Source organism: Calliphora vicina, chromosome 2 (genome assembly GCF_958450345.1).
Source record: "Calliphora vicina chromosome 2, idCalVici1.1, whole genome shotgun sequence".
Classification (NCBI taxonomy): Eukaryota; Metazoa; Arthropoda; class Insecta; order Diptera; family Calliphoridae; genus Calliphora; species Calliphora vicina.
This window is the reverse complement of record NC_088781.1, coordinates 70606635-70678723: the sequence shown is the minus strand read 5'-3', so window position 1 is coordinate 70678723 and position 72089 is coordinate 70606635. Positions and strand designations below refer to the sequence as shown.

Sequence of the window (72089 nt, the reverse complement as noted above, 5' to 3'; positions counted from 1 at the left end):
TCGCACAATAAGGGAGTGAAAATCGTCATAGCTTTCTTTCGGAAGCTGTTTACGAGTAGAGATCTTTAGTAAAATTTCATGGTCGCTTTCTAGTGTGCTAAACTCTCTGGAAAGAGCTGCTCTTAACATTGGATACGTCGCCCTTTGGTTCTGTCTTATATAATCCCAGTAAAATGTCTCAGCCTTACCCGTCAGAAATAAATGGAAGTTAGACATAAATTGGTCATGTGGACATTGCGAACGTTCGGTTAATGTATCTATTTTGAACAAAAAATCTGAAATACTTCCTTCACCACTGTATGAAACCTTCCAGTCCTTTAACTTAAAATTCAAATGAGATGCATATGAAAAGGAATTTGATTGGGAACCAGATGGTTGATTATTAATTCCAGGTGTCACAGAAGTAGCTCTGTTATTACGATCTAAACCTACGGATTCTCTAAGAGCGGTGAATTCCCTTCGGAATTCCTCCTGAGTATTTCGCATGGCTTCTTGAAAATAGCTCATCAAACTTTCAATGGTGTTTGCATTTGAAGGTTGCTGATTCCCTTCCTGATTTGTATCTTGATTTGACATTTCTAATTGATTTTCCTGATATTTGTCTGTAGATAAATTTGCAAATGATCCTGATCATATGTTAGGTAAAGATTTAATAAGTTCGTCGGGTTTAGGATTTTCCCCTTCAGATTCCGAATCGAATGAGCAAGAAACAGGCGATGACCTTACAGCTCTAATGCTTGTACTTGACTTTGAATCTACTGAACTAATCCTAGGCAAATGTTTTCCTCTTAATGGAGTTGAGCCTCTTCCTTTCGTCAGAGATGAACTACGAATTGTTAAGCTAGAATTCGCTACTGTACTACGTAATGCTTTAGCAGAAGGGTTCTGTCGTGTGTTGGGTTTGTTCATAATGCCATAAGAGCATTATACTATAAAATCAACAGTTTATAGTTGAAACAAGAATAAATCAAAATCGTTCAAATATGCGTGTCTTGGGAAAATTTTATTAATATTTTTTTGTATGGAAGATAAATAAATTTTGTTTTTAATAAGCGAAACGAAAAATAACAAAGAAAAAAAAATTGATGATGAAAACCAAAAAAAAATATGATAAATGTGAATATTTATAAAAATTTAAAATAATTATAAAAAAATTATGTACATATATAATGCGTTTGGGAAAAGAATGCTGGTTCTTATGGTACTAAACAAATGATTACATTGGTTACTTTCTGAGAATGCATAGATACCTAAGTATTCTGTCTCTTCTCAAATACTACATGGCAAATCAATTTCCCTTTTGTATAAAAGGAAAGTTGATGTCTCAAGCAGTATTATTATTTTATTTTTTCCTATTCTGAAAATATTTTTTTTTCTAAAAGTTTGAATTTTGATCGAATTTAATTCTGTCGCTACTCGTCTTTTACGTCTCAAGGACACGAGGACTTACAAAATTACATTCGACCAAGTAATGTTCCAGTAAATTGGGGTACTATCGCAACGGACAACTGCGCGACTCATTGTCGTCAGTTCGGACTTATAGCAATCCAAATATAGTCAAAACAAAACTTGATGGTAAAGAAAAATTTTGAATTCGTTACTTTGTTTTACATCGCAAATGATACCAGAACTCATGTATCCAGAAATCATGACTTATGTAAAAATAAGCAATCATCAAAAATTTGTACATAATTATAAAAAAAAATCAAACATTTAAGTAACGTTTTTGCTAACATTGCTTTACGTTGCTAACGTTATATTACGTTGGCTTACGTTGCTTTACGTTGCTGCCTCGTTGGCCCCACGTTGGGCGCCATATATGTTACGCGCGCCGGCTAACTCATTATTGTGTGGATAACTGAAATTTCAAAATAAGTTTACCGAAAATCCGAAATAACTGGCTAAGGCATGAAAAAGGTCGTCCGACTAGCTCAAAAGTGAATGTGGTTCTCAACCCTGATTATTCCGCGCGTGAACACATATACATACACTTCACGCCATTAAAATATCACAGTGTATGTAGAAAAAATGAAACAAAGCCTTAGCAAAAAAAAATATTTGTTTAATGGTGACGAGATGTTTTGTCACTTGGGGTACACTTATCCCACCCATATGCCTTTGACAGAACGATACCCATTACTTTTACACTGTCCCTAAATATAACCATTTGTTCCTATTCGACTACCTCATGTCTTCCTTTTTCCATCTTCCCCAGCATTCTTTATCCCAAAACAAAAAAAAATTATTTCAATTCAATTAAATCCATTGTTTTTATTAATTTAAATTAATTTTAATTTTTAAAATTAATTATATGTCTATTAATATACTTATGTATATATTTAATACTAATTAAACATACCTTAAGAATATTTTACTATACCTTAAAATATAATACATATATTATCAAATAAACTTAAATAGCAAAAGTTGTTGTGTTGCCGCTGCTGCTCTGCTGATGGCGGCGATGCTGTCTGTCAGCTAGTTGTTGGTTGTTGTTGTCATAAATGTTGGGTGTTGTTTTGTTTTTTTCTTTTTGTTGTTCTGTTTTATGTTCACTTAAAATTTTATACAATAGTTTTCTTTCTCATTTTCATTTTCAACTTTACATTTTACAATTATTTCATTAGTTTAGGTTTTTAATTCACATTTTATTGTCCATTTAGAAAATCATGTTGTGTAAATATATATTGAGTTATTTGTCTCTTTTTTTTTCTATTAGATGTAGCACACTTTTCTGTTCAATATAATTTAGTATTTGTTTTAAATGGATGGAGTTTTGTACATTTTCGAGAAATATATTTAGACAAATTGTAGTGTAAGAATTTTGAAAAGGTTTTGTTTTACATTTTATTGTTCTGCTCTATTGCATATTTCAGTTTAAATTAAATGTTTTATTACAAAGTTTTACTTATTTTAAGATGTTTTTTTTTATAAAATTAACTTATTTTAACGTTTTTGTAATTTTGGTTAATATTTTAGTTGTAAGAATAAATTTATATTAAAATATGCATGTTTGTATGCTGTGTGTTAATTTAAGTATTTTCTTGTTCACTTGTTTTATTGTGCAATTATTTTAGATTTTCTATTTTTTTCACAATCACATCTTTTTAAGCTTTCTAATTTAAATTTTAGTATTTTCTGTGGTTTTATAATTTAACTTTTTTTTTTCTCTTTTGTTTAAACTCGTTCCGCATATTTTCCATTATTTAAAAACTCCACTTTCAAGACCTTTTCACTTGAATGAGCGTTCAGGACTTGTCTCGTTAAAAACCAAAACTCAACTATCTTTTTTCCCTTTTGAAAGACACTTCCATAGAAAAACGTGATTTTTGATATTCTTTTCCTTCTGCTTCTGCACGCGTCGTCAAGTCATTGGTTACTTTTTGTAACGGGATCATCATCTGACATAGAATTGACAGATGTCGTGTGATCATTGGTCAGTTTAAGTAACGGTTTTATTTGTAAAAAAAAAAAGAAGAAGTTCGATAACAAAAGGAGCTTGCAAAAACTTCTAAAGTACATAGTTGCATTTAAAAAACAAAGTCATGTAAAAAGGGAGTATAAAGGAGTTGCCAACTATTAATTGTATTAATGCCTAATATTTGTTAAATTTAAAATTGGAAAGATGATTTAAAATTTTAAAATGAGTTTTTAAATCATCTTTTCGCAATCAAAGTATTGAATATTAAAATCCGTAACACAGTGAAAGGCTAAACAAATTTAAAATGCCAAAATATAACAATTGTGTTTTATTGATTGTCATCATTTAAATATAAAACAAAAAGTAAAGTGTGGCGCTTATAACTGCTGAATTTAAAAAAATAATTTAGAAACACATTTTTGTGTACTTACATGTGTATATATAATTATTTTATTCAAACTCTGTGCTACTTACATTTTCGGCCGATTTGGGTTTCATATTTATACATACGAAGTTAAAAATATCTATTTTTTTAAAATTTTGTTTTTCTCACAATTCAATCGTTTCATGCGAAAAGTTTTTCGATTCGAGAAATACAGAAACGGGCTACAGTTGAAATTGTTTCGAGCGAAAGAGACAAATATATTTTTTTGCCGTGTCGCCTCTGTATACTTTGTGGTTATCAAGTTGAAATTCGAAACAAATTTGTTCAGTATATACAAAAATTTATGTACCAAATGTTACGATGATAGCCCATAATTTGTCATAGCCTTCATATAAGAATCACTTCCGGAAAACACATTAACCTGCATAAATATCCGAAATAATCTGTACTGAACCAACATTTTACACCGATCAGTAATTTGTATCCAAGAATCGTACTACAAGATTTTTTAAATATTGGGTCATAATTCGGCATAGCTCCCATATAAGGTCCACTCTTGTTAATAGCGTTTTTTATATGAAATTCTACAAAAATAACCCTCAAATACTTACCCCATAATAGGTCATAGCTTCCATATATTGAACCAAAATAGTACACAGATCAGTAATTTGTATTCTAAAATCATACTACTGAATTTTGTCAATATCGATCCATAATTGGTCACAGCTCCCATATAAATACATAAAAATCACGTTAAAATATTTTATGACAATCGAATCATAATATGTCATAGCTCCCATATAAGTCCCACAACGCAATATTTTGAAATTTGTCTAAATATACCCTTTTTACACTATGTTTCTTCACTTGAGGTTAAAAAGGAAAAATGTTGATCCAATCGTATTAACTAATTATTAAGTATGTATATAAATTGTTAAATTTCATACGTTCTAATAGGAATTTCAATTATAATTTGCTGAATTAGATACATTTTTTTGTACATTTGAAATAAAATATTAGTTGTGTTCGCGTACTTGATAATTTGTAATAATTTGTACAAATTATCACTGGAAGTTACGGTTACACTGGAAGTTACAGTTCGTAGATAGAGAACATGATATTTTTTACTGGACATTTTTTGTCCAGTAAAAAATATCAACATGAAAAATATGTTTAAAACAAATTGTTGTAAATGTAAACAAAACAAAAAGGTTGAAAATTAACACAATTTACAAGTCTTGCAAAGAAAAGAAGTAAAATATCACAAAACAAACGTTTCAAATTGATTTATAATAAAATACAACTTATTGTTACAAATTGTTGTTCGCGTACTTTTTGGATATTTTTTTAGATTGAGAGTAAATGTATTTTTACGCTCTAAATTAAAGTTACTGGATAATTTTTTATTGAAAGTACGCGAACACACTTATTATTTCAGTTGTTATACCATCATATTTAGGTGGAGGATATTTAAGATTCGGCACGGCCGAATATAGTACTCTTACTTGTTTCATATAAATTCATATACAAATTTAAGCACATGTGTTTTACCATATAAATTCAAATTGATTCAACAGTGTTCTGTTTTCTATTTGCTTAAATTTTTATATGAATTTATATGAAAAAACGTATTTTTAATAACGTTTTCCTTTATAACTCCTAAACTAATCTAAATTTTTTGCACGAATATAGTAGAGAGTTTAGGTGTCTTCATACCGTGTAATTTATTAATTTTTAACACCGAGATTTTTGATATTTTTTACATTGAAATATATACTCCGAAAATTGACATTTAACCTTTTAGAAGTAAAAAATTTTATTAACACCATTTTAAGGACAATATCTCAGCCTTTAAAATGGAAACAAAAATTATGTTGGACTTTGAGTAGTGCAATGTTGTGTATAATTTTAGACAATTTTAACAAATATTTCAATTTTAAAATCGCGATATTTTTATTCCGGTGAAAAAGTCATTGATTTGAGGAACACTTTGAACCGTAAAATGTGTGGTAAATATTATTAATATCGAAGATGTCAAATCCGAAAATAGCAGATTTCTGTCCGTTTTGAAATGGATTCGCCCATTATGAAAATGGTTTAATACATTATTTTGGTTCATTATAGGTATTCCAAATAAATTGTTTTATTTTCTCCTTATTTTTATACCCTTCACCTTCGTGAGAAGGGTATATATAAGTTTGTCATTCCGTTTGTAATTTCTACATTTTTCATTTCCGACCCTATAAAGTATATATATTCTGGATCCTTATAGAAAGCGGAGTCGATTAAGCCATGTCCGTCTGTCTGTCTGTCTGTTGAAATCAATTTTCTGAAGACCCCAGATATCTTCGGGATCCAAATCTTCAATAAAATCAGCAAAATCGGTCCACAAATGGCTGAGATATGAGGAAAAAACCAAGACAACCTCGATTTTTGACCTATTTTTTACTCATAAAATATTTTTCCTACCAAATTTCTAATTAAAAACTACCAAAACCTACCAAATTTAAAATATTTGAGAAATGCTATATTGATTCGTTTCAAAATTAATAGTTAACTAAAAATTATATTATTGCTGCTATAAAATTACCCAGATTAACGGCCATTTTCACAATGTACGATTATTCCATTTTCACAATGTACGATTATTTCATTATTTCACAATGTACGATTATTTCACGGGGACCATTTAACCAACGGTTACCGATTTCCGTTTCACCATCATTTGATTACTTAACCAAAGCATTCAGTAGAAAGTATGGCAATAATACATACATTTGTTTACGAAAAATAGTGTAATGAAAGATTGAAATATAAAAAATTGTCTAAAAGACGGCATAAAAAATAATAATTTGTGTTTTCTTAGTGGTATAATAAAAAAACGTATAAAACTCAAAAATATTAAGGTATCTAACTGTAAAATTTACAGAACAAACTGAACAACAATTACTGAAAATCAACAAGGAAAAGTGTACATTTGTTGTTTGGTTTGTAAGTGCAATATCCGGGTGGTATATGGATCACCCCGTGCAAAATTTACTTTTTTTCGCTTTACACTTTTACGGCCATTTTCACAATGTACGATTATTTCATTTTAACCGGAAAATTAACTAACTGTCGGTTTGTTTAACGGGGACCATTTAACCAACGGTTACCGATTTGCGTTTCACCATCATTTGATTACTTAACCAAAGCATTCAGTAGAAAGTATGGCAATAATGCATACATTTGTTTACGAAAAATAGTGTAATGAAAGATTGAAATATAAAAAATTGTCTAAAAGACGGCATAAAAAATAATAATTTGTGTTTTCTTAGTGGTATAATAAAAAAAACGTATAAAACTCAAAAATATGAAGGTACATAACTATAAAATTTACAGAACAAACTGAACAACAATTACTGAAAACCAACAAGCAAAAGTGCACATTTGTTGTTTGGTTTGTAAGTGCAATATCCGGGTGGTATATGGATCACCTCGTGCAAAATTTACTTTTCTTCGCTTTACACTTTTAAAAATTATAAATATTACAAAAATATAAGTGTTTTTCCATGTTCTTTTATTATATTTCTTACAATTAAGATGCTAACCGGCGAAATTTGTTCGGTTATATTTAACAGCAACTTTGTTGTTAAATAGTGTCAATTAAGAATTAATCGTACATTGTGAAATTCAAATTAGCCTAACTTGCGGTTAAAGTTCACGTTAACTTTAAATCGTACATTGTGAGAATGGCCGTTAAAAATTATAAATATTACAAAAATATAAATGTTTTTCCATGTTCTTTTATTATATTTCTTACAATTAAGATGCTAACCGGCGAAATTTATTCGGTTATATTTAACAGCAACTTTGTTGTTAAATAGTGTCAGTTAAGAATTAATCGTACATTGTGAAATTCATATTAGCCTAACTTGCGGTTAAAGTTCACGTTAACTTTTAATCGTACATTGTGAAAATGGCCGATGTCCTTCCATGCGTCTGTCTAGCTGGTTGTCCATGTATTTCACATAGCCTCCATATAAATGTCCTCCAGAAATAAGACATTATCCGTCATAAATGCTTGATTTATATAGATATTAAATAACATTTTTACAAATAAATTACACCTAAAAATTCAATTCATAATTGACCATAGCTCCCATATAAGGCCCTCTTCCGAAAATTACTTAAACGAGCATAAAACTCCTAAAAGTGTTGGTATCCCGAAAAAATTCAACACAAATAAATTTCATATAGAAATAAATTACGCGTCCTAATTTCCATAATTGGATATTTAAAGTGTCAGATGAAACTGAAATATTGAAGCAGAGTTTAACACATATTATTAGAAAATAAAAGTTTTGAGAGTCCTTTGTCATTTTTTGAACTCAACACTACTAAACAAATACACATTTACCTGACTAAACTAAATATTTAAGAAAATGATATCTTCATATTTTGCAAATATGTAGTTTTATTATTTTGGCTTAATATAAGTAGTTTTTTCGTTATTATTTTAATTATTTTGTTCTTAAAAATACTTATGTATTCAGAAATATCGTAGCCTACCAAAATACGACAAATATCGGAACAAACCAACCAAACTACCAAAAGTCAATTTGTTAACTTGAAACTACCAATTTTGGTCCAATTGGTCCAAACATACGATTTTTTGTCAAAAAAACCAACACACAACCAAACAAAAGTTTAGTTGTATAAAAAACAACAACAACGTCAAAAGAAACAAAACACAAAAAAAACAAAATACGCAAAGCATGCACATCCAAACCAGTAATGCACAATTGTGCAGAATCAAATCACACGTATTCTTATGCTCTTACATTTTAGTAGTCGCTGACAGTGATGTTAACCGTACGGTAATTACCGTATTGTACGGTAATTTAGACCTCCGTACGGTAGGCAGGTAATTTCTACATTTGTACGGTAATTTTAAAAAGTTTAAATTTTGAAGAATTATATCCCAAAAGTTATATTGCCATAATGAGTCTACATATGATATACATATTTCTCATTAAAATAATCAGACAGTTTTGAAGATGATGATAACCAACTACCGCTAGACAAAATATATCTAGGCGGTAAAGTAATCGCAAGTCTTTCAAGTATGGATATTTCAACATACAAATTAGTATTAAAAACTGATTGCAAAAATTTTTTTGAATCAAATCAAATGCAATAATTAAAAATATTGACGTAATAAATCCCCAATTGTTCGATACCAACTAGTTTAGTTTTCCCAGAATGGATGAATTTAATCTAATTGATAAGGAATTTATAAGGCAAATAAAAGATGTTGATAAAAATGGCATTCTGCCGTTTTACAAACTTGGTCCTATATTCAAAACCCTCTATCTTTGATATTCACGAAAATTACTATTTGATGGAAAAATGTTCAGTAAAAAAGCCCTCATCTATGGTGTGAATTTCTTACAAACATATTGTTTTTGCTGTTTTATTTGCATTTTTGTTATTTCTCTATGTTCTGCAAAAAATAATTAATTTTCAAATATTTTTTGGAATAATTTCTTCTTGCAATTCATGTTTTCTTACTAATTTTTGAATGCTGAACATGAATTTTACATTTTTCAATCATTTAAAAAAATGAATTACCATGAAAATATTTTCATTGTATATGTTTTTTATCTTATGTTGTGTTATTAGCCATTATCTTAAATAAATCACGTTAACAATTGAGAGATGGCATAAATGAAATCAAAATAATTTAATTCTATTAAAATACAAAATCCTCTATCTTATCATTTTTATACATATACATTGAATATTTTGAGAAAAGTCTCCAATAATGCAAAATTTTAAAAACCAATTATATGTGAGATTCAGTAGTTGCTTTAAAATAATAATTGTAGCATACCGAATTTTAATAACTCAAGTAATACGCGAAAAAAACAGTTTTTTGGCTTTCCTCAAAAGTTGTGTTTTTTAAGATAGAGAGTTTTGAATATATGCCCTCTTATTGAAATAAACCTGTTTCAATAAGAAAATATTATTATTTTTGAATAAAACTTTGGATACGGTAATTTTACCTAAAAAACGGTAATTTATTTAGGGCTGTACGGTAATCGAAATTAAAAAGTTAACATCACAGCGGCTGTGATGACACTACATGGAAAAACTGAATAGGGATTTACAAGGGAAATGAGCTAGTTTTTTAGTCACCTGTGACTCATTTCTGATTGGCCATTAGTTAGTTTTAAGTTAACTCAAAGTCCGACTGGGTAGTTATACACTCTCTCCGCTCTCACCACGAATCGGTGTTGCCAGTAAATTTTTGTCTCATTTCCCCAATTAAAAATGTAAAATCTCATATTGTTCACCATACATCTTTAAAAGTTGGGACATTTTTTTTTTCACTGGCAACGCTGATTCTTAAATTGTGCGATAAAAAAACGATACACAACCTGCTTGTTTGAGTTCTCAAGCTAGACTGATTAAAAGTTGTTTATTTCTCTACAATGCGTGTGCACACGTACAAAGTAAATTAATAAAGTAGCGACCAAGGTGCATTTAATAAGGTGCCATCATCAGCACAGCTGATTTTAGAAATTGCACGCACAAATGTCAAACTACATATATAAAAAATATCCGCCCGTACGCCCGTATGTCAAACTCTATATATAAAAAATAAGGGAATTCGCCTGTATTTATTTCAATTCGCCACTGCTGTCACCTTGTTAAATACGCCTTGGTAGCGACCAAAGCATGGCATAATCATTTACAGGTAGTCCCAATTCTACAACAAATACAACTAAGCAAAAACAACATTATTTTGTTTTTGTAAAAATATTTTCTAAATGTCAAAACAAAAATAAATAAAAGCAATATAATTTGATTTTTTTCTTATTTTAAAAGAAACAAATTTTAATTCAGTTCTAATTGTTAATACTTTCTATGAGGCTATCCGTGCATTTACTATGTCCCGTGTGTTTTGTAGAGCCATGAATTTCGATTCATTAAAAACAGCGACCGTTTCGAATGCACGGGTCATGCCGATGTGGATATAAGCTGGCGTGTCATAATGTCCTTCATCATAATGTCCATGGACGTTATCCAGGAAACTTTTTTAAATGAATCCAAAATACAACACCAAAGTTACGAGCAATTCTATCCGGGATAAGAGTGCCACTTTCTTAAATCTTAACCAAATTTTAAAAAACATTTATGTTTTAAAAGTGTCACAAAGTGCATGGACATTTGAAATTGTTATAACTTCCATGGACACTATGACTCTTTTTGGTGTGACATAACGTCCATGGACATTATGACACGCCACCTGGAGATCAACGGGAGTATTACGGAATCTAGGATCGTTTGTCGATATTCCAACTGCTCTTAAAAATTTCGATTTAACCGAAAACAATTTTCAATTTAAATAAAAAAGATTTGACAGTTAGAAAACGGAAAATAATTTTATATATAAGTAAATAAACTTTGACAGTTAGAAAACAGAAAACAAATCGAACAAAAAATAATCAGCTGACTTATTGACTTCACCTGTAAATTAATACATCTTGGACCAAAGTAAATTAATAAAGTAGACTCAGTAGAACAGCTGACTATTTTTTTTACTTTGGTTTGAACTGTCAATTCACTTGTGGTTGTTGTGGCGAAAAATACAACAAGCCCAAAAGCAAAAACAACAACAGGCAACTTTGTTGTTGTAGTACTGTCACTATTTTATTAATTTACTTTGGTAGCGACAGTACTACAACAAATACAACATTTACAAAAACCACAAGCAATTTTGTTTTTGGTTTAAGGTCTGAGCTGTCAAAGATGCCTGTTGTTGTTTTTGCTTTTGGGCTTGTTGTATTTTTCGCCACAACAACCACAAGTGAATTGACAGTTCAGACCAAAGTAAAAAAAATAGTCAGCTGTTCTACTGAGTCTACTTTATTAATTTACTTTGCACACGTACGTAAGAGAAGATTAAATGAAAAACGCGGCGCCCAAAGTAAATTAATAAAGTAGACTCAGTAGAACAGCTGACTATTTTTTTTACTTTGGTCTGAACTGTCAATTCACTTGTGGTTGTTGTGGCGAAAAATACAACAAGCCCAAAAGCAAAAACAACAACAGGCAACTTTGACAGCTCAGACCTTAAACCAAGGTGCATTTAATAAGGTGCCATCGGCAGCACAGCTGATTATAGAAATAGCACGCACAAATGTCAAACTACATATATAAAAAATATTCGCCCGTACGTACGTATGTCAAACTCTATATATAAAAAATAAATGAATTCGCCTGTATTTATTTCAATTCGCCACTGCTGTCACCTTGTTAAATACGCCTTGCCTTAAACCAAAAACAAATTGCTTGTGGTTTTTGTAAATGTTGTATTTGTTGTAGTACTGTCACTACTTTATTAATTTACTTTGGCGGAGCCCATGTTTTGCCTTTCCCTGCTTTAGTTGTATAAAAAACAACAACAACGCCAAAAGAAACAAAACACAAAAAAAAAAACAAAATACACAAAGCTTGCACATCCAAGCATACGTTTTGTTGTTTTTTTTTGTCAAAGCATGCAATACATTGTGTTTTTTGATGAAATTTTCAGAGGTTGTCTCGGATTTTTGCTCATATCTCCGTTATTTATGGACGGATTTTGGATCCCGGAGATATCTGGGGCCTTCAGAAAATTGATTTCAACAGACAGACAGACGGACAGACAGACGGACATGGCTTAATCGACTCCGCTATCTATAAGGATCCAGAATATATATACTTTATAGGGTCGGAAATGAAAAATGTAGAAATTACAAAGGGAATGACAAACTTATATATACCCTTCTCACGAAGCTGAAGGGTATAAAAATGTTTAAATTTAAAAAAAAAAATTTTAAATAACAATCGAAAAATTTTTTTTTCCAAAAAATTAAAAAAACTGCAAAAAAAATTAAATTTTGTTTACCTAAAAATATTTAAAATTTTGAAGTATAATTTGGTGAAGGGTATATAAGATTCGGCACAGCCGAATATAGCACTCTTACTTGTTTTAAATTACAAATCGTTGATTTGGGAACATAGAATTTTTCGAATTTGTAAAATATCACAATTTTCCTTTAAAGTTAATGATTTATGTTTGCGTTTATTATTTAAAAACATGACACTTGCTACGAAATTAGACAAACACGCTTACAAGGGAAAGAACCGGAACTGAAGTAATGACAGTGCAAAATGTGAATAACAAAACATTCAAGGTAAAAACGGTAAAACGACGGCATTTAACTGTTGTCCTAGCATAAAATAAATTTATCCGGATTGTAGAGGGACTAATTTTAAATTGTATAATATTAATAGAATATAATAAATATGTATTAAAATTTGTTTGTTTTTAATTAGATAGATAAATTTGAAAATTGTCTAAATGAGTTTTCCTCAGTGTGCCAAAAGTTGTATAGATATGTATGTATTTTGTTCTAGATTTGTGTACAAGAATTCTTATATTTAAAATCTTCAGAAATAAAAGCTTTTTTAGTACCTTCATTAGTTTGGTCTCGTTCAAATGTCTTATTTTCCGGTTCGTACATTGAAAGTATAGAAATATTTTTTAGATTTACTTCAGTAATCGTTAAAGAATAAGAACAAACACCTGTGCCCTCATGTTAAAAAGTGAAGTGAAAATAATTCCGTTATTTCAAATATAAACTGCAATTAGTAAATAATTAAATAATTTGTATAATTTTCTTGGAAATACGTAAAAAAATAATTATTAATGATGTAATAAATTTTGTTTTTAGTATAATGCATATTATTGAACTTGAAAGTGTTTTGGCATAAAAGCTTTTCGTCTTTTCGGCGAAGACGTGCAGATAGACAAGCAGGAAGGCAGCTAGCTAACTTTTTATGATGTGAAGGAATACAAAACTTATACACACAAACATATGTACATACATAAATAGATAGATATATAAAATAAATTTGTTTACAAACAAATTCATTGTTTATACGCAATATTTTAAATAAATAAAAAAACAAAAATAATAATTTAAGATGATCGATAACAAAGCATATCATCGACAACATAAAGGAGGAATATTACGAGAGAATAAAACGACTACGGATGAGAGTGAGTGAGAGAGCAAGATAATTTAGAGAAAATTATCAGAAACTAATTGTATGTTAATGATTTAACGATCACAATAAAAACATTTCTGAATTAAACCATTTAAAAGACAAAACAAAAGAATAAAAAAAAATATGGCTAAAAAGTGTAATGTGCGATCATTGAGCGACAGCTCTTTGGGTGAATTGGCAAATTTGATTGTATCAACACTGGGATATGCAAAATATGCACCGGATGTTGATCTCGATATTAATATTGTTATGGTTGAAATAAATCAGTATCTAGAAATGGCGGGTGCAACATCAAACATTTATCAAGATCTACTGCGAGTGATACTAAGTTCGGACTACTTGGATGCTAACATGCGTTTTACCTGTTTGCAGATGTTATTAAATTGTGGTGTTTCGTTTCTGGTGACCGAGGTCTTCCCATTTTCATATTATGAGAAAATACTTCAGGTGATTGCAGCGCAGGGTGCTGGATTACGTGTCCTTAATTTGAAGGGAATATGGGTTAAGGATGAACACATGCACTACATGTTCGAAATTGTAAAGAAATGTCAGTATCTCACAAAACTCTATGTGCCCTACATTGCTAACGATGATCTGCTGCAAGTAATTTCTAAACACTGTAAACGCTTGCAAGTAGTGGACATATCGGGCGAAACGGACATCACTGAAATTGGCATCGAATGTCTTAGCAAGGGTTTGTGTGCACAACGTTTAACTGTTATTGATGTTGGAATTCCAGGCGAGGAAAACATTTGTTATTCAGATATTGCTCTTATTTTGGAAAATTGCCCTAATGTTGAGACACTGTCAACATATTCGTTTGTTGGACCTGCTCTTAAGTTTGTTCACGATAATGTCGACAAGAACTTTACTTGCAAACTGAAATACCTCCATGATACGGGTTCAGACGAGGAAGCTGTAAAAATAATAGTCAAGACGTGTCCAAATCTAGAATCTCTTTATTTAGATACACCAAAGTTTGGTTGTCTGCGGGCGCTCGCTAGTACCTTTTTACGAAAACTAAAAATTTATAAATTTTCTTCAAATGAATTGGTGAAATTACTCGAAAACATTGGACGAAATTTAGTCCACCTGACAATGATTAAAAGCAATGGTGATTTGGACTTGAACATTTTGGCTCGATTGTGTCCTGGACTGATTGATTTAGATTGTTATATGATGGATGGTTTGATTTATGTCAATTCTAATCATTGTCGCTTTACCTGCTTAGAGGGTCTTGAAATGTTAAGCAGTCCAATGACAAATATAGCTTTAAAGGCGCTAATATGCAATAATACGCAACTTAAACGATTGGCAGTCGATAGCGTTACATTCAACGATGAAGATATTGTAAGGTAAAGTATTTGCATGTGAATGTATGAATTAAATAAAATAGCTAAATAAAACTCCTGGATAGGATATTCAATTGTTCGGCTTTTTGTATGTGATAGCACCATGGCAACAAATACAACAAGGCAATAATAACATGCTTTTTGTTATTGGGAATAATTCGGCAAAATGTCAAAAACAGCTGATAATAAACAAAAATTGTAAACAAATACTTCATTTTAGAAATAATGAATATTTTGTAATTCGTAATTGTTTAGATGAAAAACCTACATATAAATTTTACATTTCATTGAACAACTTGTAATTCATATAATTCACATGATGATGTAGAATTTCGATATTTGGATGTTGTTTTAAGTAGAAAAAAACTACCATATACAGACCAGTCACAGAATTCCATTCCGATCGAAAGTGGAATTAATTCTGTATTTCGCGTCTTCAGAAAGAGTAAAAGAAAATTTCTTTCGGAATGAAATTTGTAATTATTTGTTTTTCTAAAATTTGTAATCAATTCAATTTAAAATTAAAATCATAAATACAGAATTATTAAACTTTTTGGAATTAATTACACGAAATCTAAAGAACCTAAAACGAAATCGTTCGGAATTAAAACTACGGAATTGCAACCATTCCGATCAAAATGTGTGATAGGCCTGATAATTTTTGTATGTATGTGTAATCGGCCAAAAGCCACCTGTACAAGATCAAAGTTATTACCAATATATAAACAACATATTGTTACGTTTTAACCTTTTCAAAACGTTGGTTTATTTCCTTTAAATAAACCGGATACTTTTGATTGCAAATAAAAACCGTTTAGTAGTTTAAAAATTGTAACAACTCTTTATTTATTTAAAACTAGCTGAACCCTGTCCGCGTTGCTGGCCCTTAGAAAACATCTGTTTTATATTGCATCTCGATCTCGATTGGAATATACAGTGTTGGACAAAACTAAAGAACGGCTCCACCGACCTGACTTCGCTCCCGGAACACTTATTATCTGTAGCCAGATGACAGTGGATAAGGTGGTGTCATGATATGCCCTTAAAAAGAAACGAATGTATTTAGTGGAAAATGTTAAATGATTGTTCTTGTGCTTTGCTAATGGTTATAACAAAGGCAAGACGAAACGGAACTGGAGCCGCTTGAAATCAAATGGTGAGTTGGCAATAATCGTTATGCGTAGAATCAGTACGTCTTCGCCTTTATATCTGACACCGATGATTGTTGCCTCAATTAAATAAGATCGAAAATTAAAAATCTAACTTTACAGTGTTTCCCGCTAGGTAATTCTGAAGATTCCCTGAAAATTTCATCAAAATCGGTTCAGCCGTTTTTGAGTTCATTCGGAACATACATACATACAAACATCCATTTTTATATATATATGTATATAGACAGATAGATTGAGCTGTAGAGATACCGATTGTACCAGTTTTTATCCCCTTAAAATTCGAATTTCCAAAAATCACTTCTTACATACAAAATGTAAGGTATACAAATTTTCAAAATTTCAAAGTTAGGACAAATTTTTGTATTGGAAAATTCAAAAAACGGCTTCACAAATGGATTGAATGGATCTACTGCAGTGTTTTAGGTCTCTAAAACCATCTTCACAAAATTGCCTTATTAATAAAACCGTTTTGGAGCTCATCGGTTGTATGGTTTCAGAGTCTATAACGGACATAGGTAGAAACATTGAAACATGGAACATACATACACACATCTGTTTTTATATATAATGGCATTAACGGTATAATGTAAAAATTAGATTTTTACACACCTCTACGCCCACAGACCGAATATCAAAAATCTGACTTTACAGTGAAGATTCCCTGAAAATTTCATCAAAATCGGTCCAAAAGTTGTTTATATATATTTATATATATATATTTATATATATATATATATATATATATATATATATATATATATATATATATATATATATATATATATATATATATATATATATATATATATATATATATATATATATATATATATATATATATATATATATATATATATAAATATATATAAACAACTTTTGGACCGATTTTGATGAAATTTTCAGGGAATCTTCACTGTAAAGTCAGATTTTTATATATATATATATATATATATATATATATATATATATATATATAAATATATATAAACAACTTTTGGACCGATTTTGATGAAATTTTCAGGGAATCTTCACTGTAAAGTCAGATTTTTGATATTCGGTCTGTGGGCGTAGAGGTGTGTAAAAATCTAATTTTTACATTATACCGTTAATGCCATTATATATAAAAACAGATGTGTGTATATATATATATAAAAATATATATAAAAATCTGACTTTACAGTGAAGATTCCCTGAAAATTTCATCAAAATCGGTCCAAAAGTTGTTTATATATATATATATATATATATATATATGGGGCATTTCACGTCAAGTGAACCAAGTTTTGAAATCGATGTCTTCCAATCGCGATGAAATTTGCACCAATGTTACTTCTATTGGATAGTAATTCGGACACCATTTTTCAACAAGATCGGTCAAGAACTCTCTGAGTTATAGGAGATCAAAATTTTACAGTTTGGTCAAACAGGTGTTTTTTTTATCCATATAACTTATTACCTATTGTTCTTAGCAAAATGTGTCCCAAATAGTTTAGAAAGCTATTTATGCAATCTTTCGAAAAAAAAATTAAAAAAATTTAATAAAATATTTTTGATTTTTTTTTTAAATCAAAAATATTTTTGACTTTTTTTTTTCAAAATGGGCCCTTTTTATTTTTTTTAAGAAAGCTTAGGTCTTTTCCTAAGCGACCTATATGGTCGCTTAGTGGGATGCGAGTGGGATATCTATCAAAAAAAATATTTTGTAACTCAAGATTTAAAATTTTTGAATTTTTTTGCAAAATCAAAAACTTTGTTGACTTTTTTTTTAAAAAATGGACCCATTTTTTTATTTTTTTTTTGCTCAGAAGAAAGCTTATGTGTTTTCCTTTAACACCCTTTTTGTCGCTTAGTGGGATGCGAGTGGGAAATCTATAAAAAAAAATGTTTTGTAACTCAAGACATACAATTTTTTACTTTTTTTTGAAAAATCAAAAACCTTTTTGACTTTTTTTCCAAAATGGACTCTTTTTTTATTAATTTTTTTTCTCAAAAGAAAGCTTAGGTCTTTTCCTTTAAAACCTTTTTGGTCGCTTAGTGGGATGCGAGTGGGATATCTATCAAAATAAATGTTTTGTAACTCAAGACAAATGTTTTTAAATTGATTTTTTTCATATTTGTGTGTAAGTGTTTCTAAAACCTTAAAAATAAAAACCACAACAACTGACCGATAATAGCCACTGGAGGGGTGCAATATGAGGCCGACCGCTATTAATTTTCCACCCCCAAAATTTGTCTGAGTTTTGTATCTTGCGGCTTTTTTAGTCAATCCTAGAGGTAGTTTTCAGAGCACGTGATTTTCATTGTTAAAATATCAGGTGCCCCAGAAAGAAATTTTTGGAATCAAGTGGAAATATTTTATGGCCCTTCTCCGAAGTACCAGTTTATTTATTATTTTATGACATTTGACTTTAAGAAGTGGGTGGAGAGGTAGAAGTTGACAGGTAGGTTATTTATATGGTGGTTTATTTTTATTATTATTTGTAACATTTGGTTAAACTAGGTACTTTAGTATGTAAGCCCTTCTTGACCCTAATAAAAGATTTTAGACTCATTCATTAAAACGTACTACCTATATGATCTTAAAAAACTATTTATTGTCATTCTGTAGACATACGGAAATCAGTTTTTTAGAAACAGCGTTAAAGTTAAGACGTGTGTTATTTACATAAATACTTACAAAATTCAAAATGTCTACGACTTCTAAAAAGGCTAAGGTTGAAAATGAAATTTATTCGTCTTTTTGTTTTAATCCCTTTAACAAAATGAAGCACAGATCATCAGATATGCGAAATATTTCCGACGGCTTATTAAAAAATTCCCTACGCTGTCAAAACGATTGAAAATTTGTGGATCATGCAGGAAAGAGCTCGGAAAGTTGAACGAAGTACCGAATTTGAATAGTAATGAGCCTTGCGTTGAAGTTATTCCAGATGAAGACAAAAGTAATTCCGAGAATGAAGACAGAACTGTTGATGATGATGGTTATTCTAACTTTTCAAATTCAACGAATGAGTGTCGAAACCAATACCATAAGGATGCAGTAGAAGTTCTTGAACAAATAAAAGAGAAATACAAAACGAGTGAAGCTGAAAGAATTCAACTTCTCACGCTTGCTCCAAGAACATGGAGTTCTGCAAAAACAATGACTGAGTTTGGAACGTCTCAACGAAAAGCAAGAATTGCTAAACAATTGGTTGCTGAGCATGGGATTCTCACACTCCCAAACAAAAAGAAGGGAAAAACTTTGGAGTGTGATACTAAATCTCTAATAACTCAGTTTTATCAGCGAGATGATATGAGTCGCCTGATGCCAGGGATGAAAGACTGGATGTCTGTACGAATCGATGGCAAGAAAGTTCAAATGCAGAAGAGAATGGTTCTCTGTAACCTGAATGAATTATTCTCAACATTTCAATCTGAATACGAGGATGTCAAAATTGGATTCACAAAATTTACACAACTGAGGCCAAAATATTGCGTTTTGGCAGGAAGCAGCGGAACTCACACAGTATGTGTTTGTATTTACCATGAATATGTTAAATTGATGTTGAAGGAAATCAACTTAAATTACTTAAAAGATAATTCATCAGAAGATTTACACCATTACCGCGATTGCCTTAAATTGACTATGTGCCCTAATGCTACAACTTCTTGCCACCAGTGCTCTCATCAAGATCGCATCTTAGATGCGACTGCTTTATTCCATTGGGCAAAGAATTATTGTAAAGAAACTAAAATAGTTTTTAGTAGCAAAGAGGATCATGAGGAAACATTGAAAACACTAAAGAGCAGATTCGATGCTGCGGTAACAATCGATGGCACTGCTCAATACCATGCTTTCATACCGCTTGTCGATGGAAGACTCAAATTAAAAAAGTTTTCTGCATCTACTCAATGCGATTTCTTTTAAAAGCCAAAAAAGAAGCCAGCAGCGAAATCAGTAGCTGAATCTAATAACGCCAAGAAAGGATTGACAAAAAAAAAGCAGCTAATAAAGGTGACAAATAAGGAGGATAAAAGTATGGATATTTGAAAATTTAAAAACTTCATAAATTAAGTGTAAAAATAGTTATTATATAAATTGATCTATTGTGATTAAGATTAAATTTTACTAAATTATTCATCTTTTTATTATTATTATTATTATATATTAATTTAATTATTATTACAAATAAATAACAAAATTAAATTATACAACATTTCCATAGAAAAAAAGTGATTTTTATTCCTGAGGTTAACATATTATGGGTATTACAGTATCGAGGCTATGAAATTTTAGTTGGGTATGTTACATACCATCGGAAAGGCTAATGTGTCTAGTTTCTCTGCGTAAGTTTAATTTTTAAGGTTTACACACAAATATGAAAAAAATTAAAATAGTGCAAATTTAAAAACCTTTGTCTTGAGTTACAAAACATTTATTTTGATAGGAAAGAAAAAGACCTAAGCTTTCTTTTGAGAAAAAAAAAAATTAATAAAAAAAGAGTCCATTTTGGAAAAAAAAAGTCAAAAAGGTTTTTGATTTTTCAAAAAAAAGTAAAAAATTTTATGTCTTGAGTTACAAAACATTTTTTTATAGATATCCCACTTGAGTTACAAAATATTTTTTTTGATAGATATCCCACTCGCATCCCACTAAGCGACCGTATAGGTCGCTTAGGAAAAGACCTAAGCTTTCTTAAAAAAAATAAATAAAAAGGGCCCATTTTGAAAAAAAAAGTCAAAAATATTTTTGATTTAAAAAAAAAATCAAAAATATTTTATTAAATTTTTTTAATTTTTTTTTCGAAAGATTGCATAAATAGCTATCTAAACTATTTGGGACACATTTTGCTAAGAACAATAGGTAATAAGTTATATGGATAAAAAAAAACACCTGTTTGGCCAAAATGTCAAATTTTGACCTCCTATAACTCAGAGAGTTCTTGACCGATCTTGTTGAAAAATGGTGTCCGAATTACTATCCAATAGAACTAATTTGCACATTGGTGCAAATTTCATCGCGATCGGAAGACATCGATTTCAAAAGTTGGTTCACTTGACGTGAAATGCCCCATATATATATATTAGAGTGCTCCAAAAAAACAAAATTGCGAATTTTGACCGTCCCCCCCTCTAGAATTGTTCTATGTATTGTAGAAACACATTGTGTAAAATATTAGGATGATAGGATAACGTTAACTGGTGGCGCAACGACGCTGAAGTTTTGAGGTGCATTTACAAGGGGAAAATATGCAATTTTTTCAGTTTTTGTAAAAATTTTGCCATTAAATAATGACTTTTACAATTTAATTTAAAAGAATCGAAATGTGTACGTAATTGTCGCTATAATAAGATATAAAAGACAAAAATTGGTGAAAAAATGTTAAAGTTATTAAAAAATCGCCAGGCCATTAACGTGTCTCAGACCACTAGAACATGAAATTTATGAACAAAATTAACATATTTTGACAAATATTAAAATAAAAGCTTATTTTTACTTAAAATATATCCATATTTACTTGTAGTTTTTGTCCTCGTAGGATACCGTTAACCTATTCGCAGGTATGACCAAAAAAATTAAATTTTTTTAACGGCAGTTTCAAAACTCCAATTTCAAATTTTTAAAAATTTTGTTAAACAAATTTCAGAATTTTTTGATCATCACATGGGGATTTATTGACAACATAATAGGGAATAAAAATGTGAAAAAAGTATGTCAATACCTCCTATAGTTTTTCCGTACCTGCGATATAAATTTTGCTATTTTCGAGAAAAACTAATTTTTTGGCCATATTTTGGGGAATGACCAGAATTTCCCTATTGTAATGATTTTTAAGTAAAACCTATTCAGAATAATATAGTCCAGGTAATTTTAAATATAGTCTGAAAGTTTTACTAAAATCGGAAAACTTTAACCCTTAAATCGTGAATGTCAAAGGTAAATTTTTTCAATATTTGGAATTTCTCATGGAAAGATAGCGAAATATTATATATTTTTGGGCCGATTTTGATGAAACTTAAGAAAAATATAAAATGAGGTCTAGTATTCACAATAATAGTACAAAAATGGAAATTAACCCTTAAGAGTACTTGGGGTCAAAATGAATGTGTTTTTCGTGATTTTAAAAGTTGAGGGTCATTTGGACCCCAAGTACTCTTAAGGGTTAATTTCCATTTTTGTACTGTTATTGTGAATACTAGACTTCATTTTATATTTTTCTTAAACTTCATCAAAATCGGCCCAAAAATATAAAATATTTCGCTATCTTTCCATGAGAAATTCCAAATATTGAAAAAATTGACCTTTGATCTTCACGATTTAAGGGTTAAAGTTTTCCGATTTTAGTAAAACTTTCAGACTATATTTAAAATTACCTGGACTATATTATTCTGAATAGGTTTTACTTAAAAATCATTACAGTAGGGAAATTCTGGTCATTCCCCAAAATATGGCCAAAAAATTAGTTTTTCTCGAAAATAGCAAAATTTATATCGCAGGTACGGAAAAACTATAGGAGGTATTGACATACTTTTTTCACATTTTTATTCCCTATTATGTTGTCAATAAATCCCCATGTGATGATCAAAAAATTCTGAAATTTGTTTAACAAAATTTTTAAAAATTTGAAATTGGAGTTTTGAAACTGCCGTTAAAAAAATTTAATTTTTTTGGTCATACCTGCGAATAGGTTAACGGTATCCTACGAGGACAAAAACTCATATACAAGTAAATATGGATATATTTTAAGTAAAAATAAGCTTTTATTTTAATATTTCTCAAAATATGTTAATTTTGTTCATAAATTTCATGTTCTAGTGGTCTGAGACACGTTAATGGCCTGGCGATTTTTTAATAACTTTAACATTTTTTCACCAATTTTTGTCTTTTATATCTTATTATAACGACAATTACGTACACATTTCGATTATTTTAAATTAAATTGTAAAAGTCATTATTTAATGGCAAAATTTTTACAAAAACTGAAAAAATTGCATATTTTCCCCTTGTAAATGCACCTCAAAACTTCAGCGTCGTTGCGCCACCAGTTAACGTTATCCTATCATCCTAATATTTTACACAACGTGTTTCTACAATACATAGAACAATTCTAGAGGGGGGGACGGCCTGTAGCTAGAAAGTTTTTTTCGTCCATACAATCTTGGAGCACTCTAATATATATAGATGGTATTAGCGGTATAATGTAAAAATTGGATAATGCCACTCCTCTCCGCCCACAGACCGAAAATCAAAAATCTGACTTTACGGTGTTACCCACCAGGATATTCTGAAGATTCCCTGAAAATTTCATCAAAATCGGTGGAGCCGTTTTTGAGTTCATTCGGAACATACATACACACTAGAGTGCTCCAAGATTGTATGGACGAAAAAAACTTTCTAGGTACAGGCCGTCCCCCCCTCTAGAATTGTTCTATGTATTGTAGAAACACGTTGTGTAAAATATTAGGATGATAGGATAACGTTAACTGGTGGCGCAACGACGCTGAAGTTTTGAGGTGCATTTACAAGGGGAAAATATGCAATTTTTTCAGTTTTTGTAAAAATTTTGCCATTAAATAATGACTTTTACAATTTAATTTAAAAGAATCGAAATGTGTACGTAATTGTCGTTATAATAAGATATAAAAGACAAAAATTGGTGAAAAAATGTTAAAGTTATTAAAAAATCGCCAGGCCATTAACGTGTCTCAGGCCACTAGAACAAGAAATTTATGAACAAAATTAACATATTTTGAGAAATATTAAAATAAAAGCTTATTTTTACTTAAAATATATCCATATTTACTTGTATATGAGTTTTTGTCCTCGTAGGATACCGTTAACCTATTCGCAGGTATGACCAAAAAAATTAAATTTTTTTAACGGCAATTTCAAAACTCCAATTTCAAATTTTTAAAAATTTTGTTAAACAAATTTCAGAATTTTTTGATCATCACATGGGGATTTATTGACAACATAATAGGAAATAAAAATGTGAAAAAAGTATGTCAATACCTCCTATAGTTTTTCCATACCTGCGATATAAATTTTGCGATTTTCGAGAAAAACTAATTTTTTGGCCATATTTTGGGGAATGACCAGAATTTCATTACTGTAATGATTTTTGAGTAAAAGCTATTCAGAATAATATAGTCCAGGTAATTTTAAATATAGTCTGAAAGTTTTACTAAAATCGGAAAACTTTAACCCTTAAATCGTGAAGGTCAAAGGTCAATTTTTTCAATGTTTGGAATATCTCATGGAAAGATAGCGAAATATTATATATTTTTGTGCCGATTTTGATGAAACTTAAGAAAAATATAAAATGAAGTCTGGTATTCACAATAACAGTACAAAAATGGAAATTAACCCTTAATAGCACTTGGGGTCCAAATGACCCTCAACTTTTAAAATCACGAAAAACACATTAATTTTGACCCCAAGTACTCTTAAGGGTTAATTTCCATTTTTGTACTGTCATTGTGAATACTAGACTTCATTTTATATTTTTCTTAAGTTTCATCAAAATCGGCCCAAAAATATATAATATTTCGCTATCTTTCCATGAGAAATTCCAAATATTGAAAAAATTGACTTTGACCTTCACGATTTAAGGGTTAAAGTTTTCCGATTTTAGAAAAACTTTCAGACTACATTTAAAATTACCTGGACTATATTATTCTGAACAGATTTTACTTAAAAATCATTACAGTAAGGAAATTCTGGTCATTCCCCAAAATATGGCCAAAAAATTAGTTTTTCTCGAAAATCGCAAAATTTATATCGCAGGTACGGAAAAACTATTGGAGGTATTGACATACTTTTTTCACATTTTTATTCCCTATTATGTTGTCAATAAATCCCCATGTGATGATCAAAAAATTCTGAAATTTGTTTAACAAAATTTTTAAAAATTTGAAATTGGAGTTTTGAAATTGCCGTTAAAAAAATTTAATTTTTTTGGTCATACCTGTGTATAGGTTAACGGTATCCTACGAGGGCAAAAACTCATATACAAGTAAATGTGGATATATTTTAAGTAAAAATAAGCTTTTATTTTAATATTTCTCAAAATATGTTAATTTTGTTCATAAATTTCTTGTTCTAGTGGCCTGAGACACGTTAATGGCCTGGCGATTTTTTAATAACTTTAACATTTTTTCACCAATTTTTGTCTTTTATATCTTATTATAACGACAATTACGTACACATTTCGATTCTTTTAAATTAAATTGTAAAAGTCATTATTTAATGGCAAAATTTTTACAAAAACTGAAAAAATTGCATATTTTCCCCTTGTAAATGCACCTCAAAACTTCAGCGTCGTTGCGCCACCAGTTAACGTTATCCTATCATCCTAATATTTTACACAATGTGTTTCTACAATACATAGAACAATTCTAGAGGGGGGGGACGGTCAAAATTCGCAATTTTATTTTTTTGGAGCACTCTAATACACACATACAGTAGAGTTGGGTTTATTAGCTCAGTGAAGTGACCGCTCTTTTCAGCTCAGCTCACTGAAATGAACTAAGTCGCTCTTTTAGCTCATTAGCTCAGTATGTTGTATAATGACCATTTCATTTTGAGAATTGCTTGTAGTGAATTAAATCAATTATTTCTGTTGTTAGTTGTAAAAACACACAGTCTTTTGACAATTAGAGATTTATGCGTGAAATAATTGATTAAAATTTTAAAAAATAAAATTGTATTTTATTTAAACTAATATTTTTGCGGAAAAAAGAGTTCATTTTTTATTATTTATAATTTCCGATGCTAACCAAATGTTTAGACAATATTTGTTAAGCAGAACATTCACTAACTATAACGTATTCTTTTACCACAAAATAATAAAATTACCAAAAACTCAAGATATTAACTGGAATTTGAAAAAGGAAAAATATTTTGATGATCTGATAATTGTGATCCAAAATAAAAATGTGACAATAACTAAACCAAAATGAATATTGTTGCAATTTTTTGGGTCAATTGGCAAAATATATATTTTTTTATCTGACTTTTACAACTTATATATATATGATCAACAAAATTTCTACTAAAAATACGAAAGAAAAATAGTTTTGTGATACAATTTGTATATTTTCAACATTAACTTAATTATTTTATGATATGACAATATATAAATAGAATTTCTGAATTTAAGGAATAAGATTTTATAAATCTTATTCCTTAAATTCCGAAATTCGAAACTGTCATTCCAAAAAGCAGCGAAAAACCCACGATAGGTCGCTCATGGCAGCAGACAAATGTTCTGTTGATGTAGCAGTATAGTAAAAAAGTGCATAAGATATACATATATTTTCTAAAAAAGTGATTGAAATAATATTGCTAATTTAATTAAGAATATCAGTACTTTGTATTTTTTTAATTATGTGTTTTGTTAGATATAATCCCACTAATGTGTTTTTGAAATAGTATTTTTTTTACTAATTACATACTTTCAATTACAATTATTATTTTAACAATAACAATTATGTATTTCCCTTTTTCATTATTTTTTTTATGAAATTTACTTACAAACTGTAGCAATACTCTTTCTTTATTTCATTCTACATCACCATACCATAAATAAATTCACATTCATTCAATAGCACACATATAAAAATTCCTTCATGAAAACAAAAACAATTTGAATAACTCTAATAATTCTTGAAACAAAAATATATACGCGGCAGCATACGATCATATACATACATAACAAACCTACATTCGAATGATCGTTTTATTTCTGTTGGACACAATACTCACTCACTTTTCAATGTCAGTGAGCGAAAGAATGTAAGAGCATTGACGAGTAAAGTGAAACATGTGAAACATCTGAAACATTGAAGACGACAAATGAATGTGCTTGTGCAGCTCTTTCATGAGCACTGAACTGAAACCGCTCAGCGCTCAGTTGAAAACGCTCAGTGCTGAGCTGAAAACGCTCAGTATGATGAATGATTCACTTCGCTCAGTTGAGTGAATAGCTCAATTGAACTAGGTCATTCATGAGCTACACAACTCTAACATACAGTGAATGTCACTTAAAATCGTACACCATCGTAGTCAAATTTTATTCATTAGTTTTAGAAAGTTGATGTTTTGGAAATATTTTAAAATGCTATTTTTATATTGTGTGTGCTATTACGTATCAGAAAATTGGGTATAATTTTAATTGCTCTTATCCACAAATAAAAAAATTGGGTAAGACTTTCAGTGCCCAGAATATCAACGCTTCACTTAAAATCGTAAAGGCACTAAAAAATAGCAAATGATACCCTACAAAGTATTAGGATTATTTAATATTAAAATTTTTTTAATTTTTAAAGTTTTAATTATAATTTAATATAATTGTACGAATTTAAGTGAAATATGAATTTTGTGATGTTCTTTAATTTTCATCAATATTTTTTTAACGAATTGAGGTTTTGTTAACTTTTTTGTTGAAATACATATTTTTTGTTCCAATTAATAAAATGACTTTTAATTTTTTATATAATCGTTGCATATCAACGGCTCTTGGACCAACAAGATCTCCTTCACATTACTTCTTCACATCTAATTTCTGCAATGTGAAGGAGTAGTGGAGCAGATGCTGCCATAGAGTGGTGAAGGTTCCCTTTTGTCCCGGTCCACACTGTGAAATATTTGCATTCCTGTATTATAAATTCCTTTCTTATTATTTTCTGTTGTTTTCTATTTTCTATTTTATTTATAACTAGATGACAACCCCGGCTTCGCCCGGTAGCTATTTACTAATGTTAGTTCTTCAAGTTTCTCCAAAAAATGTCTCTTATTAAGAAAAGTTAGAAGTGAAAAGAAGGCAATATGAATATTAAAAATTAAAATTTCCGATTTTTTAATTTTTTTTCTTTACAGACCATCTCCTGCTAATTTCGAATAGAATAAAAACAAAATCAGCCAAATAGCTCCAGCCGTTCTCTCGTGATGGCATTACATACATGGACCATTTCATTTTTATATGTGTACTAGTTGACCGCCCCACGGTGGCTCATATCTCAATTTCATCGGCCAAAAGTCCAACTTTTTGTTAACTCCGATTTCAAAAATTTTAATGCCATTCAATAGTAAACACATAGAAACTAAGGTAGATAAAAATATTGTCAATTGTGTGCGTGGCATGCTGTTAAAAGTCAAATATTATATAATTTTATAAAAAATGTGATTTTTGTAAATTTGATTAGAAGTAAATTATCATTACTCGCAAACTATTATCGATGATTGGATGATTTTTTTTTGTTATGTGGGTAGGATAATAGTCTTTAAGAACTGGTATGACTTGTCACTGTACCGTTTATACCTGATGTGTTATTAATTTTTTTCTCAGGTACTATATTTTAGTCAAATTTGAATTTCAGTGGAATAAAAGTGCTTAGGGTCAAAAGGGGTTAAACAAATGTTACTACCAGGAGAAAGGTCAAAGTGTCCTCTTTAAGCCTTATTATACTTGTTGACCTCTTTTGACCTGTTCATTTGAATGAAATTACTCCCAAATTTTTTTTCTATTTTTATTTTACCTGTTCATATGACTGTGGAAAAGTACAAGTCGCAGTTTTGAAGATATTGCGATAAAATTTGGTACATACATTTTTTTCGACCCGAGGACGAAGCCTATTGAAAATGACTGAAATCGGTCCATTATTTCACCTATCACCCATACAAATGTTCTACCGAAATTATACTTTATCGGTCGTAAATGGTTAATTTATATAGGTATTAGGGTATTAATTCGATTAATCGAATAATTTCTTACGAATAATTATTCGAACAATTTAAAAATGGACATTTTCGAATAACGAATAATTCGAACAATTTTATGTAGAATAATCGAATAAAACGAATAAATGTTCATATACATATATTTAAATAAGTATAATGACTCACAAAAATTGTATTGTTTCTGAAATTCGACAAATATATAAATATTACTGCAAAAAGTTACAATTCTAAAAACAAATCTTACCAAAATTTTTAACTTAAGACTTGAACCAATGAAAATAAAAGGTACGGAATAAAATATTTGTTATTTAGCTGGCGAAATATTAGAAGAATCGCAATTAATAATCAAAATATTAACTTAGATTAAAGTGGAGTTGAATGTGATTTTGAAACGGTCCACAGAGGGTTGAAATGTACCAAAAGTGGCGATTAATTCAAAAGCTGAACTTTATCTGTTTCAGTCATGTTTGGTATTGGGTTAAAGTGCATTAAATAATACATCACAAACTGCTAAAATTACAGTTGTGAGTAACTTACTTTATTGGCAGTGAGCGGTCAAAGTCAAATAATTTTTACAAATTTTGCGTGCTGTGGTTAAAATTGAAAATTGTGATATTTCGAGAGCTTATATTTTTTGTTAAATCTGTTAAAAGTAGAATATTAAAAATATTAAAATGGAACCATCAACTTCAGGTATTTGAGAACATAAATAAATAATTTTTGGTTAGATAAATGTTTTGAAAATATTTTTTAAGATTTTTTTTAAAGTTCTCCATTATTGGTTTTTTTTTTGTTTAACCTTGTTACGGAACACTAGTAGCTGGCGAGGTTTCCGTCTAGCTCATTAGTTTTCTCAGGAGGTTCCAACCCTTTCCTCACCAACCTCGATCCTTAACAAGAAAACAAAAAAATAAACACAAGAACAAACTGAAACTATATAAAATTGTACCACACACCACATACTTCAGAGACAGATGTTAATCTCTGTTCATGCCCACCCAACCTTGTCGCAACTATATCCACTAAGTTTTCCAGCGACCCAAACTCCATTCCCACTTACCTGTCCATCAATTCCACGAACCTTTACTTAATTAAGCCGACATCATTTTTTTAATATTCAATTTCTCAATAAACATAAAACATTATTTATTAAATTTTTCGAAACTAAAGCAACTAAATATCATATACTAACACTAACTATCAATATAAATAATAATGACAATAAAAAAAACAAAAAAAAATAAACATTACAATAAAAATGATTTTTGGTAGCTCAATGCAACTTTAAAAAAAATATTTCTGTTTTATTCTTATGCTGGATAATATGCTCTTTTGTGAATTTTATCTCCTTTTCTCATATATGTATATATAGAAAAGATATTTTTATTTATAGCTTATATTTTGTATCTGATCACGACTTCTATATCGTATCTTGATCATAAATTCTATTTCCGTATTTCTTTGATTGCAACTTGATATTTTCTTAAACAAAAAGTAACAGCATCGAATTTAATCTATTTCAAGCTATGAATTTTCTTAGATTTTTTTTTGAATTTTTCAATTTTTCAATCTATTGCTCAATTTTAATGATCATACCATAAGACATAAATAAATAAATAAAACTGACAAATAACTTAAACTATAACATTTACTTAACAAGGACAACTAAATAGTTATATGTGGGTTATCACTTCTAACTCACTATAACTCCCTTTTATATCCCATTTTGAGCGCTTTACAGTCCCTATTTATTCCTAAAGGAGCTCCCTGAAGAATATAATATATGAGGCTAATTCTATTTTTTTCTATTTCGCCTTCTTTAACCGTTACTATATTTTTTTTTTGAGTAAGTTTAGTTTGGTCCTTTTACAGATACTATTTTATAATTACAAAACGTATAATTTCTTATTATTTAATAATATAAAACTAATAAAATTTTAAAAATATATCCTACTCTAATTATGAACTACCCTACTGCTTATTTTTCTGAGGTGAATTAATGATTATATTGTTATACTATTATGGCAAAACTTAAGGTTCACGTCTCCACTTTGTCATTTGTGGATCTTGGGTGGCTCTGCATTTGTAGTTGCCACTCGTTTTACAAAACAAATAAAGCACTGTGTTACCTTTATTATCGCACTTTTGGTTTTTACCAGTCTATTAATTTGAATTATGTTTCTTTCCTCTATTGGCCAACATCTATCTCATAATGGTCTTATTAACGTTTCCTTTGGCCTTGCTTCCTAGCCCCAGCAGCCGAGTATTTTATACAAATAGTTTAAAAATGTTATTCCCGGCTGGTACTTTATTGATTTTATACTCAAAATTTTTAATAATTTAGCTAAGAATTTGAAGACTTTGTACGTTTCCTTTCCGTATCAATTTAATTATTTGAACTTTTATCTTTGCTTGCCACTTTTCAACTAAAACACAATCTTCTCGTTTAGTTAAGAAAAATCTCACGACAATATTAACGCTAAAAACTAACAGAATATTCTTACCAACAAAAAGTAAACAAAAAAAAATAACGACAATAAACAAATATACACTCACACAAACGGGTCAACGCACTTATGGCCTTAGCCTTGATATCGCATTTTCAAAAGAGAAACTATAAAGGTCGGTAATTCTCTTCCTTCAGCTTTATCTGGTAACTTTCCTACTTGGTACCACTAAAAAAAAGAAAGGAATCTTACTAGGCAACCCTGCACTACATACATCCCACACATTGACATTTCTCAGAAACATCAAAAACAAACCAAAACAATACAACAGAGCTAAAATTCAAACAATTTTAAAACAATTAAAAAATAAGTTAGATATATATCTAAATTTTAACAGTGCAATAAAGTTTAATAAGCAATGTAATGAAGACACATTCCCCTATACTACAAGAAGATGGGCCTGATTGGTGTTGGCGTTTTCAACATTTTGTGGCCAAATAACTCCCTGCCTGTTTTTGTGAGTATTTATGTTACTGAAGAAATAATAAAAATGAAAATTTCCAATTTCATATCATCTTCTACCAATGCCAATAAACAAATCCTATCAATAATAACCTCCGGTCCTATAAAGAAGAGTATGCACATCCTGCAATAAACCCCAGCCGCAACAACCTTTTTTCTAAAATGCTGTGTTTTTATGTGCTTATAATAACTCATTAATAAAAAAATATAATATTTTAAAACTACGGCTTCTATGAATTAATCGCCACTTTGGGTACCAATCAACCCACTGTGCGGTCGTCGAAAGTGATATTGAGGATGACATTTATAATGATTACATTGAAATAGATGAAGGCCATGATCTTAAAATATATGTATATAAGTGATGTTATTAACCGCGTACGTAAGTGTTGTAATATATTTAATAAATCCAATGATAAACACAAATATTGCAAACTAACGTTTTGTTGCAAGAAAAGCATGGAGTTCGTCTTATACATGATTTTGAACATCTTTGTCTATTATGGTAATAAACTCTTTGCGTATTTGTAAATGCGTCAATCATGCACTGCCTGACTTCAAAATAAACCACGTTCACTGACAATGATATCAAACTTTGGACAGATTCCCTTTATTGTGTAATTCCCCAAGACCACTTTATTAAGCAAAGATTCAGCAACGTTGATAGAGCTTGATGTATACTACAATTTGTTATACATAATTTAGAAATAGTGAATAATTAATTTACTAAAGAATTAGTTACTCAATTTAAAACCCGAATTAATGAACGACATATACAAGTTCTTAATACGTTTATAATGTATTTGAATTCAGGATCATGTCCAACTAGCTCAAATTTTTTAAAGCATAGCTCCAAAATGGAAACTGAAGGGTTTGCTAGTCAATTGTTTTGTAAATTTTTCGGGAGTTAATCTGATCAGAATATTTATGTTGAAAATTTAATGATGGACTTTGTTTTCGAATGTTTTTTAACATTATCAATACTTTAATTGTTAACTTTAACGTTATTTTTTGTTTTTCTTTAACAATAAAATATTAAAAAACCGACATCAAAACTTCATTCTTTACTTTTTTAAACAAATTTAAATTATTAGAATAATTCGATTAATTTTAAACGTGTGATCGAACTATTCGAACAAGTTAAAATCTCTTATTCGAATTATTCGTTTTATTCGAACAAGAGATAAATCTAATAATTCGAATACCCTAATAGGTATGTACACACATTTTGCTCCAAATAAGTTTTATATAAACTGAATTAATGTCACCTAATTTTATGATGATCTGTCCATAATTAGTTATATCTCCCATACAAGGCCCGCTTCCAAAAATCACTTTAACGAGCATAAATCTCTTAAAAATGCTTGGTATAAACACAAAATTCAACAGAAATAACTACAATATAGACATAAATCACATGACCTAATTTCATGGCGATCGGTCCATAATTAGTCATAGCTCCCATATAAGACCCGCTTCCGAAAATCACGTTAACGAGCATAAATCTCTTAAAAATATTGGTATAAACACAAAATTCAACATAAATGGCTTACATATAGACATAAATCATACGACCTAATTTCATGCCGATCGGTCCATAATTAGTCATAGCTCCCATATAATGCCCTCTTCAGAAAATCATTCACGAAAATAAATTATAGTGTAGGGTACTATATGGTCGAGCTTGGTCGAACATGCTTCCTTACTTGTTTTTATCTGCTTGCATACTAAATGCTATAAAAAATTAAAAGTTCAACTTTAACCTTTACCTTAAATTGCTCAACATCTGCTGAATCGATTTTAATAAAATTAAAACTTAAGAAAAATTCGAGAAATTATCTGTCCATCAAAAAAAAATTTCTAAAATATCTCTAGCCGTTCAAAAGTTACAGAGTTTTGGCCGATGAAAAACGATAATGAGCCACTGTGCGCCCCGGTAGCCTCGACCGGTAGCATTTACTAATGTTAGTTCGTCAAGTTTCTCCAACCCTGCCTGTTCTTATTTATTTCTTTTTCATTTCACTTTCCTAAACAATATAGTTTTGAATCTAGTAATTTATGTTTAGTGTTTTCAATATTTGAAATATTGTAATAAAATTTTTCACTCTGATTTTTATATTCAAACAAACACAACGTATTGTTTTTAATTCCCAAGAGGTTATAGGCCCAGCTACCTATAAAATTAATAATTCAACAACGGCCTCACATCCTTGTTGAAGAATCCTAGTTAAATTGGAGAAAAGAGTCACTGAAGATGGCAGGAAACAGTTTCAAGATCGATTCACTTGGACGTGATAATTTCGATACATGGAAAATACAGATGCAGGCATTGTTAATCAAGAACAACACATGGAAATATGTAACCGGAGACTTTCAAAAGCCACAATCCCCAGCTCAAAAGGTAACAGAATGGGAAACTGGCGACGCTAATGCGAAAACGGATTTAATACTGGTATCTCCATCACAATTAAAACATTGTGAAACTTCTGAATATATATGGGATAAAATGCACAGTATCTATGATTCATGTGGTCCTGCAAGAACTGCAATGTTGTTGTGAATGTATGAAAGAATTAAGTATCCTAATCCTGTATAGCATCCCCGAAGAATATGAATCCTTGCTTATAGCTATAGAAACCCAAGAAACATTAATGTCCCCCGAAACCCTTATGATAAAATTACTTGAAGAGTAAGTGAAAATAATAACGATGCTTTGATGGTGAAGAAATATAACAAAGACAAGAATCAAACATCGGGTAAGAAAATGTTCAAGTACAAGCGCTACAATTGTGGTAAAATTGGCCATAAAGCCAATGAATGTAAGTCAAAACCAAACAAAAATAACGAGAAAAACCCAAATAACCCTGAAAATGTGAAATCTGTTGCTTTTCACGTAAGTAATTCTAATGAAGAATGGTGTTTAGATTCAGGATCTTCGTCGCACATGACATCAAATAAAGGAAAATTCCAGAATTTAGAACATACTAAAAATAAAACCGTTTATTTGGCAAATAATAACTCTACAAATATTTCAGGCATTGGCACAGTTGAGATAAGAGCTAATGACAATTATTCTGTAAAGCTTGAGAATACACTTTTTGTGCCAGATCTACGATCTAATCTTCTATCAGTATCAAAAATTACACAAAATGGATATGAAGTCTATTTCAAGAAAAATTAAGCAATCGTTGTAAATTCTAAAGATGGTGAAAAGATCCTGTCAGCTTATAGGAAGAATGATTTATACTACGTTTCTGAAAAGATTGAAGAATGTAAAATAGCAAACGAACCCACAACAATAGAAGATTGGCATGAGTGTTTTGGACACCTAAACGAGAAAGATCTCAAGAATTTAGTTCGTCAAGATAAGGTAATAGGAATGAACATTAATTTGAATGAGAAACTACCAACATGCGAGGTATGTATTCAAAGAAAACTTTCCCAACGACTATTTAAAGAATCTGAAACAAAATCAGCACAAGTTTTGGAACTGATACATAGCGACGTTTGTGGTCCTGTGCGTAATAACTCATTAGGAGGAAGTAAATATTTTGTTGCTTTTATAGACGATAAAAGTCGTTGGTGTGAGGTGTACTTCATCAAGACAAAGGCCGAAGTTTTAGAGAAATTCATCGAATTCAAGAATATGGTGAAAAAACAGAAAGGGAAAGCTATAAAAATCTAATTTTGAAGAATCAAGGTATAAAGCACGAGTTCACAGTCGATTATACACCCCAGCAAAATGGAATTGCTGAGCGGAAAAATCGCACACTAGTAGAGATGGCTAGGTGCATGATGATCAAGTCAAAGTTATCCCCTGGATTTTGGGCTGAAGCCATACAGACAGCCAATTATATTCGTAACCGTTGCAATTCTCGTAGTATTGATGGAGAAACTCCATTCAAAATATGGACTGGTAGAATTCCAAATGTTAAATATTTTAGAAAATTTGGAACTGTAGCTTATGTTCTAGACAAGAAACCCGGTAAAGGTAAATTTAATCCTAAATCTAAAAAATGTGTATTTGTACAATCTAAAGCATATAGATTGTGGAATCCGGAACAGAGAAAATTAATTAAAAGTGGAGATGTTAAATTTACCGAAAATTTTGAAAATGAATCCGATTATACCGATTTTATTGATGACGAAATCTGGAAGATCAATGATGAAAATCGAAATGAACAGGTAAATAGTTTGGAAATAGAACAAAATGAAAACCTCGAACAACAAGTGAAAAATGAATCTACCCAATACAATGAATTTGACGTAGTAGAAATAGCCGGAATTGCTCAAATAAACGATCCACCAAATGTGAAAAAAGCTTTAGAGTCAAAGGCATCCAATTAATGGAAACAAGCTATGAAAGTTTGCTGCAGTTGTAACACCCAAGCCTCTAAAAATTATTCCTCCTAGGAAAACTATATTTGCCACACGCTTTGCTCAAGATACATCCGTAAATGATGTGGATTTCCATATTAGGACAAATCTTTGCACTGAATTATACAATGATATCCAAATATATAAGATTAACGCCCGTAATAGAGCATCATTTACGATTATTGTTCCTGAGAGTATTTTTGACCGATTAGTACATCCAAATTTTTGGCCAAAAAATACAATTGTTCGTCAATTTATTTATCGTGAAGACAACAATGTTACTCTTCCTAAGGCTGCTGATTACAATCCAAAAAACTAATTGAATCGAGTAAACCGTTAAATGCTAAATGTAGACTTGACCAATCTAATCTTACATTAATCTCTATCGGTTATCAGAATGTTCGTGGCATGAATACAAAATTAAAGTCATTTTATCTTCAAAGATTCGACATTGAACATAACATCATAGTTCTAACTGAAACATGGCTCCGTGATAAACCTGAGAAGAGGATCCACAATTCCGAAATAATGTGCAATAAATTCCAAATTTATAGACGCGATAGAGTTGGTAAGGAAGGCGGCGGAGTTTTGATTGCCGTCTCAACTCTTTTTCCTTCAGAAGAAATAATCCTTAATGATGTCCAAGATATCGAATTCATCGCTACATGTGTCAAAACTAAATTTAGGACTGTATTTATCACATGCTCTTATATTCCTCCTACGTCAAGTATCCACATATATGAACTACACGCTACAGCGATAAAGCTCGTAGTAAAACTATCCAAACCTGATGACATGATTATTGTTCTAGGAGACTTTAATATGCCGAACATAATGTGGTGTAAAACTCCTGATTCTTACTTTTTAAGTCCATCAATAAATTCCGAATCAAATGTAGACCTATTAGATTCCATTGCAGATTTGGCACTTTTTCAAATAAATAGCATACCGAATTCATTAGGAAAACTACTGGATTTAGTGTTTGTAGATCAACCTGATGAATTTAATGTACAACGCATTAATCCTTTATCTACACCAGAAGATGCTTACCATCCTACTATTGAAATTAGTGCATATTTAAAAACTCAAGTATCGGCAAAACCTGCTCTAAATGATGAAAAGGTCTTTGACTTTAAGAAAGCTGATTACTCCAAATTAAATCACCTACTCTCAACGGAAAATTGGTTCGAAATTTAAGTCCCCATAACATTGATCTAATTCTAAATCAATTTTATGATGGCTTATTTAAATGTTTTAAATCATCTATTCCAATGATGAAGAAAATAATTCCGAATGGTCCTCCTTGGAACACCACGCAGCTTACGAGTTTAAAGAATTTGAAAAATAAACATTATAAAAAATACAGGAAATCTGGTCTATCAACTGATTACGCGAGATACTCAGTATCCAGATCAGCTTACAATTTAGCAAATATCCAATGTTACAATAAATATATTTTTAAAGTAAGGAGAAATTTCAAAAATAATCCTAAATCATTCTATCAGTTCGTCAATTCGAAACGTCGAGTATCTGGATATCCATCTATGATGAAATTTGGTGACATAGAATCTTCAAATGATTCGGAGATTTGTGACATGTTTGCTGACTTCTTTTCCTCTTCGTATTCTAATAAGAGCTTGAATCAATTATCTAATTATCCGTATCCAATATTTGAAACGACTCAAATAAATTGTCCAGCAATACATACATCAACTGTTATGACAGCTATACGGAAATTAAAATTTTCAGATAAATATGGTCCCAATGGTGTCCCGAGTTGTGTTCTTATGAAGTGTTTATATCCGTTTGTATTGCCCTTAACATACTTATTTAACACATCACTTTCCAATGGTTATTTTCCTGATTTCTGGAAAAAATCATATATTATTCCTTTGTTCAAATCCGGAAGCAGATACAATATTTCTAATTATAGAGGTATAGCTAAATTGAGTGTTATTCCTAAACTTTTTGAGAAAATAGTAACTGAAACATTATCACATCAAGTTGCATCATTTCTATCTCCATTCCAGCACGGATTTAGAAAAGGTTGTTCAGCTACCGCTAATTTATTGGAATTTACAACTTCAGTGATAACATCTTTTTATTCCAGCTTACAAACTGACACTATCTATACGGATTTCAGTAAGGCATTCGATAAAGTGAATCATGATCTTCTTCTGTATAAATTAGACAAACTTGGACTTTCACCTGTATTTCTCAAATGGATTTCCACATATTTGAAAACCAGACATCAATGTGTATTGTTCAGAGACTATAAATCAAAAAATATTCCAGTTATATCTGGTGTTCCTCAAGGTAGTCATTTGGGTCCAGTATTATTTCTAATATTCATTAATGATCTACCATCCTGTATTAAGAATTCCAAAATGTTAATGTATGCCGATGATGTTAAGCTCTTCCTTAGCTTAAATCAATCTAACCAATCCTTACTTCAAGCTGATCTGGATAATTTCAACCAATGGTGTAATAAGAATTTAATGGATCTGAATTTTAAAAAATGTAAACAAATGACATTCTACAGACGAAGTCCAGTAATCTGTAGATACTCGATCAATGATCATCAACTTGATAAAGTTGAGATATTCCTTGATCTTGGCGTATTACTTGATAATAAATTATGTTTTAACTCTCACATTTCACAAACTATTAACAAAGCCAAAGGGGTATTAGGTTTCATCAAACGCTGGGGAAAAGAGTTTGATGATCCTTATGTCACAAAGCAATTGTTTACGTCACTTGTGAGACCAATTTTGGAATATGCTAGTGTTGTCTGGGATCCGCAGTACGATACCTATATAAGGAAAATTGAATCCGTCCAAAAACAATTTCTTTTATTTTGCCTTCGCAAACTCCCATGGAATTCAAACATTAATTTACCATCATATGAAAGTCGATTAGCACTCATAAAACTCCCTACTCTAAAAAGTAGAAGAATATATATGAATATCTCATTCATGGTTAATTTACTGAATGGAACAACTAATTCGGAATTCCTACTTCGTAAAATCGAATTCATAGTTCCAAATCGACCAACAAGGAATTATATCCCACTTAAGATCCAATATTTCCGTTCAAATTATGCAAACTTTGATCCAATGCGTAGAGTTAGTGCTCAATTCAATAACTTCTATCATCTTATTGACTATTCGACTGATCCTAACGTCATCAAACGGAGTATTCATTTATTAAACTGATGACATTTAAACTTTGTATTTTTAAATTATACTATAGTAAATACATTTTAATTAAGATTTAAGAATTATGCTAGCCTGTAAGAAATTGTAATTTCATTGGCGATTTAAAAATAAAAAAAAAAATAAAAAAAAAAAAAAAAAAAAAAGTGGAGTAAGCTGCTTTGATGAAGAATAAAACGTGGATAGTTGTCGATAGACCTAAAGAGAAGATAATTGTGAAATCAAAATGGATTTTAAGAACAAAATATAAGCCTGATGGAACAGTTGATAAAAGAAAACCGAGGTTTGTAGCACAAGGTTTTACTCAAGTTCCTGGAATAGGTTATTCAGAAACATACGCTCCAGTTGCAAGAATTTCATCAATTATACTTGTAATAGCTCTAGCATCACAGTTAAATCTCAAAGTTCATCAATTAGACTTTGTCAGCGCGTATTTAAATGGTGAGTCAATTCAATACAAATTTTGGAAAAGATCATATTTTGTCATTTACAACTATAACCAAGGTGCTGGTAAATTATGCAAAAATCCAGTGTTTCATAATAGAACCAAACATGTTGACATCCGTCATCATTTCGTTCGGGAAACCATTGAGAGAGGAGATATTAATATTCAATACTTACCTACAGATGAAATGCCAGCAGATGTGTTAACGAAAGCTCTATATAAACCAAAACACATACAATGATGTAATCTAATGGGTCTCAAATCTATCTATCTATTTATTACAGTAGACTGGACTCAAAAAAGCCGGATCTCCTGAAAATTTCGAATCGAATAAAAAAAATCATAGCTATATGATATAGCTACAGCTAACTTCATGTTAGAAAATGTGGATGAGATACTCAACAAAAACTGCACATACATGAAACAAGTACCTTTTTCCATTCCTCTTTCCCCTTTAATCAACAAACTCAAATGTTTTGCAGCAAATGTTTCACAGTATGGACGGGGACTCTATCACCATGGTATGGATCATAGACGACAGTAACGCCCACATCTTCTGGATCCGTGTCCAGAAGAGCGTATTCGTCCTCCAACAATTCCAGAGTTTGATTGTGTCTCCATGTCGTCTTCCTGGTTAGCGGGGTCGTCAATGTTAGTGCAGTACATATCTTGCGGACTTCCGGTTGATCACCAAAAGTGAGAACTTGGGATGGACCGGGATTCTCTCTCAGAATCTTCAAGTACACTTCCAGCATTTTTGAGGAATGATACATCATTTGCGCTTCTATCGATAATGGCTTCAGCCAATCGGCCCTTATGCCAACCTAAATCAGACAATTCGTCGACTGATTTGGATCCATCTCTATCGATTATATGCAGGGCACGCCTTTAAATGAAAGACCTCGTGGCTAGATATTTGCGAGTTGGGGGATTTTAAAATGCCGTAATGTCATTGTGTTCGTAGTGTCCGATAAATGGGTTTTTGTTTGCTGATTGCCAGCGAGGGCTAATGTAGCTTTGGAAGTGCTTAGTATGATACCAAGGGTACCTGGTTGCCTTTAACATAACTGTCACCAGAAGGTTGGACAGTTGGTTGTTTGCAATTGACCAGAATAGGTTTCGTGCTTATCTCTTGCGGTTGATTGTGTTTTGTTTCATAAGGTTCCCACGAGAACTCCACACGAGGATTGCGGAAGAACCTTTCTTTTTACTCGTTCGAAAAAAATAAACATAAATCAAATTCGATTTTGAAGCATGCATAAGAAGAATAATCGGTAGCTTTCTCTTAAAAATGCTTCATTGTCTTCATACAAATTCAGTTCAGTATTTGATGCAGATTGTTTTGCGAAAATCCAACAACATTTTTTTTAAATTACTTATAAACTTTTATGTTTTTATTTTTGTTAAATCATCGATAAAACAAATCGTTACCTTAAAATTCGGATGTCGTATATAGCAATAGTTAACTTTTCAACAGACGGTTTTTAATGTTTAACATTAAATTTCTTCAAAATGGCCCTACGGATTCTCTCCAGTTTTGGATTGAATATAACTGAAATATTTTATTATCATAATCCTACACAGAGAAAACAGATTCGTGATAGCAACCGAATTTGTTGCCAATCGAATGATTCGGTTGCACACATAGAATTTTTCAGTTCTAACAACAGAAAGTCAGTTGATAAAGAAGAATTTCAGTTGAAGCAACCAAACTTTAGTTACCCCTTCCAAAATATTGTAGCCACAACTGTAAAATTCGGTCACTAAGACAGAATCATTCGATTGGCAACAAATTCGGTTGCTATCACGAATCTGTTTTCTCTGTGTAAGTCAAATTTATTCTAATTATAATTAGAAAGGCGTTATTACCCTGTTTGCTTCAGAATACATTTAGCGTATGTTACATTTTTTCACAACAAGTTATTTTCTTTGAACATACGACAAAAAGCCCACTGTAAGTACACACACAGAAAACAGATTGGTTGGAAATCGGTTGTTATTGTTAAAAGTTGACTATGGAATTTGTATTACAATTTAAAATATTTTCAATACAACAGAATTTATGATTTTATAACTGTAAATAGGTTATTGTTATGGAATCTAGGTTTCCACAATAGCAAAGCTAGTTACTTCAACCAATTCGTCTTTTAATTAAATTATTCTGACTAAATCGAATATGACGACTAAAATAAATTTACCATTATAGTTTTCAATAAAAACAATATGGTATTGAGAATAAAAATAATGGGTATAGCCATTGTAGAATTAGCAAGGTACAATTATTAGAAAGTATGTTCTCAATTATACATTCCCTATAACGTCAAACAAAAGAAAATAAAAAATATAAAAAGGAAATGCCAAAAAAAAAATTATTGAATTTAAATTTTTATTACAAAAATTTACTAACAATTGAAGAAAAACTATATTTTTTAATAAGTGTGTATAATTTCAGTTAAAACGTAACAAATTTAAAAAATATCGCGGTAACAAATTAAAAAAAGTTAAGTGATTAAATACATAGTTTGACGTTTTAGGGGTGAACATTGGAAACTCTCTCTAATAATTGTACCTGGTAACTGATTGTACCATGGGGTATAGCAACAGTTGTTTAAATATAATTCAGTTGTCAGCTACAATAAAGAATTATAAATTGTACAGATATACGAAATTTAGTTTCTGTAAACGACAATAAACATTTAATGATAATTCGGTGATCTTAACTTCCAATAGGAAATTGTGGCAATCATTTGGTGCTTGATAATAGTCTGACATATAAAATTAAATAAATAAATAAAATTATATAAAATATTTATTGAACAAATATGAATATTTTGAAAAATATATATGTACATATGTATGTACTACATACATGTAATAAATTAAATTATTATATTGGAGAACACTTATTAAGATCGGACATCGCCATAAAAGTGTAAGTTCAGTACATGTTATTTATATGCTCTAAGTTAATACGTAAAGTAATTACATGTATCATTTTCAGGAGGGTAAACTAATGGGAATAGGAATAGAAAGCCAAGCAGCATTGCTAAAAATTTGTAGACAAGAATTTTCAGTTCAATAACTAAATTGTACATTGAAGTTTCATTCCAAAATATATACATTTTGGTTTATGTGTTAAGAATTTAGTGGAAAATTCATCACCGTTCCAAATATTCTTTCAAATCCAAATATTTAATGGATAGAACAGGATTGAAACATATTAGCAAAATCAACATATCTGAAAATGTTAAAATTATGCACAGAGAAAACAGATTCGTCGTTGCAACCGAATTTGTCCCCAATCGAATTATGTCGGTTGTATGTACTATTCATATGAATCAGTTGGAACTACTGAATATTTTCGTTAGACGCAAATATATGTGTGACTTTTCCTTTCACACAAGGTGCCCTGCAGGAAATGTCAATAGTGAATCTGTACTGACTTACTATTGACACAGTCACCAGTACTAGTGACTTATTATACCCCAGACAATGCTATTTGCTATAGACATTTAACATGTGCTTGTCATTGAGAATGAACTACTGACTTCGGCACTATAGACTATGTAGTTCTTATGGGACCATATGTAGACATTGGACCAGAGATTCACTAGTACATTTTAGTAATTCTTGTCTACACTTTTGTATCTTTTTATTGGATTTGCACACTATTAATAATCCCCTTAGAACTATTGACTATGTAGTTTTTATGGGACCATATGGAGACATTGGAAACAGAAACACTTTTGAAACTTTCTCTTGGAAACAAACTCAGTGCATACACTTGCATATATTCTGTTAAATTACATGTTTATTGTATATAAAAATATTTTTAACACATAAAATTAAAAAAAGGTACAAGTTTCGTTACAGTCTCTTTGTTATAAGGCAAGATACATGTTTCTTATTATTTAATAAAAACAACTTATCAACTAAATATACATACGTCTATTTTTGATTGAAATTATTAAAGTTATTAAAGCTAATTTTCTTCAAGGTTAGCTAAACCTAAACATTTTTATTCACTTATATCAGGGGTAACCTTTGGGCTAATAATGGTGGATCCAAAAAGTAAATAAAACTAATTCATTTTATTTTTAAGCACCCAAGAAGTTTGAAACAAACGAAACGTTGAGTGCTTAAAAATAAAATGAATTAGTTTTACTTACTTTCTGTATAGATGATTATTAGCCCAAAGGCAAACAATGATATAAGAGAATTAACTAATTAATATTGGTCATAAAACAAATAAAAGTAAAAATTTTAAATATATTAAATAAAGTTATTCTTCTTTGCCAGAAGATTCGTTTTCGTTTGGGTGTTGCTCATTCTTTTTGGACTTGCTGCGACTTGTTTGCTTAAAAAAATTTTTCTTCTGACGTTGAAAAGAAGTTCTTAATGTTTTGTCAGCGGATTCACTGAAAGTGGATATAGCACCTGGGTATTGAAATAATGGTGGTATATTAAACAAATATGCGTAATGAAAACTAGTTTTTTTTACCTATCAGAGCCGAAAATACATTGCGGAAGTCTCGTAAACGTTTTTTGCCGAATGATCCGTCAACATTAAAATTAAGAATTATATTGGATCCAAATATATTATGTAAATTGCGTTCGGCATTACCACCGAGAAGTATATTAATTTGTCGTATCTAAAGAATATAAACCAACAATTTTTAATTATTCGTTAATTTCAATACACATTAAAGTTAAATACTTACATAAGGGTATCTTTGAATAGCTAAAATATCGTCCAACTCTTTCAACTTTACCTCATAATTAATTGGGAAAATGTCTATCATATTAGTTACAGCAGCGTTTTGAGTAACTATGCGATCCAATAACACTTTATGTTCCGCCAAAATATCAACTATGGTATTATATTGCTTTTGAGCAGCATCTGTACAAACATATATTAATAACACATGTACATACATACCGTTTTATAAACAAACCTTTATATAAATCAAATTTTTGTGATAGTTCTTCACAGCCAAGACACTTTTGATTAACTTGAAAATAATAGAAAATATGTTATCAGTACGGTGTTAAATGTTGAAATGCAAATGTATATTACCTTGTGGAGGAAAATACTTTAGTTTTCCTTTTGAGGATTGGGCATGATCGTTCGATATTTTTCTGGAAGACAGCTGTGTAGAATTGGTATTATTATTAAATTTGTTTCAAAAGGTAAGCATAAACATTTGTACTGAACATCCTTCATTAAACATTTTACTTTTTCACCTAAAAGTATATTTGTTTTGAAAATGCCTAACGCTCAAGAATCAAGAGGTTCTTGGAAAAAACTGTTTAAATCGTAGATGTCATCTTCTTTTATTATTGCTTCAATTTTTATAGGAATATCTGATTTAACGGAACAAATATTATTGGGTTCTTTGCAAGAAATTAAGCAATCATTGACAAAAGCTTCAACAATAACATCCCCTTTGTACTTAAATTTTTCGATTTTAGCTTCAACATGTACTTCGTTTTGTTCTCTATGAACAATTTGTTGAAGAATCGATGATGGCTTTCGAACATATCTTTTTAAAATTTGAAGCTTATTTTCAAAATCGTACACCGAAAAAGATGTGAGAGTCCCATACTTCTCTGCATTAGATGCTATGTGCAATAAATTGTGTACATTAAACGAAACGTTGTCCGGGCCGAATACAATAGGAAAATTTTCAACAAATAATTGAAGCAGATCCGCATGTAATATAGCCAGCAGTTTCTCCAAACAATTTCTGGAAGGGGTTGTTTCAATGTACCAATTTTTTAATTTTTCGCGCAAAGTCAATTTTGTGGAAGGGGTTGTTTCAATGTACCAATTTTTTAATTTTTCGCGCAAAGTCAATTTTGTAGAAGACAAATCTTTGAAAGACTGGACAAAATCTTCAACGGGCTCCAAAAAATTTCTAATGTTTGAACTCTCACTAAAATTTTTTTCATCACTATTACTATTTTTATACAAAATAGATTGCTTTTTCACAAGTCTTTTATAGTATCTTTTGCTCATTATATATGTATGTAATTGTTAAAATATTTTTGTAATATAATTACGTTTATTCACCTTTTAATTTCACTACTAGCATAACCCGGTGCACTCCGCTACCCCTAACATAGTAAAATTAAAAAAGATATGAATGGAAATACGAAAATAACACATACATAATTTGAGAATATCTCAATTACAGTTCACTTGATATTCGAAAATAACTAACTAATTTTGTATGGGAGATACCACTCCACTGCTCTGAGCGCACCGATTTTTAAACCTTTTATGTAAATATCAAGCTTACCTAAACTTCGAACAGGAAACAGGAATGAATTTTTAGCTAACCTCCGTTTTTAGCTAACCTCCGTACAATGGATAAATTGATTGATACAGTGTTTAAATTCTTTTAGAATTATAAATAAATCTCCAGATATTCAAAATTAATTATTTACTTTGTGACACAACCACTAATGCAATCCCGACCATTTTCAGCCAATCTGTGTAAAATGGTAAGAGAGCTATGCTATGCGGACAAAGTCTGAAGAACCTTGCAATTATTACTTTGTATTTAATTATCCTTTTCCGAACCCTCCCATTTTGGGTGCTATGCCCTCTAATCTAATTCCATCTATATTCAGCTAAACTCCGCACAGTAATAAGAAATTAATTCGGTAAAAGTTTAAACACTTTTACAATTATAGTTCTGCAGATATTCGAAATTAATTATATACTTTGTATAGGGTGTTCCCCGCCCACTATTCCAATCCCGAGCAATTTCAGCGAAACTATGCAAAATTATAAAATAGCCATTTAGACTAACTTTGAAGAATCTTGCAATTATAGTTCACAAAATATTTAGAAATAACTATGTACTTTGTATGGGAGGCGACTCGCCATTTTTGACTAAACTTCATGCAGTGATAAGAAATTGATTCGTACGAAGTTTGAAAACCGTCACAATTATAGTTCTGCACATATTATAAAATAACTATTTACTTATGTACAATTACATACATATTTACCCCCATATACATAAACAGTTTTTAAATTTGTCAAAGGTTTATAAAACAAATTTTTAATGGAAATTTTGTTTTATAAACCTTTGATAAATTTAAAAATTGTTTATGCATATGGGAGTTAGAAAATACAAAAAACACCTTCAAAATATATTTTTTAAGGCGAGTTTAAATTACTAAAGTCTTCTTCTTTGTTTTCTATAACAACTCTCACTTAAAACAGAGCGAAATCAACACTGTTTAATTGTGTCTCTTATTTATTTACAACAACAAATTGGACAAACACGCATTGCTTTGTTTACTGTTTAGCTTAAGGTTCACATGTACACGTTTTTGCATATGTGTTAGTAACATCTTTAAACGCTTATAACTCCTAAAAAACTGAACCGATTAATTTAGCACGTACCACATTTATTTTGAACAAAACGGAACAATAAATAATATTTTTTCAGTTATCAAAAATTTCTCTACACATAATCGGCAAAGTAAAAAGTGTAGACTATTTGTAGACAATGTCACCAATTTATTCAACAAAAGTGGTGACTTGGAGGCTTCCTTCAGGGTGTAAACTGTAATATGTATGTACAGTACGAGACACAAATGTGTAAATAAATTTGGAAATATCTATAATTTGAATTTTTATGCTCAACATTTACCAATCTGACAATATTTTTTACACAATATGAAGATCACGATTAGTGAAGTATAGCAATACAAAAAAATTAATTTCAAGTAATGGCATTTAAATACCAGGATATCAAAAAGTTAAAAACTGAATTACACAATTTTGTCGCATTTTCTTTAAAGTTAAATAAACATGTTATTATTATTTAGAAAAAGAACAATTTTAATCAATTTCATTAATGACAGTTAGTTAAAACATGTTACTAGTTAACAATTTACAATTCTTTAAGGAATATTGAATATGAAGAAGATTATCACCGAAGTTGCAAATTCTGTTACCGAGCAGCTGAAAAATGGTATCTCCCATCGAAAAATATCCACCAAATTCAATATTTCTTTTAATCTGTTGAGAACATAGCGAATATATGTGGTTTGGCTTTTCCAGCACCAATTTGTGGACGGAATTCAATTCTATTGTTAAAAGATGGTCTCACTGTATAATGTCTAGTTGCATCAGGAGAAGAAAATAGTCCCCGTGAGGTACAACCAAAACTATCTTCATGCTACCAAATTAAGATTTCAAAACGTGCATCTCTTAGAGAAATCAAAAGATGTGGTTTTTATGCAATAAAGATTGTTAAAAAACCTCGTTTAACTGAAAGACACAAGTCTCTTCGACTAACATTTGTAAATTTTTTTAAGAAATGGACCTTTGATGATTGGGAAAATTATAATAATTTATAATTATCAAAATGCATTTAGAAACACAACTCAGCTCTAGGAGCGCTCCCATGATATCTAGGGATCTATAATGCAAGAAGAGTGTCGCAAACTGGTGGAGAGTATGCCCTCCAGAATTCAGGCTGCCATTGACGCGAAAGCAGGTTATTCGAAGTACTAAAAAACTTACTTTAGTAATCTGCGCCAAAAGTGTGTAAATGGGTTGCAGTTATTTTTTTTAGATTACTGGAGTATAATTAAGGAAATATTTTATTTATTTAGTCCTAAAATATCCTTAATAAATATTGTTTAAAAAAATACAAAACGTTTCTTTATAAACATTGCACTTTAAAAATGGCGTCACAAAGTGTAAATATATGACCATCATTTACACATTTTTGTCTTACACTGTACATGTATTTCCTAATGCTCAATGTAACATAATAAAAAGAAATACAAAAAAATATGTGTGAAAGGAAAAGTCAAAAATATATACATTGATTGCTTCTACTGCTACATTCAGTTATTATAGCTGAATTATTTTTCATTCAAAGCAGTTGCGTCTAACGAAAATATTCAGTAGTTCCAACACTCACGGAAATAGATATAATTTTCAAGCATCTGGATAATTTGTAACGAGCGTAACGTAACGTGCGTCACAAAATGTTCTCGGCTTTTTATGAAAAAGGCAAATGTTTGTTCATTCAAATAAGTTATATTAGAATTATCACACAGAGAAAACAGATTCGTGATAGCAACCGTATTTGTTGCCAATCGAATGATACTATCTTAGTGACAGAATTTTACAGTTGTGGCTACCATATTTTGGAAGGGGTAACTAAAGTTTGGTTGCCTCAACTGAAATTCTTCTTTCTCAACTGATTTTCTGTTGTTAGAACTGAAAAATTCTATGTGTGCAACCGAATCATTCGATTGGAAACAAATTCGGTTGCTATCACGAATCTGTTTTCTCTGTGCATTCATTCATCTTTAGCAAAATTCGCTAAAATTACGAAAAAAAAAACACTTCAACTTTTAAACTTTGCGATCAATTATTTCGCAAGAAATGGCAATTAAAAGTTAATATCTTATACCATTTCGAATTGCTCTTAAATCTCAATATAGCGTATAGTATACGTTGGAGGTATCTTATTTGAAAAACCAAAAAAATTTCATATTTAAATATTGTTACGAAATTGTACTTGAATTCAAATATAACGATTTTAACGGCTGATTTCAAGTTGCATAATGCTTTCAAATAGCAGTGCCCAAATTTTAACATATCTGTGGGCATTATTAACATTGAATAAAAGCTTTCAGTTGACCATTGATCGTAAGTATGGCAACGCTGTTTGCTGCGACCGTATATTCGAATTCGAATATTCAGTTAAAGAACATTGTAGACATAGAGCTTTCTAGATGGTAATGCAGTGTTATAAATAGTGGCTGAGGTTGCAGTCGTGAGTGAGTTTATCAGAGACGCTATTCGAATAAACATCAACTGAGTGCCTTAAAGTGTGCTGTATTTTTCAAGTAAATTCGTGTACATTATAAAGTGTCTGTATTTCTGAGAATTTATAAACGTGTATAAAAAAACATTGAGTGACTATTTAATTCTGTTGTTGTACATTTTTAAATAAATAAAGAGTTGTTACAATTTTCAAACTACTAAACGGCTTTTGTTTGCAATCAAAAGTATCCGGTTTATTTAAAGGAAATAAACCAAACGTTTTGAAAAGGTTAAAACGTATACGCATTATATCTAGATGATATGGTTTAATCTCGTTGTATGAATTACCAATTGACATAGATAATAAAACTTAGTTTTTTATTTGGATATTACAATTATTTAGCAATGTAAGCTTAGGCAATATAACCTCCACTTTTTTGTAGGAAATATCACAGTTAAAATGAGAACTAATCAATATTTTTATTTCAGCATTTTTATTGAACACGACTTCAATGTACTCGAGGATGTATGGTTCACCTTAGCGCCAAATTTAACGGTTCAATCGATTGAGGTAAGTTTGTGAACAATATCTATCTCTTTTACTTATTTTATTCTCTAGTAGTTTGGAAAATTAAATAATGTTGCTGATTTCTTTATAATTAGGTGTGTTCGCGTACTTTCCAGTAAAAAATATCCAGTAACTTTATTTTAGAGAGTAAAAATAAATTACTCTCAATCTGAAAAATAATCAAAAAAAAGTACGCGAACAACAATTTTTAAAAATAAGTTGTATTTTATTATAAATCAATTCAAAACGTTTGTTTTGTGTTATTTTACATCTTTTCTTTGTAAACTTGTAAATTGTATTAATTTTCAACATTTTAGTTTTGATTATACCTACATATTTACAATCATATGTTTTAAACATATTTTTCATGTTGATATTTTTTACTGGATAAAAAATGTCCAGTAAAAAATATCATGTTCTCTATCTACGAACTGTCACTTTTAACACTCTCTTGCTCTCTCGTTACAAGTTTTTAAAAGTAAACGAACGGAATCCCGTAACTTCCAGTGATAATTTGTACAAATTATCAAGGACGCGAACACAACTATTATCAAAACATTTTTTTCCACAAATATAGTACAGCGCGATATGATGATGTTTGCTTCATTTTTATATTAGCGGAGTTCAGTGTTTGATGCTTATGGCCTTACGAAAGTGTAAATGCAAAATTCTAAAGGTTTTTGTGTGTATTTTGTTATTGGATTACAGTAAAATTTTGCATTTACAATGACGCACTTAATAATGAACTCCGCTTTTGTAAGACTTTTACATTTGGTAAAATTAGGTTTAAAAATCAGATTTTGATAAACATAAAATAGTTTTTCTATAAGGTGAATCTTCCTTATCAATCTGCGGTAGGATTTTCTTGAGATTTCTTGAGATATTTTTAGAGATCAGAATTGTGTTTCTATATAGGCAAAATATCCCTTCACTTTTTGCGAAATAAGTTATACTTCCCACGCATGCTCACAATGTCTATATATACACTTACTCAGATAAAAATAGTTCTTACCTGGAAGAAAATCTTCCAAAAATATTTTCGCTATTTTTCTTTTAAACAGGGAGTGGGTTGTGAAAAATCCATTAGAGCATGTCAATTAACCTCGTAACTGGTTCGATTCATAACTCAACAAATATGTAATTGTATTGGATAGCTTGATTCTTTGGATCATATTTTTTTCTACTGACTTTGCATTGTTCAACACATACATTTGCTTTTGTTTCCAAGATATCTCCTATTTTAAAAATTTAAACCTAATCCTACGACCAGTACGTCGACTAAAAAATTGTTTTGTTCCATAGATCATCATTTATTTCAGGCTCTACCTAACTAATTGTCTATCATTAGAAATTATGTTTCCTGTAACTTCAAACAGAAGAAAATTAGAAAAAATAATATCATAAATATGGCCAATTCCCCATAATAATTGTAATTAGGCGCAGCATACACGGAGGTTTGATTTCATATTGAGCATGATTTGAAAATAATTTAAGCATAATTATGGAAAATTATTAAATGCATATATTCTCAAGTTATTCATAATCCTTATTCCCAAATATGGATTGAAACTGGGAAGTATGGGAATTTATAAATACGAAAATTAAGATTACATGGAACGTGATCAGTACCACGAGCTTACCAATATTTAGACTTGCCAACCGTCAAGTTTTCGTCGGTACAGACCAGTTTTAGAGTCGAATATCCCGTGTCCCGGCGATACTCTGAACGGGACGCCACACAGAGGGATGGCTTCATACATTTTTTTGCAAAAATTATAAGGAGTGGTCGTAGAGGGCTGAAATTTTGCACCGAGAATTATATGGACATATCTTCTTAACGGTTTATCCCCATAATTTTTTTTTATTGATGTAGAAATGTTATATTTTTCAAATATGTTAAAGGTAAATGGTATTATTAGGAAAATTATACATATGTATATAAACCACTGAATTGCGTGAAAATATACGTAAATTTTTTAAAAATAAAATAAAATTTTTCTTAAAACTATAAGTGTACATTTCATCTTTAAACATTTCTCTACAAAACTGCATCATTTGATTTTTGAAATTAAGTGTTTGAAAAATTTACTTTTTTACACCAAAATCCCTCTGTGCGCCATTTGTCTCGTTTTGAGAAAAACATAACTTTTTCATTAATTTACACAAAAAATATAAAAAAATCAAAAATTGGAAATACCGATGGACGACAAGGATGCTTTATTTTCTGAAATATAGTATTTTCTCAAAATATCACTATTGAAGAATAAACTTAGTGCATTAACTTCTAGAGTTGCGAAAAAACTCATTCAATTATACATTAAAAAATGTTTACAATATACCGTAAACCTTTTTCAACATTTTTGAAAAATAAATGGCACGATACTCGCTCTAGGATGCTTGTACCATTAGTTAAAGCTGAGTTGAGGAGCCGCAGAAAAAAAGGTACTTTGCACATTTCAACTTTTTGGGAAATTGAGTTTTATTTATTTCGTTCCCTTAAAAAACTGCATGAACCTGGAAATGGTAAAAAGTTTCTTACTTATCAATAGATACATACATCTAACTGCCATAAGTCACCACATTAAATGTTTAGGATGTTTGATATAAAACCATTTTAATATCGGAAAATGAACCTTTTGTTAAAAAATTAAAAAGTATGTTTTTTATGAGTATTTTTTTAACGATAATATTTTAAATGAATGTTTTTAATCCTGATCTAATATATAAACAAATTACACATTGAAATTAAATATTTTTTTTTTCGTTTTATACTAGTGTTGTTCGTTTTGTTAAGCACACATTTTTTAGAACCCATTAACTTAGCAAAAAAACTTTTGCTAACTTGATTGTTTCTAACAGATTTCAACCCAAATATTATAAAAATACCAAAAAAACGCATTTTGAAAAAATGCGAAAAAGCACCTTTTGTTCTGCGGCTCCTTCCTCAGTTGTTGGTCCATTTTAATTTCAGCTTAAGATGTGCTGAGATTGTTGAATTTATTACTTCAAATAAAGATTTAATAAAAGCTGATAAAAGTGATTAAAAATATAAATTAAAAATTAAGGACTGAAATAATTAAACTTTATTAAATACTAGCTTAACCCGTTGCGCTTCGATACCCCCATTGGAGTAAAATAAAAAAAATGTGAAAGATTTTATGAAATATTTTTTTAAACAAATTATGTAAAATTATAAAAAACTAGCTGAACCCGGTCCGCATTGCTGGCCCTTACAATAATTCTGTTTTATATTGCATCTCGATTTGAATATACAGTGTCGGAGAAAAAAAAACACAGACTCCCCCGGTCATTTGACAAAGTTGTATCAGATATCTATAAGTACAGTGGCATGATATGCCCTTAAAAAAAGAAACGGATGTATTTAAGGCAAATGGGATATTATATTTATGAATTAATCTTAAGGACAAGGGATATACGTTTCTTTTTTTTTATTTACTCGGGAGCAAACTACATACAAAACATGAATTTTCCAAATGTAAGCCAGCAATAGTCAACGATTGGCCTTATGCTTTGTCGTTGAAAATCTTTGGTATGCGTGAAATCATTACGTCTTAGCATTTTAATCTACCACCGATGATTGTTGCCTCAATTAAATTTGGTGAACATTTTTTGATGAGCAATCGTGTTCCGTTGCATAATTTTGGCGCGTTTATGTTGCGGAGAAACATTATCTGTGATCCAACCTTCAATGTTTCAGTAGCATAATTGAGGCTTGTTCTTCGTTCATTACTGTGTCAATCGATGTGTATTTCATTGTTTCGCCAGTCAGTTTCAATTAATTCGCTCATTGAGCTTGTTGACATTATCATTTTTTGGTACCAAAATTGCACGTTCCCACAGCCAATCCGAATTTTTGTAGTTGGTTGTAAGACTTGAATACCTTGTCGAAAACGGATTGAATATTCATTTGCATTTGGCAGAAGTTCGGCGGGAACGAAATCTGATTTGTCGACGTTGTTTACTATATTAGTTGTACTTTCGGAAATTTTATTTATCATCGGTTGATAATATAAAAGCAGTTTTATAGTACAATGTTAACAGCGGCCTACTTGTTTTATCGAACGATATGAAAATTTGGTATGTATCGGACATGTTACACCAAATCATTCGCTTCAGAGTACACCACTGTGAATTAAAATTTTTAGAATGATGTTAAGCAACGAAATTAAAATTAGCATTGTTTGATCGTTGGGAATGAAAAAAAACATTTATTTCTCGAATGAAAAAATAAAAATAATTTTTTGACAATTTTTTTTTTTTTGGATTTTTTTTAACTTTTTTTTTATATGCAAAAGTTTGCCCACAATTATTGACCTTGAAATCATTAGCGGTATAGTGTAAAAATTTGATTTTACCACGCCCCTCCGCCCACAGACCGAAAATCAAAAATCTGAAGATTCACTGAAAATTTGATAAAAATCGGTCCAGCCATATCTCCGGAACCACTATGCTGATTTCGTGCAAACTTCACATAAACCATCTACAGACCATCCCCAACGTACTCTGAAATTATGGTTGAAATCGGTCGACCCGTTTTCGCAGTTAGTGGTGACATCAAAATGTACATTTCTTTTTATATATAAGATAAATTTTCAGACAAAGTTTGAAGAATCTCTCAGTTTTAATTATCCAGATATTCAAAATTGACTATGTACTTTGTATGAAAATTGCCTAATATAGCTAAACTAATAATAGCTAAACTCCGTACAGTGATAAGAATTTGATTCATACAAAGTTTAAATACATAACAAATTTAGTACTCCAGATATTCGAAATTAACTATTTACTTAGTATGAGAGGTGCCACGCCCACTACCACAATACCATTTTTACTATTTACTCTCTATGAAAGGTGCCACATCCCCTACTCCGATCAGTCCCATTTTTGGTAACACTTCATACACAGATAAGAAATTGGCTCGTATAAAGTTTGAAGACTTTCACAGTGATAGTTTGCAAGATATTCGAAAATAACTGTTAATTTGTATGTGTCACGCCCATTTTTAGCCAAGGTGCGCACAATGATACTGAAGTAAATTCGGCGAAGTTTTGCGGCTTTCACAGTTATAGTTCAGCAGATATTCCATAATAACCATTTACTTTGTATGGGAATTGCGACGCCAACTTGAAATTTCAAAATAGCCTATTGGTCCATCCAGATATAGGGGAACATACGTAACAAATTTTAAGACCATCGGTTCAGATATTCCATTATTCTGCTATAATTCACAGACAAATAAACATGTTCCTATAATATGAACTATTCCTATTTTATTTACGTTGTTGTTTTGTTAAAGTTTCATTAGTCTAGATTTTATTTTACACAATTAAAATTAATGTGTTATTGTTGATTTTAATAAATAAAATAGGATAATATTTATAAACGAATTTGATCATTTAGTGGTGTCCCGTTTTGGAAATTTCAAAAGGTGGCAAGTCTACCTATATTAGAGATGGCAGTATACATCATGATAAAAATATAGAAGGTAGTTTCAATCAAATTTTGTTTTTTAAAATAAGGTTTTTTGAAGTTTCCTTACCCCCTGTCTATACTTGACAAATTTTTATCATGATAAACTTCAAAATGGTTGTCTAGATAAAGAATTATCAGGTATAGTCTCCATTTATTAGTATTATTGCTTCGTTATGATAAAATTGTTAGTGCTTTTGCTTAGACAATTTTGTCTTGACAACAAATGTCATTTATTGTTATGATGAATATTTGTCAGGTATAGACAGGGGGTTATTTTGTGAGAATTATAAAAAGCGTTGCCACATTCCTAAAAATGATTCTGATTATCGAGACATTTATTACAGAAAATGTGTAATTTATAATTTAGTATTTAAATAAAAATGTATTATGTTGTGTTGGAAGTTATTGATTCAATTTCTAACGTGCGCTTACTTATAATTGAAACACGTTGACTATTTTTATAGGTCTTTTTCGTATACATTTTTCCATTTATGTTATTACTATGCAAATATTTTATATTTTAATTATAAGAGACAGCACACGCATGAATGTATTTTCAAGATCTAGCCGAGCACTTTCAAAAACTATAAAAAGTCTTTGAAATCTGATGGAAAACAAAAAATGGCACGCGTTTAAAAAATTTGCATGTCGAAGGTGCCCCACTTTGAGTTTTAGATATAGCCAGCCGCTGTTGTCGTATGTTGGGTAATGTAGAGACTTTAAAAAAAATCATGTTTGAATGTTTGCAAAAATATTTGGTATTTTTGCAGTTGGGGAAAATAAACTAATTTTTATGTTTTTTAATATTTTTCAAATTAATGTAATTTAAATATTCCCAAAGAATGAAAGGGAAAATTTTAAATTAATATGGCATTACTATTTTTATGAAAACGTCACAATCCTTAAGCATGTCAGATATAGAATTTGAAAAAATAAAGAGAGAATGAAACTACCTTCTATTTTTCTACTATGGTATACATTATATCCCAGCGGCGAAAAGAAGTAGTAAGCAGGCCTTCTGGAAGGCCTTATTTAGCAGACACAAGGACTTATTGACCCATTCCATACTCATACATTTTTTACACACGATGTCCTAGCCAGCCAAGGCCTTCCTTAACAGGCCTGATAGAAGGCCTTCTTCAACAGGCCTGATAGAACGCCTTCTTCAACAGGCCTGGTAGCAGGCCTTCTTCACAGGCTTGTTTTCAGGCCTTTTGTAAATAAATTTTGTTAAATAAATTGTATATTTGATTAAGCCTAAACTATGTTTAAAATTTAATAACTTACCCGGCCTACACAGAAAAAAGAAATTCATAATTGGAATGAATTTTGTAATAAATATTATTAATCGAACTTGACTTTTTTTTCCCAAACTTATTTCATTCAAAATAAGAACATGTTCATAAATATTATAAAATTTTACATGACGGAAATTTTTGCTTTTTTTACTTAATTTTTTTAATAAATTGCATTATAATTGCATTATATAATGAATTAGTGCAAGAATATTTGCATAATAGCCATATATTGGCCAATATTTTAAGATAAAATGGAGAATATCTGAAACTTAAAAATTATCATTAAAAATAATAAAACATTCATAAATATAAAAGCATTTCATCCTCTTAAATCAATTTAATCATTTTCTCGCTTTTTATAACATTTTGTAGCTGTAAATCATAAAAAAACTAAAAATTTTCCATGAAAAATTTCAAACATTTTTGAACAACATAAAAATAAAAATGAAATTGAAATTATATTTTTCAAGCCTTCTAGATTTTATTTCAAAACATAAAATATTAAAAAAATCATACTATTTAAGAAATTATTTATAAATGTTATGAATTGAAATCAATGAATTCGAATCATAATATTTATGTTGAAACTTTTTTCTGTGTAAGCGATATCTTATTTATTTTAATTTTTTTATAATAAAATCCAATATGACCAAGTAAAAAATTCTCACAACCGCTTTGTCCAAGAATTAAAGCAAAACAATTTTAAGTTTACTTCTTTTTTTCTCTTCACTTTTTGCATTTTTTATATTTGTACTACGCTTGTACTACGTTTGTAGCAACAAAAAGAAGGGAGCAGGTAGGCCTTCCATAAGGTCTTCAAGAGAAGGCAAGCGAGCATGAGTACTGGATCTAAAAAAAGGTCCAGGAAGGTCTTACAGAAGGCCTTATAGCTGAAGGCCTCAAAAATTTCGCCGCTGGGTATGCACTGTGCATTGTGGGCGTTACTAAATTTACCCAGACTACTCACACGCATAGAAAACACAATTCAGTCTCATACACAGAATATACAGAAGTGTCAAATTTGACGTTTAAAAACGCCAAATCAGATGTTAGGGCAGTTCTCATAAAAAGAGATAGCAATATATTTTGTACTACAATATCAGTGATGTGTTAAAGCAAAACGCTATATACAACACGAATTTGGTAGACAAAGAAATGTGAACAAAACAAACAAATAAATTTGTAAGACAATTTGTTCGTAGTCTGTGGCACAAAATTTTTTAAAATGGATAATTATAAAAATGTTTGTATTGTTTACGTGTAAATTTAAATGAAACAAAATTCTTGGTTGTTTTTTACATTTGCAAAATAAAACTCCACATGTACAATGGCAATTAAAAGTGAAATATTACAAAAATAAATGATTGCATCAAACTAAATCGAAAAGAAATTGAATTATTGCGGCAGAAAATTAAGACTAAAACAAAATGAAAAGGGCAGTTACTAAAAATGAAACAAATATAGAACTATATTATTTTCTGTCTCGTGACGCCTCTGTATACTTTGTGGTCTCATATGAGTTGTCACAGAATAAGGTTGTGTTGTCGCTCGTTTCTTGCTTTTGTTTACCCTAGGTCTCCACGTAGCAATATTTATTGCTGCAATTGTCAAATTTGATTGCGTCAATGAAATTTGCGAGTGTATACGGCAAATTGCCATATGTAGCAATCCATTGCGCAATGATTGCTCTACTGATTGCCTGAGCAATTATTGCTAAGCAATAAGCTGTCATTTCAGTTGTCATTAATGTAAAATTTCTTCTTTCTATGATTCGGTGCGATTAATTTATACATATTTAATTTATTTAAGTACCAAAAGTAAAAAAAAACAAAGAAATTAGTGAAAAAAATCATCCAATACAGAATATGGGCAAAATACAACACAGTTTTTCATAGAAATTCTCGCGTTGAAAATTTTGTATTTGTGACGAACGTTTTCTCCACCTAAAGCAATCAGCAATGCTGTTGTTCTGCCGACGTTATTGCTTGTGCTTAGCAATAAAAATTGCTACGTGGAGACATAGGGTTATGAATAAATGTTAATGCAGAGGTGTATAATTCATATTATTTTTGTACCTTTTTTAGCATCTACACTACATATTAAGTAGTTTTTAGAATTATAAACTATTTTAAATGTTTTTTCTCTCACCTTTAGATGCTTAATTGGGTTTTTAGAAGTTTCTTGTAAATTATTATTTTTTTTTAATACACAATAATTGCTAGACAAATAGGTTAGTTAACATGTTCAGTTTTACATGCCTGTTTTGTAGTGAAGATGAGAGTACAACTATTTCTCATTTCTTGTTTTTTCGCTCTTACATTTATACAAGTGAAAAATGTTGTATTATATGTCTGCCGATCCCGGCTCTAGAGTCCAGAATAGTGATGTTCACGCCATACAACAATTGTTTGAAAAATTTACACACATTTGTTATGCTCTTTTAACGACTTTTGTTCATTCATCGCTGAGCATGCGAAGAAAACACGTATGGCGGACTATCGTCATTTTTTTCAGAAATTTATTAAGCATTGTTGTTGGTTGTTCTTGTTCGAAGCATAGCAAATACACGCGTTTCAATTACAATTGAACACAATAAAACAAAGTCAAAAAAAAGTCAAAATTTAAGAGAATTTCGGACTTACAATGCTCTAGAACAGTGATGTTCAAAAATAAAAATGAAGATGTATTGGTGAGAGAGCTACCCAGCAAACATAATGTCAAACACTTAAAATAATAACAAAATGAAGAAAGTTTAAATTTAGAATTTTTGTCAAATAAAACCAATTTATTAAATGAATATAATTTAAATTTTAAGGAAATGAAAGAATATACATTTATTTTAATTTTTTTATAATAAAATCCAATATGACCAAGTAAAAAATTCTCACAACCGCTTTGTCCAAGAATTAAAGCAAAACTATTTTAAGTTTACTTCTTTTTTTCTCTTCACTTTTCGCATTTTTTTATATTTGTAGTTTTGTCTTTGGAATGTGAGTTTTTAACGGTATTTTCTGCTTGTACTACGTTTGTAGCAACAAAAAGAAGGGAGCAGGTAGGCCTTCCATAAGGTCTTCCTGAGAAGGCAAGCGAGCATGAGTACTGGATCTAAAAAAAGGTCCAGGAAGGTCTTACAGAAGGCCTTATAGCTGAAGGCCTCAAACATTTCGCCGCTGGGATAGATTGAAAAAAGCTTTACCTGCAAATGGGTCTTCCGAAAAAGCTTTTCGTAAGACCCATTTCCGAAAAAGCTTTTCGTAAGATCCATTTCAGAGAAAATTGAGTTCCTCCAAATTGGTCATAAAAAAATGGTATTAATATTCCATGGAACGTGGTCAGTACCACGAGGTTACCCAGGAAAAATTTTGTGAATTTTTGTAATGACCACTAGTTATTTCATGCATTCTTTTGTAAGGAGTGGTGGTTACCCAGCACATTATTTTATTTACTAGAATAAGTACTTATTTTTATGCAGGCTGGTAATGAACTTTTGCATTTAGCACAGCTATCTAGTGTGTTTGACTGGAAAACGGGAGGTTAGTGGTTCGCCACCTGTCAAAGCCATTAATTTTTTTGTTCATATCATATTCATTTATATGTTGATGTTAAAACTATTGTTAACTTACAATAAAATAACTCGTACATGGAGCAGTGAGTTAGCAGCTTGACTATCAAACACAAGCAAATAATGTGACTGTTCGATTCCCACACAAGGCAATATTTTTTGTGTTTTTAGCTACATATTCTTGTTGTGAATTTACTACTTATTTCTCAACTGATTGTAAGTACATTTGTAAGCTTGACCCCTGAATTTTTTAAAAATCTCGAACAACGGTAAGTAGTGTTTCAGTCAAATAATAAGTAGTTATCGCTTTGCTCCAATTATACTTGCTGGCTTACTAGGTAAGCAAAGTTTTTGCTGGGTACCTATATTAGAGATGGCAGTAAAGCTTTCTATACTGCCATTTCTAATATAGGTAACTAGTAACTGGAGGAACTCAATTTTCAACTTGATAGGATATTTATAAGATATTTATGTTTATTTAAAGACCGTGTCAAAAAAACGTATACACACTATTCCAGTCAAAACTTATCCTTGGTCCAACAAGTTATTATTTTTATACCCTTCACCTTCGTGAGAAGGGTATATATAAGTTTGTCATTCCGTTTGTAATTTCTACATTTTTCATTTCCGACCCTATAAAGTATATATATTCTGGATCCTTATAGATAGCGGAGTCGATTAAGCCACGTCCGTCTGTCTGTCTGTTGAAATCAATTTTCTGAAGACCACAAATATCTTCGGGATCCAAATCTTCAATAATTCTGTCAGACATGCTTTCGAGAGATATGAGCAAAAAACCGGGACAACCTCGATTTTTGACCTATTATTGCAACGATGTAGATAAGGCTATAGTAAGTTGGACCTACAATGGGTCAAAATCGGGAAAAATATTTTTTAACCCGAATTTTTTTTTCATCAACATTTTTTTTTGTCATACATTTTTTTCGAAAAAAAATAAATTTAAAAACAATTTTTTAAAAAAAATTTCAAAAAAAAATTTTGAAAAACAATTAAAAAAAAAAATTAAATTTTGTTTACCTAAAAATATTTAAAAAAAAATTATTTTATTTATATAAGATTCGGCACAGACGAATATAGCTCTCTTACTTGTTTTTAATCACGTTAGCTTTTAAAAATATCTCAGAAATTAGCTTTTCTAAATCAATATTTTTCGACTGTTATTTCGGTCAAAATGGTCATCGAAAAAATCACACTGTTTCCAAAACCATTAAACAGTATAAGGAAGACTTGAACATTGAATGGAAACGTAGATCAGGAAGAAGAAAAGGTAAGGAAAAGACAACTCTTTTGAAGAGAAAAGTAGCACGTAAAGTAAAATGCTCTGATTCTTTTGTGTATAGAGCCAAAGCTAACGATAGGTTGAAGTCGTATAAAGTTCAGAAAGTTCCATTTCGTAATGCGTTAAAGAATGCGTGCCTAAACATTGTTCATGAATATAACAAATACATGGGCGGTGTTGACCTTTTAAATTCGTCACTCAGTCGTAATCATAAAATTTTGTGATCGAAAATACACCTTTAAAATTTTTTATCTCCGGGTGCCTAGTGGTTTTATCTCCGGGTGCCTAGTGGTTATTTACCTAGCTCAGGTAAATAAAACCTATCAACAAAGTCGTAGAACAAAAGCTGTTCAGAAACGAGAGTTTTATAACATTAATTTTGTTCAGCTCAAAAAAAAACAAGGCTTAAAATATAATCCAAAATAGCAATAGACCATACAAATTTAACAAAGCATTATCTCCTGATCTTTTTTAAAATAGAGTATACCATTGGATTGTACGACCAAAATTCAGTTTGGTTCTCTGAAACATGAAATTTTTCTTAATCATGTAAAGCACGGAGTGTTAAAAAAAAAAGTCCAGCAATTAGACTTGCCACCTTTCGAAATTTCCAAAACGGGACACCACTAAATGATCAGAGAACGATGGAAAAAAACATGGAAAATGACCTAGCGTGGGTTATAGGACTTGCTGAGTACATTACAAATTGTGTCAAAAAATTTCAAAAACACCTTCAAATTCAGAAGTTATTCTGAAAAACCCGTTTACAGTGATGTTTTTCAACTTATCGATCTGTAACTCAGTCAGTTTTTGTTCAATTTTTATTTTTTTTAACGTGTTGGGAAAGAAAACTTATTACGCTTCAAAATGACATGCATTTATTGATACATTTTTAAGTTATAAGTATTGTTTTTGTTACGATCTTTTTTGATTTGAGTCGCTTTTCATTGCTTATTTTGATGTGAAAGCTTATAAAAATTTATATCAATGTATAAAGAAAAGTTCTTAATAAAACATGGTTTTAATTTTTCAAATCGGATGAAAACTGTAAAAGTTATTCAACTTTTCATTAATACCTTTTTGAGTATTTTCTCCCCCAGCGCATATAAATGTAAAAAAAACAGGGTAAATATTTTCGAACTTTCTTCGAAAAAGTTTAATAACTTTTGCAAATATAAACCGATTTTAATAAGTAATATCTCCTTTTTGTCTATATAAAATTGTCTTTAAAGCACTGTGCAAAAAAAAATTTGGTTTTCATAGAAAAAAATTTAAATATTGAGTTATTTTGAAACAAGTGTTTTAGAAGTACTACCTACCTTAAAACACTTGTTTCAAAATAACTCAAAATTTTGAGGGTGTTCAAAATCTTTGAAAACGATTTTAGCATGTCCTCACCTCCATTAGGACGCTTTTCAAGTTCTGACAAAAAGTGTTATTTTGGAGCAGTGCAAGCACTGCAGCAATAACATATTAATTTTAATTGTGTAAAATCTGGAGAACTATTACTGTGAAAGTCTTCGAACTTTATACAGGAGTAAATAGTTATTTTCGAATATCTGGAGAACTATAATTGTGGAAGTCTTACAATTTTGCCCTAATATCACCCTTACTATTCTACATTTTTTGGGTGAAAATGTTATTGTGTTAGTGGGCCTGACATCTCTCATACAAAGTAAATAGTTAATTTCGAATATCTGGAGTACTATAATTGTAAAGTATTTAAACTTTGTATGAATCAAATTCTTGTCACTATACGGATATTGGCTGAAAATGGGCGAGACTGAATTTTTTAAAGTAAATAGTTATTTTCAAATATCTGGAGTACTATAATTGTGAAATTCTTCCAACTTTATATGAATCAATTTCATATCACGACATGAAGTTTAACCAAATTGGGAAGAGTCGGAACAAGGTTTAAGTCATCGGAACAAGGTTTAATCACACAAAAGAAAATAAATATTTTCAGAACTATAATTGCGAGATTCCTCAAACTTGTCCGATAGCTCACTTATCATTTTACATAGTTTGGCTGTAAAATGGTCGGGATTGGATTAGTGGGAGTGACACCTCCCATACAAAGTATATAGTTAATTTCGAATATCTGGAGTAATTGTAATGTATTTAAACTTTGTATGAATCAAATTCTTATCACTGTACAGAGTTTAGCTAAAATGGTCTAGATCGGAACAGTGGTGTGAAACTTTCCATTCAAAGTACATAGTAAATTTTGAATATCTGGATAATTAAAATTGCGAGATTCTTCAAACTTTGTCTGAAAATTTATTTTTTTATAATTTTACCTAATTTGTTTCACCTCATTAAAAAAATAGTTTATAAAATCTTTAACATTTTTTTATTTTACTACGTAGGAGTAACGAAGTGCAGCGGGTTATTTAATAAAGTTTACCTATTTCAGTCCATAATTTAAAATTTATATTTTTAATCGCTTTTATCAGCTTTTTTATTATTATTTGAAGTAATAAATTCAACAAACTCAGTACATTTCAATGGACCAACAACTCACCTTTAACTAAAGGTACAAGCATCCTAGAGCGAGTATCGTGCCATTTATTTTTCATGAAAGTTAAATAATGTTTATTAATGAGTTTATTGAAACTCATAGAAGTTAATGCATTAAGTACCTATGTATATTGTTAAATAGTGATATTCAGTTTTTATAAAATACTATTTATTTCCAATTTTTGATTTTTTATATTTTTTGTGGTAATTAATGAAAAAGTTATGTTTTTTTTTAAACGGGACAAATGGCGTCCCGTTCAGAGTATCGCCGGGACACGGGACATTCGTCTCGAAAACTGGTCTGTCCCGACGAAAACGGGACGGTTGGCAAGTCTACCTATAGCTCCTATAAATATATAAATATTACAGCAAGAAGTTACAATTCTAAAAACAAATCTTTCAAAATTTTTAACTCAGGACTTGAACCAATGAAAATAAAAGGTACGGAATAAAATATTTGTTATGTACTTCGAGTTCGTCTTATACATGATTTTGAACATCTTTGTCTAACATGGTAATCAACTTTTTGCGTATTTGTAAATACGTCAATCATGCATTTCAATTTAGCCACGTTCACTGACAATGATATCAAACTTTGGACAGATTCCCTTTATTATGTAATTCCCCAAGACCACTTTATTAAGAAAAGATTCGACAACGCACAGTGGTATGAGAATAAAAAAAGAGGGAAATAAATCTGTAACTTCAATAACTAACCATTACGCCGATTTGAATGAAATTTCACATGCGCAAAGAGGAAGTGTACCTAATTTGTTTCACCTCATTAAAAAATAGTTTATAAAATCTTTAAAATTTTTTTATTTTACTACGTTCATAATTTTTTTTTTTTTAGAAAATACTATATTTCAGAAAATAAAGCATCCTTGTTTATCGGTATTTCCAATTTTTGATTTTTTTATATTTTTTGTGGTAATTAATGAAAAAGTTTTTTTTTTTTAAAACGGGACAAATGGCGTCCCGTTCAGAGTATCGCCGGGACACGGGACATTCGACTCTAAAACTGGTCTGTCCCGTCCAAAACGGGACGGTTGGCAAGTCTACCAGCAATATTGTCTGCAACAGGTTTTGCAATGTAGGACACAAAAAGCTATACAAATTGTAAATGCAGTTACATATTTCAAATACAAAAACAGTCGCAATTCACAAGATACATAAATGTATTAGCGTAGTCGCTAATTAAAAACTTGATCTAAAATATTGTAACTGTTTTTTTTAAATAATCGTAGTGTGAAAAAATTTAAATTTTAGAAAATTACTTAATTTTTCTTCGAAAAGACTAATTTTTGCGTCAACTATAGATCCCTAATGCACATTGAATTAAAAAAAAATTAATTTTTTGTTTATCTTTATTTTATAGATATTAATGGAAAGATGCCCTGAATTGCAATCAATTGGTCAACTTAGTGGATGGTCCTTAACTCCTGATGATCTCGCTTTAATACGAGGACTTTTGAAAAGCGGAAATTCTAGTCTTGTACTTACACCAAATGGTTTTTTCCCTTAATATTACTATTTCTAGCTTTTTATTTTATTCTTCCTAGGCCACTACTATTACTCTCGATCACTAATCTAATATTTTTATCTACTAAACAATCCAAATTGAATTCTAAGTGATACCAAAAATCAATAAATAATTTTTTATTTCACTTTCAGCGTCTTCAATGATTTAAGACAATATCCACTGTATGAAAAGATCATTCTGCTACATACATACATACATATATACGCGTGTACCCCACATGCATATTTATGTATATTATGGATGGTCAAATGCAACAATAAAATACATTTCTGTTATATTAAATATTAAGAATATATTTTTAATTTTAAATATATATGTATGTATATACATTAGAACTGACCTTAACAAATAGATTTGGATGTGTCTTATTTTATTCATTAGTAGATAATGACAAGGCTTCAAATTGTTCACACAGCGAACAACTTCTTGTACGCACATGAATTTGTCTCGTGTGGACAACTCTAGTCGATGTTATGTTCATATTCGAACAACGTTGTCAGGATAATTGTATGTCTAACATCAAATGTCATTTTCCTACAAAAAGGACGCTCTTTTAAAAAATACAAATAACACTATGTACATCGACTGGATTTCCCCACACCGAAGAACATGAACAAATTTGCCACAGTGCACAGTGTAGCCTGTACAACATGTAAGGTTGCAAAAAATTGCATGTGCCTCTAAAAACATTGAAAAAACCTATTTTACAGAAAATTGTCTAACGATTTAAAATATTATTACAATCAGATTTTTGGTTCAGAAGATATAGCCCTTCAAAGTTGACTGATTTTCAGTGTTCAAAAAAACATATCATTTTTAGATAATTTGGTCCGGTTTCAGATCCAGTATCTCGAAAACTAGGTATCTAAACTATTTATTAAGACAATAATGTTTGCTTTGTGTTTGTCTAGGTAAATCGATATTTACCAACTATCCATTTTTCAATATTTCTCAACTTTGATGTAAAATAAATTTAGCATCAGTTAGTTGAAGCTACTACAAAACAACATAAGATCCATCCAAATCAAATATATTTTTAAGGACCGGTTAATGTACATTAGGGAAATAACTTCAAAATGGCCCTAGTAAAGTCGAATAGAGCATTAAATGTTACATATTTTAAAAAACGCGGTAAAATTTGTAGATTTTTTTTTATTTTTTTTATCCAAAAAACGCAAATAGTTTTTTTTTAAATATATCAGCCTGGCTCAAATCTAAAAAATATTTTCGTAAATAACACAACATTTGCCATCGCGTGGTTCTAGGCCCAAAATTTGGTAACTGCCCTAATGTACATATATTTATGTGTGATCTATATTATAGGTATTATTTAAAACTTGTAATTGTGAAAATTATGAATTATACACAAAAACTTACATACACCTTATAATTGTCGACCTACATATTTGAATGCATAAATAAACATATGTATAAACAAATTGTTTTGATTATATTGTTAAATTATATATAAAAGAACAATGTAACTGACCTACAATTTAAAATCAGTCTTTCTATTACATACTTAAAGGGGGGTCACACGGCATGTATACATATATACTAATTATTATAAAAAATAATAATGCATCCACAACATCAAAGGTGAAGGGTATATAAGATTCGGCATAGACGAATATAGCACTCTTACTTGTTCTTAATAAGAGACAGTTTTTGGAGAAACTTGAAGAACTAACATTAGCTAGTAAAAGATAAAAATGAAAAACCAAATAGACAAAGTAGAATACTAAAACGTATTTTGACATTTAAGGCTGGGTTAGACGACCGTTGATGGAATGTAACCGTAATGTTGACTTAACGTAACACATTAAAAATATGTAACACGAATTTGACATAAAAATCCAAAAATAATAATTTTTTAGTGGTTGATAGTTGATTTTATAATTACTTTACACACAACAGCAACGAATAGCTGTTCCGTTCCGGAACATTACATTACGGATACAAGCACTCTTCACATGTTGTTAAGTCGAGGTTAGCTCAAGAAAGAGTTTCGGTAATGGAATGGCCACCATAATTACCAGATCTAAACCCCTTTGGGAAATCGTTAATCAAAGAATCGATCACGAAAATTGCAATAATTCAGATATTATGTTTCAAGGATTGGTAGATGCTTGGAACGCTATTCCTGCAAATTTTATTGCCAATTTGATAGCTTCACTGCCTTGCTGATATAAGGTCATCATTGCAAATATGGGATTTGCCACGAAATATTAAGTTTTATAGACATAAATGTTTTCGAAGCAATTTGTTGCATATGTTTTGGACAATGAAATATCAGCCCATACGTAGTTTTTTTTTAAATTTTTCCTTTTCAATGCAAAAAATTATGACTTAAATTTAATTTTCTCATATTTAAAGCATTAATAAATAAATATTACAAGCACATGAATAATTTTTATTACCTTTAAAACTAGTTCAAGCTGCTTTAATTCAAGTGCACGATTTTCTTACACAAAATAACGTATACATTTTGAGTAATTAATTAATAAATAGTATTTTACCTTATTTTAGGCAGTTTCTTAATATTATTTAATGAATTTGTTAAAATTGAATTTGTTTGCATACTTTATGAAAATTTAATGAAGTACTTTTCTTAGTTTAAATAAGTAGTTGTTAGTAATTAAAACAAATAAAAAAGCGTACAAAATATTTAAAAATATCTATAACTACTTTTATTTAACATAAAAAAACAATTTTATGTAAATTTATATTTATTCATACAAATTTATATTTATGATACGTTGTTTTGGTTTTAGAAAACAACAATTCAAAATAACGATAGACACATAGCATAAACCAGGGCACACTTAGAAAGGTGACTGCATCACTACAACAATACAAAAACAACAGGTACTTTGTTTTTGTTAAAAAGTAGGTGAATTGTCAAAGTTGCCTGTTCTTGTTTTTGCTTTTGGGTTTGTTGTATTTTTCGCCACAACAACCACAAGTGAATTGACAATTCAAACTGAATAAAAAAAATAATCAGCTGTTTCATCGCAGTCACCTTTCTAAGTGTGCCCTGGCATAAACTGTGCTTTGAAAAAATTAGTTTTTTTTATAAAATTTATTTCTACACCATTTCCAATTGTATTTCAGAAATTTCTAATTGTATTTCAGAAATTTCTAATTATATTTCAGAAAATTCCAATTGAATTTCAGAAATTTCCAATTATATTTCAGAATTTTCCATTTATATTTAAAAATTTTCCAATTATATTTCAGAATTTTCTAATTGAATTTCAGAATATTCCAATTATTTTTCAGAAATTTCTAATTGTATTTCAGAATTTTTCAATTGTATTTCAGAAATTTCCATTTGTATTTCAGAAAATTAAAAAGAAAATAGCAATACCAATGGAAATTTCTGAAATATAATTAGAAATTTGTGAAATATAATTGGAAAATTCTGAAATTCAATTGGAATTTTCTGAAATATAATTAGAAATTTCTGAAATACAATTGGAAATGGCGTAGTGTCAGTAATATGGGCAGTCATAACTTTTCATTTGTTCACAGAAATAAAGAAATTCATAATAGGAATAAATTTTTTTATTTTTTTTCCAAACTCTTTTTCATTTATAAATATTATAAAATTGAACATGAACAGCAGTACAATCGCATTACGCAATGATTTAGTTCAAGTATACATATTTGTATATTAGCCAAAAATATCATTAAACATAATTAAATATCCATTGACATTAAATTTACTGTAAATTGCGCGCATATTATTTAAATTTTTTTTACTAAAAATCATAAAAATTAAAACAATAAAAATTGTTCCCAGAAAATTTCAAAAATTTTTTGAATAAAATAATAAATGAAAATATAGTTTTTTTATTTATAAATATCATGGACAACAACGTTAGCAAATTGATATAACATTTTGTCAGTACTTTTATTTTTTTTGGGAAAAAGCTCATCACTGTCTTTTAAGATTAAAATATTGGAAATCATGTTTTAATTGCTTTAATTACTCTTTTTCGATAGATCATGTATATTTCAGGTACATACATATCGCACTTGATCAACAAGAGGGTATTAACTCAAAATTTTAAAATTTTCAGTAGAGGATTGTTACATTTTAAGAGAATATGAAAATCTAAATACACCATAGTATGTAAATTCCATTTAAAAATATAATTACATTATTTTTCTTTTAAATTTTTTCAATTATTGCAAAAAAAAATCAATTTTTTGAGTTAATGACATTTTCTGACTACAATACCAAAACAAACGAACATAATATAATTTTCTTTTCAACAACATACATACATACATATTAGTTTTTTAAATCTATAAAATTCAAGAACTATTAATAATAAATAACAAATAAAAACATGAAAATCAAGGCTAAAATAGCGTTCAAACTCCAAAGGATCTCCCGAACAAAGTGTGGTAAGAAATTGCAGCTCTTTAAATTGTGATGCAGCTGATGTAAGTAATAGAATTTTCACAACAACATCAACCATATCATTTTTTTGTTTGTGAAATTTCATTTTTTTATTAATTATTTTGTGAAATTGGTATAATATTTTCTCAATATTTCAGCAGTAACGCATTTTTATTAATTTTATTATGTTTTTATTTTATTTTTTTAGTTTTCAATATTCAAATTTTTATAGAATATAAAAAGAATGTCACAACACAAAAGTAAACAAATTTGAAAAAAAACAATGGCACTCTAAAAATGTAAACAAATTTTTACAAACACAGTATGTAAACACAAAGAGGCAAAAAATGATCAGCTGGGTAGTTGCTCAGACCTTATTAATAGACCTTGTGCTATACAATGTATACTAGAGTGACAATCAGTTGTATGGAAAAAATTTTTTGTTAAAATTTTGAAGAGTGCCGGGTGGAATATTGTGACACTATGCCTAAATGTTAAGTGCTGAAAATTTGAGCCAAATCGGTCAACGATTTCTGGACGCGCATCGAGGTCAAAGTTCAGATATATGCAAAATTATACTATTTATATGGAATAAATAGGTGAAACTCGTTAAATTTCTGCATTGTTTTCTAGAAATGTATAGATTTATTTATATTAATGAATATTACATTAAAAAAATTTTTTTGGAAGTTAACCCTGCATCTCCTTTGGGTCAAAATGACCCAAAAACTGTATTATCGCCAAAATTCGGGAAAAATGCAAATTTTTCAGATATTTTAAAAATTTTGCTACTAAATAAATACTTTTGCAATTGAATGCAAAATAATCGAAATGTGTACGTAATTATCGTTGTAATGAGATATAAATGACAAAATTTGGTTAAAAAATGTTAAAGTTATTACAAATTCGCCAGACCATTAACGTGTTTCAGGCCACTTGATCAAAAAATTTAGGAAAAAAAATTAACATATTTCGAGAAAAATTAAAATAAAAGCTAATTTTTATTTAAACTATGTCCGTATTTACTTCTGTATGAGTTTTTGTCTTCGTAGGATACCGTTAACCTATTCGCAGGTATGGCCAAAAAAAATTATTTTTTTTAACGGCTGTTTCAAATCTCCATTTTCAAATTTTTAAAAATTTTGTTAAACAAATTTCAGAATTTTTTGATCATCACATTGGGATTTATTGAGATCAAAATAGGGAATAAAAATATGAAAAAATTATGTCAATACCTCTTCCAGTTTTTCCGTACCTTCGATTTAAATTTTGCGATTTTCAAGAAAAACTATTTTTTTGTCCATATTTAGGCGAATGAGCCCAATTTCCTTAATGTTATAAATTTTAATTAAAACCTATTCATAATATTATAGTCCCTGTAATTTTAAATATGGTCTGAAAGTTTTACTAAAATCGGAAAAC

At 29.9% G+C, this 72089-nt stretch overlaps 2 protein-coding genes across 5 annotated transcripts; one reads left to right on the top strand and one right to left on the bottom strand.

Annotated features, from left to right (window-relative positions):
* The first annotated feature begins 13326 nt into the window (after positions 1-13326).
* On the top strand, positions 13327-67740 carry LOC135952102 (uncharacterized). Of its 4 annotated transcripts, none has more exons than XM_065501898.1 (4): positions 13327-13442; positions 13571-15262; positions 50459-50540; positions 66092-67740. In XM_065501898.1, exons 2-4 carry the CDS (start codon positions 14031-14033, stop codon positions 66236-66238), a joined length of 1461 nt encoding a protein of 486 aa, XP_065357970.1. In that variant the 5' UTR covers positions 13327-13442; positions 13571-14030; the 3' UTR covers positions 66239-67740. The 4 variants fall into 4 exon arrangements, with proteins under 4 accessions (XP_065357970.1, XP_065357971.1, XP_065357972.1 ...); XM_065501899.1 differs by having other exon boundaries at positions 13332-13487; XM_065501900.1 differs by having other exon boundaries at positions 13332-15262; positions 66092-66208; positions 66388-67740.
* Positions 44444-45392, bottom strand: LOC135952567 (uncharacterized). The gene is made up of 6 exons (XM_065502577.1): positions 45372-45392; positions 45239-45311; positions 45125-45173; positions 44883-45036; positions 44663-44813; positions 44444-44598 (listed from the first exon to the last, which is right to left on the bottom strand). Exons 1-6 carry the CDS (start codon positions 45390-45392, stop codon positions 44444-44446), a joined length of 603 nt encoding a protein of 200 aa, XP_065358649.1.
* Positions 67741-72089: the final 4349 nt, after the last annotated feature.

Coding starts and splice junctions, on each gene's coding strand:
- LOC135952567 (XM_065502577.1), bottom strand. CDS start 45,392: ATGTTTAATGAAGGATGTTCA. Junction 45,312..45,371: donor TGTTTAATGAAGGATGTTCA/GTACAAATGTTT, acceptor AATTCTACACAG/CTGTCTTCCAGAAAAATATC. Junction 44,814..44,882: donor CTATTCAAAGATACCCTTAT/GTAAGTATTTAA, acceptor TATATTCTTTAG/ATACGACAAATTAATATACT.
- LOC135952102 (XM_065501898.1), top strand. CDS start 14,031: ATGGCTAAAAAGTGTAATGTGCGATCATTGAGCGACAGCTCTTTGGGT. Junction 15,263..50,458: donor AACGATGAAGATATTGTAAG/GTAAAGTATTTG, acceptor TTTTTATTTCAG/CATTTTTATTGAACACGACT. Junction 50,541..66,091: donor TAACGGTTCAATCGATTGAG/GTAAGTTTGTGA, acceptor TTTATTTTATAG/ATATTAATGGAAAGATGCCC.